This window comes from Macaca fascicularis, chromosome 15 (genome assembly GCF_037993035.2).
Source record: "Macaca fascicularis isolate 582-1 chromosome 15, T2T-MFA8v1.1".
Lineage (NCBI taxonomy): Eukaryota > Metazoa > Chordata > Mammalia > Primates > Cercopithecidae > Macaca > Macaca fascicularis.
The window spans coordinates 10,708,624-10,778,979 of record NC_088389.1 but is presented as its reverse complement, the minus strand read 5'-3'; the positions used below and the strand labels follow the sequence as shown (position 1 = coordinate 10,778,979).

At 51.2% G+C, this 70,356-nt stretch overlaps 2 protein-coding genes across 3 annotated transcripts in view; both read left to right on the top strand.

Moving 5' to 3' along the window:
* Positions 1-3,063, top strand: part of GFI1B (growth factor independent 1B transcriptional repressor) — a 13,494-nt gene extending 10,431 nt beyond the window's left edge. Inside the window, exons 5-7 of one of the 2 annotated variants that reach the window (XM_005580545.5) lie at positions 277-414; positions 972-1,137; positions 2,241-3,063. In XM_005580545.5, the coding sequence (XP_005580602.1) occupies positions 277-414; positions 972-1,137; positions 2,241-2,419 (483 nt within the window). In that variant the 3' untranslated portion in view covers positions 2,420-3,063. Of the gene's footprint in view, positions 1-276; positions 415-905; positions 1,138-2,240 lie in introns of both variants that reach the window. The other variant, XM_045374037.3, reaches the window with a different exon arrangement.
* Positions 3,064-41,833: 38,770 nt separating this feature from the next.
* GTF3C5 (general transcription factor IIIC subunit 5) lies at positions 41,834-69,338 on the top strand. Its single transcript, XM_045374038.3, has 11 exons — positions 41,834-42,025; positions 50,986-51,205; positions 52,660-52,858; positions 60,825-61,020; positions 62,112-62,216; positions 63,920-64,034; positions 64,495-64,575; positions 64,796-64,893; positions 66,111-66,193; positions 67,178-67,320; positions 68,225-69,338. The coding sequence occupies exons 1-11, from the start codon at positions 41,846-41,848 to the stop codon at positions 68,389-68,391; spliced, it is 1,587 nt and encodes a 528-aa protein (XP_045229973.1). The 5' UTR covers positions 41,834-41,845; the 3' UTR covers positions 68,392-69,338.
* Positions 69,339-70,356: the final 1,018 nt, after the last annotated feature.

The following is a 70,356-nucleotide window of genomic DNA, read 5'->3' as shown; positions in this document are numbered from 1 at the left end:
TTAACCACCGGGCTATTCAGCCTCTAGAGGAGGCAAGGAGGGGGCTCCAGATCCCCTCTCTCACACCCAACTTTGTAGATGGGAGACTGAGCCACAGAGAGGAAAAGGGACCTCCCTGGGACACACAGCAAACAAGTAGCAGAACTGGCGATCCAGCGTCCCTTCCTCTGTACACCCTGACTTGGCCGGAGCTGGGCATGGAAGAGACCATGGGACCCCAGGCCTGTTCCCCTCTCTGCAGCCCCCAGTGGCCTCACACGCTGCCCCTGCTTCCAGGTCTTCTCCACCCCTCACGGACTCGAAGTGCATGTGCGACGCTCCCATAGTGGGACCCGGCCCTTCGCCTGTGACGTCTGCGGTAAAACATTCGGCCACGCCGTGAGCCTGGAGCAGCACACACATGTCCACTCCCAGGTGGGCACCTGGCCCTGCGCGGGACTCCCAGCCCCATTCCTTTTCTGTGCTTCCCCAGGGAGCCTGGGGGCTGCGACTGGGTCCCTCCCCCTGCTCCTGGGGGCGACACAGATTGGGAGGGGTCCCCTAGTACCCACCTCCCTGAGTCTGGGTCTCCAACACCTGCCGTTAACAGACTTCCTACCCTTAACTAAACCGCTGTGCAGACCACAACCATCCCTGCCTCAAGGAACTCACTCTGGGTTAGTGGTCATGAAATGTGACCCTCTAAAAAATTTCTGAGATCAGTCAGTCCATCAGTCAATCAACAAACATTTATTGAGTTTTATTTTAAGCGGTATACCGTGAAGATTACAAGGAAAAATCCCACAGGAGGCCAACGAGGCTCCAAGCTCCAGTTTCACCTCAGAGGCAGAGATGAGGGGTTCCCGGGTCCTGCTCCTCCAGGCCCTATCCTCCAGGCCACCCCAATGGAGTGTCCTATTCCGCAGGGGATCCCGGCCGGGTCCAGTCCTGCGCCTGCGCCTGATCCCCCGGGGCCTCGTTTCCTCCGGCAGGAGCGCAGCTTCGAGTGCCGCATGTGCGGCAAGGCCTTCAAGCGCTCGTCCACGCTGTCCACCCACCTGCTCATCCACTCAGACACGCGGCCCTACCCCTGCCAGTTCTGCGGCAAGCGTTTCCACCAGAAGTCGGACATGAAGAAACACACCTACATCCACACAGGTGAGTGAGTCTCACCTGCCTGCGCCCCCTGGGCAGAGCACCCCCACCTTTCCCTGAGAGATGCATCAGAGGCCCCCAGCGTGAGGCTGGGGGTGGGGTCTAGTTACAAAGTCGAAGGCCACTGATGATGGAGGGCTGGGCGCCTGTGCTGCTTAAGTGCACTTAATGCATGGAAAAATTACAGGAAGGAAACAACAAAATCTCAACACTGGTGATCTCATGGCAGAAGTGAGACTAGCAATCGAATTATTCATTCATTTGCTTGCTCATTCACTCACTCACTTGCTCATTCATTTGTTCACTCATTTGCTCATTTATTCACACATTGGCTCACTCGTTTGCTCATTCATTTGTCCACTCATTCATTCATTTCTCATTCATTTGTTCACTCATTCTCTCACTCATTTGCTCATTCATTTGTTCACTCATTCTCTCACTCATTTGCTCATTTATTTGTTCACTCATTCATTCGTTTGCTCATTCATTTGTTCACTCATTCACTCATTTGCTCATTCATTTGTTCACTCATTCTCTCACTCATTTGCTTATTCATTTGTTCACTCATTCTCTCACTCATTTGCTTATTCATTTGTTCACTCATTCATTCATTTGCTTATTCATTTGTTCACTCATTCTCTCACTTATTTGCTCATTCCTTTGTTCACTCATTCATTCATTTGCTTATTCATTTGTTCACTCATTCTCTCACTTATTTGCTCATTCCTTTGTTCACTCACTCATTCATTTGCTTATTCATTTGTTCACTCATTCATTCATTCATTTGCTCATTCATTCCCTCCTTGCTATTAGCTGAGTGCCCCTTTTGTGCCAGGTGTACCAGACTTGGAAATGTGTTGATAAACAAGATGACTCGGCTGCTGCCCCTAACCACCCTATAATCCAGTAGGGGTGGGAGGAGGGTCCAAGTTGTGTCTTTGCTTCTCTCTCCTTTCTAATTCTTTTCTAAAGTGAATATGAGTTGGCCACGAGAGAAAACATAGGGAGTTATTGGAAAATGAACCCCGGGGCGGGGCAGTGGAGCGGCAGGCCTGGTGAAGAGGCCCTGACCCCACCCTTGCTGTGCTGCCCTCCCCTCCCTGCAGGTGAGAAGCCGCACAAGTGCCAGGTGTGCGGAAAGGCCTTCAGCCAGAGCTCCAACCTCATCACCCACAGCCGCAAGCACACAGGCTTCAAGCCCTTCAGCTGTGAGCTGTGCACCAAAGGCTTCCAGCGCAAGGTGGATCTGCGGCGGCACCGCGAGAGCCAGCACAGTCTCAAGTGAGGCTGCGCGGGCTCCCAGCTCCTGGCCAGCCTGCCCTGCGGTCCTGTCACCTGGAGGCCAGCCTCTCATGCCCAAATCTCCAGTCTCCTGGAGGTGGGACTGGACAGGAGTCTTCCAGCTTGTTTTGAGACTCACAAAAGTGTTGTGCGACCTTGGGCAAGTCACTTTCCCTCTCTGGATCAACATTTCTCCTGCTGCCAAGTGTGGGAGCCTGGCTGGGTCTTTCTGAGCAGAAGTTGTTTCCAGGTGTGCTCAGGCGCCTTCCTCTAGCAGAGCACAGAAAGCTAGAATACCCGCAGGGATACAGGGATGCGGAGAGTAGATGACCAGAGCTAGGACTCACAGACAGACCCTCTGCCTGCCTGCTGTCCACTGAGCTGGGACCTGGTCACCTTGGATTTTAGCGGGCCTCTTTCTGGCTGCAACAGGCAGAGTAGGAGCTGCCTCCCACCCCAGTCAGAGGCCTGGCACCCCCTCTGCTTCGGCCAGATGTGCTGGCTGACCCCGACTTCCGACCAGCACTCAGCTGGCCACTGAGGATTCCAGCTCTACAACCAGGCCATGAGGCTGGAGAAACTGGCAGTTATTGCTGTCAAAAGCCTGTTCTCTCAATTGCTGTCAATAAAATTAAAGATACAGATTTGCCGCCATGTGACCAGCATTCATTGCCTATGAGGTCCAGGGTACTGCACGAGGCTTTGGGGGATGATGGGGGGAGGCTTGAGGAGCAGAGAAAGCTATGGAGGCACTCACAGGCAAGTTGTGGAGACCGGTATTCAGCCCCCACGTGCACAGACCCGCTGAAGAGCCGGTAGCAGGCAGAAGGGGCCCATGCGACAAGACCACAGGGGTGGGCAAGGCTAGTGCAGCTGGGGCGGTATCCGTTTCCTGTGGCTGCTGTGACAAATGACCACAAACTTAGTGGCTTAAAACAACACACACTTATTCTCTTACAATTCTAGAGCCAGAAACTCAAAATGAGTCTCACGGGGCTAAATCAAGGTGTTAGCAGGACTGCGTTCCTACAGGAGGCTCCCAGGAGAGTCTGTTTGCCTGTCCCTTTCACCTTCCCAAGGCCGTCTGTATTCCTCTGATCTTGGCCCCTTCCTCTGCCTTCAAAGCGCATCACTCGGACCTCTGCTTCTGCCTCCACCTCTGTCTTCTGCCTTCGACCTTCTTGCCTCTCTCTTATAAGGACGCTTCTGATTACACTGAGCTCAGGTATAAATCGTCCCATCTCAAGATCCTGAACATAATCACTGTGGTCGGCTGAATAATGACCGCAAAGATGATATCTACATCCTAAGCCTGGAACTTGTGGGTGGGATGTTATAGGGCAAAAGGTCCCAACCCTGGAACCTGTGAGTGTAACGTTACAGGGCAAAAGCGACTTTGCAGGTATGATGAAGTTAAGCCTGGTGCTGCACCTGTCTAGCTGTGGGACTTCAGGTGAGTTCCTGAAGCTCTCTGAGGCTCAGCTTCCTCCTCTGTAAAATGGTAAACACAGCAGTCCCTTCCACCGATTCGCTGAGACCATTCTTACGAAGTGGCATGAAGGGCCAGCCCAGCATGTAGTAAGTGCTGCTGAGTTGTGAACATCCCTTTTTGAAGTCCTGTCCATCCTACAAGGCCCCCTTAGCCGTCTCCTCCATGAAGCTTCCCTTGGTCATCCAGCCACAAGGTCTTCTCTCTCCTCTGATACTGAGAAACTCAGTCTCCTTGTTTACGGCTTAGGAGCCATTGAATGTGGAATGTAATTATGTGTGGATAACTTCAGAAGGTCTTCTGTCTGAGCTCCAGCCGCACCCACCCCCGCCATCCCGCACCAATCCTGTGCCTGACCCACAGCCATGGACACCTCTGATTGAGCTTGCAGGTACTGAGCTAAGCCAAGGGTTTCCACACATTTTCTCTAACCCACACAACCCTCTACAATGGAATGCCGTTCTCCCATTTTACAGATGGGGCAACTGAGGCTCAGAGAGGTCAGCCATTAATAAAAAACATAGATATGGGCCGGGCGCTCACGCCTGTAATCCCAGCACTTTGGGAGACCAAGGCGGGCAGATCACTTGAAGTCAGGAGTTCGAGACCTGCCTGGCCAACATGGTGAAACCCCATCTCTACTCAAAATACAAAAATTAGCTGGGCATGGTGGCGCGTGCCTGTAATCCCAGCTACTTGGGAAGCTGAGGCAGGAGAATTGTTTGAACCTGGGAGGTGGAAGTTGCAGTGAGCCAAGATCATGCCACTGCATCCAGCCTGGGCAACAGAGCAAGACTCCATCTCAGAAACAAACAAACAAACAAAAAATAGATGTGAGGGCTTACCCTTTCCAGGTGTGCTCAGGTGCCTTCCTCTAGCAGAGCACAGAAAGCTAGAATACCCCCAGGGAGACAGGGATACTGAGAGTAGACCAGAGCTAGGACCCACAGACAGACCCTCTTTCCTAGAGAAAGAAGGATTCTTTCCAAAGACACGCTGCTATCGTCAGACGGTTTCTGTGTATAGTGTGATTTAGCCTTGGGTTCATGAACCGACTTGTTTAACGTGTATTTGATCGAATGCCAACTTATGAGGCTCAACCTGTCATGAAATGGCAAATGTCCCATGCAAATGCCCAATTCCCATCCATTGTGGACAGCTCAAACCTGGATCAAACTAGAAGCTGTTCACATGGATCATCAGGGGAGTGAAAGACAAGTCCTCAGACTCATGTTTGTAGTTGCAGAGAGGCCCACAGAGCTGCTGGACATGGCTGAGACCCGTTCTGGTGCTCCCCAGGCGTGCGCCACAAGCCTCCGGGGGTTCATTCGCTTTAGACGGAGTAGAGATTACATTGCTCAAATAACTGAGAGGAACTCTGGGTTAACGTTCAGTCTATTGCAACCGCTTCTTAGAGCCTATAACGTGTAATGCACTTGTGTCCATCCCCGAGGGGAGGATTTGGGTATTCAGTGTTTTCCTAAGGTTAATTTGGGAACCAGAGAGGGAGAGGGAGAGGTTGGCCTAGTTGCCCAAAGTCACGCAGCAGGCAAAGGCACAGCTGGGATGAGAAACTGAGTCTGAGTTGAGCCTATCCTTTTGGAGCCTGTGTACCCTCCCTCCCACTGAGACCCAAAAGTGTTTCTTCCAGGTCTCACCTGTGGTGTGCAGGGGGCTTAGGGCCCCCAAGAGGAATGGGACTCTCACCCACCCCCAGGCTCTGCATTTGGCTGGGCAGAACCCTGACATCCATTTCCTGCCAGAGGCTCTTCCTGTTTCCTTTAGCCAGAATTCCCCTAAGCAAACCTGTCAGGTGAGTGGGGTGGGCTCAGGGCTTGGGATTTGCATGGGAGGGCGATCTACCCTCCTCAGCAAGCTCCCTGTGGGTGTCCTGTCTTGAAATCCAGTTCTTGAAATCAGGAGAAGAGGGACCCTGGTGGCCAGAGCACCAGAGCCAGCAAAGCCTTAGAAACCACCTGTTTGCATGTCTCCTTCTGTCCGGGAGGACAGTGAAGCCCAGCAAGTGGGAAGGGCCTTGCCCAAAGCCACACGTCTGGAGCCAGGCCTGGATTGGGCTCCTGACTCATCTCTTAAACACACATGCACACACACACGGATTGGGAGCTGCTTTGCATACTCCCTGTTTGCTAAACAAAACCAAACCACTATCAGGATTTCAGCCACTTCTGCAGCAGGGCGGGGCAAGGCGGAGGAGCTGAGCTGTGAGGGGAAGCCACACAATGTTCCTTCTTCGTCGACTGAGGTTTGGTGAGATCGAGATTAAGCTTGTCGGGCTCCTCCAGGGAGTGGGTGTGTGGGGTGGCGCCAGAGGGAGGCCACAGCAGCCTCAGAGCAGTGGGGGCTGGAACCCCATTTGCATATCGCAGAGAAAGAGGGCAGGTAGTGAGGAAGCCTGTGACACCTGCTTCCAGGGGAAGACTCCGCACTGGCTGGAAGGCTTGGCTTGGGCTTCCTGGCCCTGCTGAGGCAGTGGATTGGAGCTTAGGGGTTGGTCTTAGCCAGAGGGCGGTGCTGCTGACCCTTCCTCATCCCTGAGAAGCTGCTGCCGGGCCCCCAGGAGAAGGCAGCCCTGAAGAAGACTTGCAGATGGGCCCCCGTGGGAGCAGAGTTCCCTGGATGTTCCATCTCCTTCTGGAAGCAGAGGCTAAGCCCGTGACACTGGGGCAGAGAGGTGGCCTAGGAGGTGCTGTGGGCACCACCCATCTGTAGTCTGTGATTTCCGGGGAGTTCAAGCTCCCCCACCAATTCCCGTCGGCTTCCCTGCGGCCGACTACCTGGCCTGCAGTTCCTGCCATCGGAATTGCAATGTGACCTGGAAGGCACTGTCCAGCCCTGTGGAGACTGTCCATGGCTTCCATGTGCCACACAAGGAAACGGAGGCCCAGAGAGGAGAGGTGCTAGCCCAAGGTCACATTGCCACTAACAGCAAAGTAGGACAGAACTCAGGTTTTCCAGCCCCAGTCCAGTGGCCTTCCCAGCAGGGCCTCTGGGTTGCTTGACTGCAGGGGACTCCACGTACATAGAATATGGTGCAAATGGTGTTGGTGGGCTGGCTGGCTGGCCGGAAGGGTTCCTTAGACTGCGGCACTGACGCCCTGCTTCCAAGGATTGGATGGGGACACGTGAGACCTCAGGATGCTGCTGGTGACATGAGCTGGAATATCAGTTCACTCGATGGTAATTAACAAAACCAGTATTTTAATATCAAAACTAACCAGCCACATTAGGGAGTGGAATGCAACATCTGAATTAATTTTCAGATAAATTGTCCTGTTCGTGGTGACAGCTTCAGGCTACACTGCAGGCCCTGCACTCTGCAGGAGAAGCCCCTCTTCAAAGCAGGCCACATCCCACAGGGCAGCCAGGCCCAGGGTCAGGGCCTCCTGAGGGACAGACTGAGAGGTGCCCAGGAAGCCCTCCATGGAAATCACTGATAAGGATGGAAATGCATCTCCCAGGGTGAGCCTGGAGAGTTGTGCGTGTGTGCACTCACACACGTGTCTTGGCCCCAGCCTGTCTCTATCTGCCCATGGCTGGAGTGAGCTGGCCTGGAAGCAGGGGTGGACAGACCAAGGCAAGGAGGCAGGGACCGGGCACTGGGGCTATAGGGAAGTGGAATGAAGCAGGTTCTGTATGATCCGGAAGATCAGGACCTGTCCCGAAGGTTCCCTGGAGATCAGACATCCCCCACCCCATTGCCTGGAGAACAGAGCTCCAGCCCTAGCTGCTCACCATGACCTAGCCTTCAGGGCTGACCCTAGTCCCCTGACTTCAAACCCCTCTCTGCAATCCCTGCCCTATGGGGGCTCCCACTCAGTGTGGTGTGGGTGAGGGCTATTCCACAGGAAGGAGCTGAGAACATAGAAGAATCTGGGTTGGCCAGAAGTGTGAGAAGGTAAAACGAAGGAGTGCAGGAAGCGGGCAGAGCATGACACACGCTGTGCATCGGGGGAGACTGAAGACCCCCAGGAGTTCCTAAAGGCATTGCAGCCATTGACATGGGCCCGAAGCCCCGAGGGAGCTGATGTGACATGGGCTGAGCTTTAGAAGGAAGACCAAGGTGGGTGTGCAGTGTGGCCTGGGGGCACAGAGCAGGGGCACTGGCTGGAGGCCGGTCTTGTCAATACCAGGAGTGACAGCAGCTCCAGCCTCAGCGTCAGCCTGGCCCGCGCTTTCCCTGCTCCCCTGTTGAGGCTGCTCAGGGAGGGGAGGGCGACCCGGCCCTGGATGGAGGGTGGGACCCAGAACAGTGAGGCTCCACCCCTCCCCGCCTCCTGGGGTCACTGGACAAGCAGCAGGGCCCTTCTTGCTATTCCTAAATGGCCTTAAGAGAACGCTCAATGCTGTTTCCCACCCTCAAGCCTTTGCCCCTGGTGTTCCCTCTGCCTGAAATGCCCTCTCCCTGTTCTGAACACTCTCAGCCTTAAGTCAAGTTCGTAAGAAAAGCTTTTGAAATGTGATCTCCCATGACCCTCCATTCCACTCCCAGGAATATATCTTCAAGAAATAGACATGGGACGGGCACAGTGGCTCACATCTATCATCACAGCACTTTGCAAGGTCCAAGTGGGAGGATTGCTTGAGCCCAGGAGTTCAAGACCAGCCTGGGCAACATAGCGAGATCCCATCTCCACCAAAAAAACAAACAAACGAAAAAAACCCCACAAAAGTTGGCCAAGCGCGGAGGCTCACACCTGTAATCCCAGCACTTTGGGAGGCTGAGAAGGGTGTATCAGGAGTTCCTGACCAGGCTGGTCAGGAGGTTAGGAGTTCAAGACCAGGCCGGCCAACATGGTGAAACCCCATCTCTACTGAAAATACGAAAAAAAAAAAAAAATAGCCGGGCATGGTGGTGGGTGCCTGTAATCCCAGCTACTCAGGAGGCCGAGGCAGGAGAATTTCTTGAACCCAAGAGGCAGACGTGAGAAGCGGAGGTTGCAGTGAGCCATGATCATGCCACGGCACTCCAGCCTGAGTGACAACGCAAGACTCCGTCTCAAAAATAAAAAATAAAAAAAAATAAAAAGTTGAGAAGTGGTTACAGATGGGAATGCAGATTCAGCTGCAAGAGCTTCTTTGCAGCCTGTTTATAATGGCAAAAAAAAAAAAAAAAAAATCAGAACCATCCTAATGCCCATGGGAGGAGGCTGGCCACAACGTTGGTGCAACAGATGACCACATGGCCAGGAAAAGGAGCAAGCATGCTTTAGAAGGCCGCCAGGGGAGGAGTTTATCAGGCTGATGTGGAGCGAAGAATGCATGTGGCATGCTAGTGTGCAGGTTCTGTAAGCATCTGTCTGTGTATGCTGAAGAAACACAGCTGAAGAAAGTCCACAAAACCATTGGTGTCGGTTATTTCTGGGGGCTGGAACAGAGGGTTAAATTTCACTCTCAGTGCCACCTTTAAAAGAGACTTGCAGCCGGGCTTTGCGGTGGCTCACGCCTGTAATCCCAGTGCTTTGTGAGGCCAAGGCAAGTGGATCCCTTGAGTTCAGGAGTTCGAGACCAGCCTGGGCAACATAGTGAGACCCTCGTCTCTGCAACACATAAAAAATTTAGCCAGGTGGGGCACGGTGGCTCACGCCTGTAATCCCAGTGTTTGGGAGGCCAAGGTGAGTGGATCACTTGAGGTCAGGAGTTCAAAACCAGCCTGGCTAACATGGTGAAACCCTGTCTCTATTAAAAATACAAGAATTTGGCTGGATGCAGCAGCTTACACCTGTATTCCCAGCACCTGGGGAGGCCGAGGTGGGCAGATCATGAGGTCAGGAGATCGTGACCATCCTGGCCAACACAGTGAAACCCCGTCTCTACTAAAAATACAAAAAATTAGCCAGGCATGGTGGCGGGTGCCTGTAGTCCCAGCTACTCGGGAGGCTGAGGCAGGAGAATGGTGTGAACCTGGGAGGCGGAGCTTGCAGTGAGCCGAGATTGCACCACTGCACTCCAGCCTGGGCAACAGAGCGAGACTGTCTCAAAAACAAAACAAAATAAAACAAAACAAAAATTTGGCAGGCGCCTGTAATCCCAGCTACTCAGGTGGCTGAGGCATGAGAATCGCTTGAACCCCAGAGGCAGAGGCTGCAGCGAGCTGAGATCGCACCACTGCACTCTAGCCCGGGCAACAGAGCAAGACTCCATCTCAAAATTTTTTTTTAAAGAGACTTGCATTTGTTGTAGATTTTTGGTAACCAAAAAAAATAGAAGTGAAAATAATTTTGTAGAATAAATGTATTGCCAGAGGAAGCTATTGATATCTGAAGTGAAAATGTGGTTTAGAAAATCAGTACACAACCCACGATTCCACGTTGTTAATTACACACACACACGGAAGGAAGGGCGCAAGGATAGACGGCAGCGTCTTTTTTCTTATTATTTTTTAGTGTGTATGTTTTATTTTTCTGTATTGGGCGTGCATGATAACATTATCACTGGCATGACAAAAAAGGCTCTCTCCGCTGAAATATAATTTCCCGGCCTCGAGGTTTGTGTCTCCGTCCCCTCCCTCAAAGCTGCAGGCCCCTTCGGGCCCCTGTAGTGCAGTGCACAGCCTTGCAGGCAGGTGCCTTCCTACTTTACAAGTGCTGGCTGTCTCGCCCCCACCCCGCTACTCTGTGAGCCACCTCCCGGTAGATGCTGGGTCCCATCCTTTGGGGCCAGCGCCTGCTAGATCCCCACTAAGTTTAGGATGGGTATGCAACCACCCGACTCCTTCTTAGCAGCTGGGGCAGGGCCTCCAAGGTAGGTAGAGTGAGAGTCTGGCTTGGGAAGAGCGGGGTGGACATTGGACCTGTGACTCCTCACAGGGTCCCCAGCTCTTCCCCTGGCCTGGGTCAGGGGGCTGTCCGGGACCACCTCCATGGATGTCTAGCTGGAAGTGGGCCTGGCCCAGAGAGAGGCAGGACCCAGGGTTCCCGGGGGATGAGGGCTGCAGGGATGCTGCAGGAGGGAAATCTGAGGCAGGGCACGTTCCGACCCGGCAAGCTCAGGTTTGGCCTGATAAGTTTATCGCACGGTGCCGGCTGCCAACTGTCGGTGTGGAGTAGAACCACGGGCCAAGCAGGAGGGCACTCCTGAGCCGATAGCGCCTTCCAAGTGTTATCTGGCCCAGAGAGCAGGAGGGCCAGGCTGCCGGGGGCTGCTCTTTTAATTACTTGAACCCCATTCCTTCCCACCCCAGCCCTTTTCCTACCTAACCCCAAGCCCCAAGGCCTCGGGTGAGAGTCAGACTCAGTTTATCTTTTGTGAGTCCCTCTAGGGTGCCAGCCTGGCACTTGTCTCCATCCAGGGAGGCACAGCTTTCCAACATTACATCCCTCCTCATGATTGGGGAAACTGAGTCTGAGAGTGACCAGGAGGGCAGGCAGAGGGGTGAGGACCCAGGAGACCAGGGGGAAGAAGAACAGGAGAAGGGAAAGCTGCAGCCTGGGAGGCCCCACGCCCACCCTGAGGTCTGGAGGTCCGACAAGTGCTTCGTGATCTGCAAGGAAAAGTCAGACATGAAACGATGTCTCCCAGTCCCAAGCACAGTCACAGGGCAGCCTGGTCTTCAGCCGTGCACAGCCACCTGGCAGGGGGAGGCAGGGGCCGGCATCCGCAGGGTTATCTTTGGGGGGTGGATTTTTAAGTCCTTTTGTTTGTTTGTTTGCTTTTGTTTTGTTTTGTTGAGATAAAGTCTCACTCTGTCGTCCAGGCTGGAGTGCAGTGGCATGATCTCAGTTCACTGCAACCTCTACCTCCCGGGTTCAAGCAATTCTCCTGCCTCAGCCTCCCCAGTAGCTGGGATTGCAGGTGCCCACTGCCATGCCTGGCTAATTTTTGTGCTTTCAGTAGAGATGGGGTTTCACCATGTTGGTCAGGCTGGTCTCAAACTCCTAACCTCAAGTGATCCACCTGCCTCGGTCTCCCAAAGTGCTGGGATTACAGGCGTGAGCCACCGCGCCCGGCCTAAGTCCCTTTTATATACATATATGTAGTTTTCCGTGGTTTCTATAACAACAATGCCGGGCGCGGTGGCTCACGCCTGTAATCCCAGCACTTTGGGAGGCCGAGGCGGGCGGATCACAAGGTCAGGAGATCGAGACCACAGTGAAACCCCGTCTCTACTAAAAATACAAAAAATTAGCCGGGCGCGGTGGCGGGTGCCTGTAGTCCCAGCTACTCAGGAGGCTGAGGCAGGAGAATGGCGGGAACCCAGGAGGTGGAGCTTGCAGTGAGCCGAGATTGCGCCATTGCACTCCAGCCTGGGCGACAGAGCGAGACTCCGTCTCAAAAAAAAAAAAAAAACAACAACAACAATGTTATGGGGGAGGGTGTGAGGAAAGAAAGGTGATTTGTTCATTTGTTTTAAGAGGCAGAGAAGGAAAAGGCATTCATACCGAGGCTTTCTGGTCCAGTGGGAATGGTCCCAGCCCAGGATCAGTCTGCAGGTGCCCATCTCTGCCAGCCTGGGGTGCAAGCAAGGGGCCATACCAGTGTCTGCAGAGGCAGCAGTGTGTCCCCTGGAGTCATGTATGAGAGCCTGCACCCAGGACTCTCATAGAGGCACAAAGACCACCCTGACAGGGCAGAAATCTTTCATTCATCCACTCCTGTATCTATCAAGTGCCTGCCAGAGGTGGTAAGGATCAGGCCGAGGGGAAAACAGACAAAATCCCTGCCCTCTTGGAGCTCAGCAGGGATGCAGAGACTAAACAAAGCCAGGAGAAATAGAATGCAGAGAAGCCGGGCGAGGTGCTTCACGCCTGTAATCCCTGCACTTTGGTAGGCCGAAGGGGGCCGATCACCTGAGGTCAGGAGTTTGAGACCAGCCTGACCAACATGGTGAAACCCCATATCTACTAAAAATACAAAAATGAGGCCAGATGCGGTGGCTCACACCTGTAATCCCAGCACTCGGGGAGGCTGAGGCAGGAGAATCACTTGAACCCAGGAGGCAGAGGTTGCGGTGAGCCGAGATGGCACCATTGCACTCCGGCCTGGGCAACAAGAGCAAAACTCCGTCTCACAAAAAAAGTTAACCGCCGTGGTGGCGGGTGCCTGTAATCCCAGCTACCCTGGAGGCTGAGGCAGGAGAATCACTTGAACCTGTGAGGCAGAGGTTGCAGTGAGCTGAGATCATGCCACTGCCATCCAGCCTGGGTGATAGAGTGAGACTCTGTCTTAAAAAAAAAAAAGAAGAGTGTGGGGTTCTTGATGACGTGGAGATCACCAAGTTAGATGGGTGGCCAGAGAGGCCTCATTAAGAAGCACTGAGTTGGCCGGGCGCGGTGGCTCAAGCCTGTAATCCCAGCACTTTGGGAAGCTGAGATGGGCGGATCACGAGGTCAGGAGATCGAGACCATCCTGGCTAACCCGGTGAAACCCCGTCTCTACTAAAAAAATACAAAAAACTAGCCAGGCGAGGTGGCGGGCGCCTGTAGTCCCAGCTACTCGGGAGGCTGAGGCAGGAGAATGACGTGAACCCGGGAGGCAGAGCTTGCAGTGAGCTGAGATTTGGCCACTGCACTCCAGGCTGGGCGACAGAGCGAGACTCCGTCTCAAAAAAAAAGGAAGCACTGAGTTTTCTCACACAAGAGAGGGGATTGCAGAAGGACAGCCCTGGATGGGAGTCAGGAGACCGAGGGATGTCACTCTGCTTGGCGGGGTGGCTTTGGTCAGACACTGCCCTCTGGGCCTCAGTTTCTTTTTCTTTTCTTTTCTTTCTTTCTTTTAAATTTTGTTTGTTTGTGTGTTGAGAGAGGGTCTCACTCTGTCACCCAGGCTGGAGTCCAGTGACGCGATCACAGCTCACTGCAGCCTCAACTTCCTGGGCTCAAGTGATCCTCCCTCCTCAGCCTCCCGAGTAGCTGGGAGTACAGGCACGTGCCACCATAACCGGCTAATTTTTATATTAGACAGGGTTTAGCCATGTTGCCAGGCTGGGCTCATACTCCTGGGCTCAAGCAATCCGCCCAGCTCACCCTGTCCAAGTGCTGGGATTACAAGTGTGAGCCACTGCACTCAGTCAGTTTCTTTTTCTTTTTTTGTACAGGTAAGGTCTCACTATGTTGCCCAGACTTGTCTTGAACTCCTGGCTTCAAGCCATCCTGCTGCCCTGGTTTCCGGAACAGCTGGGACCACGGGTACTCACCACCACTCCAGGCTAATTTTGTACTTTTTGTAGTGATGAGGTCTCACTCTGTTGCCTAGTTAGTCCTGGCTTCAAATGATCCTCCTGCCTCGGCCTCCTGTCGACACCTCTTGACTCCCAGCCCCTGCTCTTTCCATCCCCTCTACCCAAGTGGCTCTTTGCCTCCTACCACTTTGCTTAGCTCTCTCCTAACTGTCCTGGGCCCAGCTCAAGCCTCACGTCCTCCGGATGCCTTCCCAGGCAGTTTGCTTCCCTCTGACACGTTTGTGGTACCACCACAGCACTTTCCTGTGAACGCTGTGAATGGCTCAGTGTGCGGGTTAGGCACACAATAAATGTAGTTGTTATTGTCATTGCCAAAAGCTCTGACCTTGCAGCCCAGGTTTTGGGCTGAACCTGCAGGGCCGCAGGTCCTCCCAGTCTGGGGTTGGGTAGCAGGTGGGGAGCAGGTGCGCCCCCCGCCCCCATGCCTTCTGTGATGAGCTGAATTCTGCTGCACTCCTCGGCTGTCCCTGCTGACAGCTGGAGCTACAGACGCCAGGCTGAAGCCCAGAGCTATTTCTACCAAGGGTGACTTGGAACTTCCTCCCGGATCTCTTAAAAATAGAGGGGTTATCGTGGCCGTCAGGCCCCTTCCTCCACATGGGGAGCTCGAACATGATTTCTGGGGAAGGCCTAAGCCCCAGGCCTCTCTCAGCCCAGCAAGGACTTATCTCTGAGCTCAGCTGGGCAGCAGGAAGGGAGCGAAGCGACCACCGTGGGCAGCTCTTCCTGCCCTAGGAGCCCCTTTTGGGAGCAGCAAGGGATGTGGCCACTGACTCAGGGGTGTCAGTCACCCCTCTTCCCCGGAGCTGCGGTTGCCCACCAGACTCTGAGGGGAATCAGAAATCAGTCGGGTAGAGAGCATCCTGGGGAAGCCTCAGGCACCGTCTGGCCTGGCTTTTCTGCTCCAAGCCCTCCCCCTGCGCCCAGCACGACCCCATCTCTGTACATGACCGTGAGATCACTGGTGGACAGCTGTCTCTACTGTGTGGCCAGCCCCAGCAGAGGCTGAGGGTCGGGCACCTGGAGGTCAGGCTGGGGTCCACCACTCCCAGCAGCTGGGTCCACTCTGCAATAGAGGGCATTCTTGGGGGCCGGCCCAGCTCCTCTGGGGATGTCTTCACACTTTGCAGACCCCAGACTTAGTGCCAATAGAAGACCCCTTCTCGCAGTGTACGAAGTCTCTGTTCAACAAGTATTTGCTGGACATCCACTCTGGGCATGGCCCTGGCAAGACCCAGGAGAGGAGATGCTCTGGGGGGTCTGGAGGCCCAAGGGGGTCACTAAGCTCAGCCGTCGGGGTGAGGGAAGTCAGTATTTGTAAGACAAAAATAATTTGATCTCTGGGAAGTGGAAAGGGCTGCCCCAAGCCAAGGAAACAGCGGGGCACAGAGCCCTGGGGGAGAAAAGAGGCCTCCCGCCTGCCCCCAGCTCTCGCCCAACCTGTGAGGGACAGTGCTCCAGCCAGCGCTTTCTAACGGCCTCAGGAGGCCACTATGCAAAGCAAAGGTGACCTAGAGGGGTCCTGGGGGCTATCCTGTTGGGGCTTGGCAGCCAGCCACACGCACCTTTGGTCATTGCCACCGTCACGGTCCCTGCCTTCCCATCCCTGCTGGCTCATAGAATGCCCACAGGGCTTGCCTGGCACCCCCAGCCCTCTGCACTCCTCAGGAAGGAAGGTTCAGGATCCCTGAGCTCAGCCTCCCCAGGGCAGCTCTTCAGAAGCCTACAATCTTAGCTGGAAACCGTCACGGTTAAGGGTTTCCTCCTGGCGGCTCCCCAGCGCCCCTCAGCCCAGCCTGAGACTTATCACTGCCCCCCAGCCGGTGCCCCCCGCCTCCTCCAACCACCTCACGCCGGGTGATTCAGCAAATCTTCCCTCCATGGGGGGAAAAACAAGGGTGAAAAATCACAATGTCAGATTACAAAGCCCTAACTGTAGGGCAGGCCCCTGGCAGGGAGATAAGGGTCTCATTCCCCACCCTCAAAGCCTCTCTGGCAGATAAACCTCCTAGAGCAGCATGGGCTGCACCGTTGCAGGTGTGGGGTGGGGAGGCCTGGCCTCATGAAAGTCTGGTTAGGGGACACAGGGCCCTGCCAGGAGCTGAGGGCCCACAGCTCGGCCACTGTGCAGAGAGCTGGCCAAAGAGGAAGTGCCATGGCCAGCACTGATGTTGCCATCCCAACCCCTGCCTTGGAGGGAGAAAGAGAAGGGCAGGGCCTTCTCAGAAAGTTCAATGAGAGGATGCCCCACAAATGCCCTCCACCTTGGGGTGTCCCTCTGCCAGCTCAGCCTGCAAACCATGATCCCCTGCAGGACTGCAGCCCAGCTGTGTTGCAGAAGTAAAGGTGTCTGCCTCCATGAAGCCAGCCTAGAGAAGGGAGGAGCTGGGATGCCATTCCTGGGAGGGGGGCGTCCTCTGGGGATGCCTGGGTGGAACTGAAAGCAACTCAGCCTCATCTGCCCTAGAGACCTTGCCAGGAGAAGTCCTGGGTCTCCAGGCCAGGGACCTGCCAGGCTGGGAGACCTGCCCTGGGAGCCCCTTGTCAGCAGGGGACCCTGTGATGGTGGGGATGAGGCTGGCAGGGGTGGTGGGGGACAGTAACTAGGCTTCCTCTACTGGTGGAGAAGAATAAAATGACGGATCTGAAGTTGAACTCTGTGCTGGGCCCTGTTGCTCTAAGCAAGACATTTATCTACTTTTTAGCCCTGTATGCTGTCTGTAAAGTGAGATAAGACACCACCAGCAGGGCTGTCCTGGGGAGTCCAGGTGCATGTCAGGCAGGAGTGGCACAGGTCCCGCTCTCTGTTTCCCAGGGTTGGGGACCAGCATCTGGCTGGAATGGGGGTGGCTTTGGGATAAGTGCCTGCACAGCTCTTGGGGTTCAGGGCCAAGGGTCCAGCTGCCCAGCATTCTAAAGACTCTCCTTTATCTGGGGAAGCTCTCTGAGGTCATTTCCCAGAACACCATGGGATGGCTGCAGTGGGCTAGGGAAAGGGGGGTGTGCACCAGGCACATAAACTTTCTAGAGTAGTGTGGGTTGCACCCCTGCAGGCATGAGGTGGGGCGACCCGGTGTCATGAAAGTCTGATCAGGGGACATATGGTCCTGCCAGGAGCTGAGGGCCCAGAGCTTGGCCACCGTTCAGAGAGCTGGGCAAAGAGGAAGCACCGCAGCCAGTGGCCTTGGTTCCAAGGGCCCTCGGCATGTTGAAATCCTCCGAGCAGACCTGGAGCTCCTCAAACCTCTTGCCTTGCTTTGAGGAAGTGCTTCTCTTCCCCTGGGCCTTGGTTTCCTCAGCTGCAGAAGGAAGAGAGCTGGTCAAGACGATGTCTGCAGTCCCTTCACTATAGAATTTTGCAACATACAAACTGCTCAGTGGGTGTGTAGTTGGCCCAAGGTACTCCGCCAAAGAGGCACCAAAAGCTGATGGGCTTCAAAGCAGCATTGTTCCCAGCAGCCAAACGGTGGGCACCCCAATGTCCATCCACAGGTGATGGATAAACAAAACGTGGCCTGCCCATGCTAGGAAATATGACTTGGCCATCAAAGGGAACGGAGCTCTGACACATGCCACACGTGGACCTTGAGGACATCATGCTGAGTGAAACAGGCCAGTCACAAAAGGACAAGCACAGGATGATTCCACTTATATGAGGTCCCTAGAGTAGTCAAATTCATTGAAAGTAGAATGGTGGCTGGCAGGATCTGGGGGAGGGGAATGGGGAGTTCGTGTCTAATGGGTACAGAGCTTCAGTTTGGGAAAAGTTCTGGCGATGGCTGGTGGTGATGATTGCACAAGAATGTGAATGTACCCAGTGCCACTAAAATGTACACTTAGAAATAGTTAAGAAGGTAAAATTTATTCAATATATTTTAGTAACCACCCCCAACCCCGAGCCAAAAAAAAAAAAAAAAAAAAAAAAACCCAGTGTGCACAGTGGTCTCTGCTGAATAAAGACTTGAAAACCAGAGCCCAGCCCTAAACAGCTCATGTATAGTCCAGGCAGAGAAACAGAGCAGGTAATGCCCTCTCAACTGATGGCAGACAGGCCAGGGAGCCCTGCTCTGGGCTGGAGCAGGGAGGCACCTTCATGGATGTGGGAGATCTGCAGGGAGAGCCGCTTCTCCCTGGGGGGGCGGTGTCTGAGCAACAACACCAGAATCCCAGTGACCTTCTCCCCTTCCTCCTGCCAGACTGGCTTTGCCTGCTTCTGAGGCTCTGGGAATGCTGTTCCCTCCACTTGGAAGGCAGTTTCCTCACTTTACCAATTTTTTATCTTCATCATCCCAGTCCCAACCCACATGCACCCCACAAGAAAGCCTCCCTTTGGCAGTTATAGACTCTCAAATCCCCCAGAAATTCTGCCCTCTGATGTTGATCATAATTGTCATGAGATAGCTATTTGTGTCATTGTGTGACACATTCTATGAAATTCTCCATTGCTTCCCCAGTTCTCATTAAGGAAATGTTTTTCATCAGATGGATAGATGGATGGTTGGGTGAGTGGATGGATGGATGATGGATGGATGGATGAATGGTTGAGTGGGTGGATGGGTGGATGGATGGATGGTGGACGTGTGGATGGATGGATGAACAGAATGGTGGATGGATGGATGGATGGATGGATGGATGGATATATGGATGGTTGGATGGATGGATGGACGGACGGACGGACGGACTGATGGATGGTTGGGTGAGTGAAGGGTGGATGGATGGATGGTGGATGTGTGGATGGATGGATGGATGAACAGAATGGTGGATGGATGGATGGATGGATGGACGGACGGATGGATGGACGGATGGACGGATGGATGGATGGATGGCTGGACAGATAGATGGATGGATCGATGGATGGATGAATGGATGGATGGATGGTTGAATGGACAGATGGATGGACAGAAGGATGGATGGATGGATGGATGGATGCTGGGTGGACAGATGGATGGACGGTGGGTGGGTGGATGGATGGTGGATGGGTGGATGGATGGACAATGAGTGGATGGATAGGCAAGCAAACTGAGGGGTCTACCCACTCAAAGGGGCCAATGCATGGAGCACCTAGGACTGGATAACAGGGTGCAAGTGTGCGTGTGAATGGGTGCTTTTGAGTCTTTTGCCTAGAACCATGAATTACAGTTTAGTACCACTGTCAGTCCTACCTGACACTGTGTGGACTGTGGAGCTGTGTGAGAACTGCTTCCTGGATCTAGAGCTGTGGCTGAAGGACAGAACTCACCATCCCCTGGGAGGACGAGCTCTCAATCTGATCTGATCTGATTGGCTTGGAGGACCCATCCCAGATGGCACCATCCATCTGTGCCTAGCACTTGCTGTGGCCTGGCCTGGCACTAGCTGAGCCCTTCCCATAGAATAGCAGGGGCTACTTTTCCCTGTTTTACAGACATGGAAACTGAGGCACGCACTTGTCCAAGGCTTAACAGAACTTTAAAGGGCCTCTTCCCCAAGGCTTTTTAATCCCAGGGTAAACCCTTCCCCAGGAATCAGGGAGTCAGTGCTGGGCCTGTGGCCCACTCTCCTCCATAGACCCCCTAAAACAGATAGCAAGTTCCCAGTGTGGTGCTCTGGGCCAGCATGGAGGGGTCAGGAAGGGATGAGCCTGGAGCAGGGGGGCAGTTTGGAAATGCCAGCTCCGGGGCCCTTCCTTCCCTCTCCACCTCCCTCCTCCTGTTCCTTTCCTCCTCTTCCCTCCCTCTCCCTCCCCACCTCTTCCCTTCCCTCCTCTCTCTCCCTCCTCTTCTCCCCACCTCCCTTTCCTTCTCCTCCCTCTCCCCTTTCCCCACTCTTCCTAGCCGCAGGTGGGGTTGTGGCCCTGGCTGAAACTCCTGAATGATTTAGTGACTCTTTCCTCCCAGCATCTTGAGTTCTCCCTGGACCTAGGGGTGGGGGACACTGCTGCTGGCGAGGGGAAGGATGATGCCCCTGGTGTCTGTGCCCTGCTGGGGAGGGGAATGCGGGGCACGCGCGTGACTCCCTAGCTCGGTCCTCAGTTCTCTTCTCCATTTATGGGTTCGCTCACTCAGCAGCACTGATTTGGTGCCAGGCACTGGGGAAGCAGGGTCCAAAGAGACATCCCCGACCCTGCCTCAGCGACGGGGGCAGCAGGTGTGCTGCACGGAGGGGCCTCTTTAAGGGGGGGGCAGAAACCCCTTCCCGGAGGTCACCCAGAGCCAAAAGAGAAGCAGGAAGGAAAGGCATGGAGGTCCTAGGGAAGCCCTGGCATCACAGGGCCGGGAATTTGGGGGAAGGGGCAAAGTGGGAATGGTTGGGAGAAGACAGGGGTGGTGGCAGTAGGACCCACTCCCACAGTCTCTGTTAAAGCTTTGGGTTTCTGACCCAGAGCAATGGGATCCGATTTGCATTTTTGGGGGAGAAGCATCCCTGGTGTCCTGGTGGCCAGGGAAGTCAAGAGCCCTGCAAGGTGACTGGAGCCCTAAAACTCAGGACACAGAGGTTGCAAAGATGAGCTATGCAGCCCCCTCAAGATGGAACAGCTCATGGGTCTAGGGAACCAAGGTGGGCCACCGCTGGAGGATGGCCTGAGTCCTCCAAGGACCCTGTGGTCCCAACAGGAGCAGGTATTCTTGTGGGAGAGACAGAAATTGTTGTGGCTCCAATGGGGAACAACGTAGTAATGTCTAACTAAATCACAGAGGCACACACCCTTTGACCCAACAATACCTTACAGATGCCTAGCCCATGTGTACACACTACAGTGATTCACTGCAAGCATTTGTTTTTGGGAAAGGTTGGAAATAACCTAAGTACCCATTAAAGAGGATTGCGTAAATAAATCATGGTCCAGCCACACAGGGGAATACTGTCCGTCTGTTCAAAGAAATGAGGAAGTACTCTCTGAATTGATGGAGAGTAATTCCATGATATATTGCCAAGTGAAAAAAGGAAGGTAGGAAGGGAATGTATAGCAAGGCACCACTGGTGGTCAACGAATTGATAGTTGGCTATAGTAGATGAAGGAGTCATATTATACTCTCTAGGGAAGCCAGTAAAAGCATGTGTAACTATTTATTACAGGGGAAGTTGAATAGTAAAACCCATTTGTGCGTTAGTTGTTTGCTTGTTGAAAAGGGGATGGAGAATATATATATATAATTTTGTTTATAACACTGTAGATTGTCTCCAGAGAGATAAACAAGAAACCGATGACATTGATCACCTCCAGAGAAAAGGTGATCTCAGTGTCTGAGATCAGACACTGGGGAAAGGAGTGGGAGGGAGGATTTCACTGAGTACCTTTTTGTGTCCTCTGAATTTTGAACCACGTGCATGTAGTTACCCATCCCCTTAATAGAGAAGTGTAAGTGGATGTGGGAGATGCCTTAGAAGGCTGTTCCCAGTGGTGAAGTGGAGGCTGTTCCCGGTGGTGTGAGTTGAACTAGGGTGACGGATGGGTGGAGAAGATGGATTTCTGATTAATTTAAGAGATAGAATGAACTGATGCGGCAGCGGATAGATGAGGGGCAAGTGGGGAATCCGGGAGGACACCCACGTTTCTGGCGCTGCCATTCCTGAGAAAGAGAAGCCTGCAGGAGGGAGTCACGGGAAGAGATCCGGGAAGACACAGGATGAGTTCAGTTTGAGCATCATTTGTTTTTTTTCTCCCCTTTGACTGTCCAGGATTCTCCCATCTCCCCTGCGAATAAATTTTCCCCTGTGGGTGTGGTCTTAGAGAATGGACAGTCCCTGGTGTGGCCCCTGCCTGTTGGAGTAAGTCCTGGGCTTAGATGCTTCCTTGGTCACTCTCTAGCAGGTAGTCCCATAACCTAAGCCCTACCCATTCTTGTCCATTCTAGGAGTTTCGATGTCCAATAAGTGATGCAAAGAACCCACTCACCCTTCAGAGCCCCCAGGTCCCCTGTCTGCCCCGTTGGTAGGATGACTCATTAAAAAGGAACCTGGGAATTCTTTGGGGTGATTGAAATATTCTGTGTCATGATTGACATGGTGACTACATTTATATAGTTGTAAAGTCATCAAACTATACACTTAAACTGGGTGTATTTTATTGCATATAAATTATACCTCAATAAAGCTGATTTAAAAGTATAACACAGGCTGGGTGTGGTAGCTCACACCTGTAATCTCAGCACTTTGGGAAGCCAAGGTTGTAGGATCACTGGAGGCCAGAAGTTCAAGACCAGCCTAGGCAACATAGTGAGACCCCATCTCTAAAAAAAATAAAAATAAAAAATAAAATAGCCAAGTGTGGTGACATGCATCTGTAGTCCCAGCAACTTGGGAAGCTGAGGTGGGAGGTCGAAGCTGCAGTGAGTGCTATTGCACTCCAGCCCAGGTGACAGAGCAAGACCTTGTCTCAAAAAAAAAAAAAAAAAAGATAAAAAGGAAAAAGTATACATACACACATACATATATGATGTGATAACAACAGAACAAAAGGCAAGAGGCAAAGAAGCATTCAAATGTGTCTTTACATTGTTATGGAAGTAGTAGAAGTACTAATCTGTATTGACTTTACTAGATCAAAGATTCATATTGTAATCCCTAGGGTAACCAGTGAAAGTATACACAACTATTTATTAGAGGAAAAATGAAATAACAAAATATGATTAGTATTAAAGAAGGAAAAGGAAGGAAAACCATATAGAACAGATAGAACAAATAGAAAACAGTAATGTAAAAGCTTTAAACACAAATATATTAGTAATATATTAAATATAAAAAGATTAAATATTCCAGCTAAAAGACAGAGGACCTTAGAAAGGAGAAAAAACTACATGCTGCCTATAAGAGATAGACTTAAAATATAAGAATACAGCGGCCTGGTGTGGTGGCTCACACCTGTAATCCCAGCACTTTGGGAGGCCAAGGCAGTCGGATCACCTGAGGTCAGGAATTCAACACCAGCCTGGCCAACATGGTGAAACCTCATCTCTACTAAAAATACAACAATTAGCCAGGCATGGTGGCAGGTGCCTGTAGTCCCAGCTACTTAGGAGGCTGAGCGTGAGAATCACTTGAACCTGGGAGGCGGAGGTTGCAGTGAGCTGAGATCATGCCATTACACTTCAGCCTGGGCAACAGAGTGACATTTTGGTCTCAAAAAAAATAAAAAATAATAAAATAATAAAATTTAAAAAAAAGATAAAGAAAGAATGAAAAGATGGAAGATGGAAAAAGATATATACCATGAAAACACTAACCAAAATAAATCTCTTACATCTATATTAACATCACACAATTTAGACTTTACTAGAGATAAAGAACATTTCATAATGATTAAAAGGCCACTTACCAGGAATATATAATACTTCTAAATTTATATATGCATAGTAACATGACCTCAAATATATATAAAACGAAACTGACAGAACTAAAAGGAGAAATAGGAAGTTCACAATCACAGTGGGAAATTTTAACACATCTCTCATAGAACAAGCAGACCGAAAAACAAAAGCAAACAAATAAATTAAGAAGAATACAGAACATTGTACCTGATGCTTTCAAATGTAGACAGAACACTTATCCAGACTGACCATCTGCTGGGCCACAAAGCAAGCCCCAATAAATTTCAAATAATGAAATCACGCAGAATAAGTTCTCTGATCATGGTGGAACTAAGCTAGAAGTCAACAACAAAAAGGTTATTTTAAAATCCCCAATTTTTGGATACTAAGCAATAGACTTTAAATAACCCATGGGTCCAGTGGCTCATGCCTATAATCCCAGCACTTTGGGAGGCCGAGATAGGCAGATCACGAAGTCAGGAGTTTGAGATCAGCCTAACCAACATGGTGAAACCCCATCCATACTAAAAATACACACACACAAAAATTAGCTGAGGGTGGTGGCACACGCCTGTAGTCCCAGCTACTCGGGAGGCTGAGGCACGAGAATCACTTGAACCTGGGAGACAGACGTTTCAGTGAGCTGGGATCACACTACGGCACTCCAGCCTGGGCAACAGAGTGAGACACTGTCTCAAAAAAATACAAAAAATTTAAAAAATAGTAATAATAATCAAAAATCACAATGGATATCTCTTTATTTTCAACTGAAGAGAAGATAGAGAGAATGAGGATAATGAAAATTGCGAAAGACAAATTCTCCCACCATAACAATGAAAAAACTAAGAATGAACTAAAGCTATAAAGCTTCTAGAAGAAAACGTTGACTATCTTTATGAATTTAGAGATAGGAAAGTATTTTTAGTACAACATAAAAGAACCATAAACCATAAAAGAAAAAATAGGCCGGGCGCGGTGGCTCAAGCCTGTAATCCCAGCACTTTGGGAGGCTGAGACGGGCAGATCACAAGGTCAGGAGATCGAGACCATCCTGGCTAACACGGTGAAACCTCGTCTCTACTAAAAAAAATACAAAAAACTAGCCAGGCGAGGTGGCGGGCGCCTGTAGTCCCAGCTACTCGGGAGGCTGAGGCAGGAGAATGGCATAAACCCGGGAGGCGGAGCTTGCAGTGAGCTGAGATCCGGCCACTGCACTCCAGCCTGGGCGACAGAGTGAGACTCTGTCTCAAAAAAAAAAAAAAGAAAAAAGAAAAAATATATGTTTAAGCTAAACATATCCTTAAATATGTTTTAGCCATGTCAGAGCTAACGACTTCTACTCATCAGCAGGCAGCATTAAGAATGTGAACTGCCAAGCTATGTTCTGAGAAAACTTTCCCACTACATGTCACTGACAAAGGTCTTAAATCTAGACTATATAAAGAAATCCTAAATTAAAATACAATAAACTTTATTTTACTAAAACACTAACTCGATTTAAAAATAGGCAAAAACTGGCCAGACCCAGCGGCTCCACCTGTAATCCCAGCACTTTGGGAGGCTAAGGCGGGTGGATCACTTGAGGTCAGGAGTTTGAGACTAGCCTGGCCAACATGGTGAAACCCCATCTCTACTAAAAATACAAAAATTAGTCGACCATGGTGGTGGGTGCCTGTAATCCCAGCTACTCGGGAGGCTGAGGCAGGAGAATTGCTTGAACTTAGGAGGAGGAGGTTAGGTTGCAGTGAGCAGAGATGAAGCCATTGCACTCTAGCCTGGGCGACAGAGTGAGACTCCATCTCAAAAAAAAAAAAAAAAAAGCAAACCCCACTTTGGAAGGCTGAGGCAGGAGAATACCTTGAAGCTAGGAGTTTGAAACCAGCCTGGGTAACATGGCAAGACCCTATCTCTAGAAAAAAAATGTTTAATTAGCTGAGTGTGGGAGTGCATGCCTGTGGTCCCAGCTACTTGAGAGACTGAAGCTGGAGGATCACTTGAGCCCAGGAGGTGGAGGCTGTGGTGAGTCATGATTGCACCACTGCACTCCAGCCTGGGCAGCAGAGTGAGACCCTGTCTTAAATTTAAAAAGGCAAAAAGGCTTGAACAGACATTTCACAAAACAAGTTATTTAAATGGCCAAAAAGCATATTAAAAGATGCTCATTAACATCATTAGTCATGGAAAAATGTAAATTTAAGACACAATGAGCTATGACTGCAACCTATTAGTACAGCTGACATAATACTAAGTGTTGTTGAAGATGTGGAGCAACTGGAAGTCTCAAACACTCCTGGGATGAATGTAAAATGGTACAACTGCTATAGAAAACAGGTCGTCCGTTTCTTACACAGTTCAACACACACTCTCCATGTGACTTAGCTGTTCCATGCCCAGGTGTCTAGCCAAGATAAACATTAACATCTATAGAAATGACTTGTACAGGAATATTCATCACAGCTGTATTTGTAACAGTGGAAAACCGGAAACCACGTAATCTGGTGACACAGGCTGCATTACAACTTATCCCCAAAATAGAGTGGCTTGAAGCAATAGCGAGTATTTATTCTCTCTCATAGTTTCTATGGATCAGATAATCAGAGGCAATAGCTTCTTTCTCCTCCGTAATGCCTGAGACCTCAGCTACAAGACTCAAAGGCGGGCAGTTGGAAGCATCTGAATGTCCGTTCATTCACATGTGGCCTTGGACGTTGGCTCTTGGCTTGGGAGACTGGCTGTGGCTGTCATCTGGAACACTTGGTCTCTCCATGTGGCCTAGGTTTTCTCACAAAATGGTGGCTGGGTTCCAAGGGCAAACATCCCAAGAGAGGCCATGTTGCCTTTTGTGATCCAGCCTTGAAAGTTGTATAGCATCCTTTCTGCCACATTCTATTGGCTGAGACAGTTGCAAAGGTTCACCCAGGTTCCAGGGGAGGGAATATAGACCACCACCTCAACATGGAGGATTGTTGGACATCACATTGTAAGAAGACCATGTGGGATGGGATATTCATGGTGCAGCCACCGCTGGGAAATGCAAACCACCACACCACCAAATGGCCATCAGTAGGAGAATGGATGTTATGGACTGCATGTTTACATCCCTCCAAAATTCATACGTTAAAACCCTAACTCCCAATAGGATGATAGTAGAAGGTGCGGCTTGGAAGGCGATTAGGTCATGAGGCTGGGACCCTCATAATGAAATGAGTATAGTTGTAAGAAGATACCAGAGAGGCAGAGTGGCAGTGAGCTGATATCAGGCCACTGCACTCTGGCCTGGGCAACAGAGGGAGACCCTGTCTCAAAACAAACAAACAAACAAACAAACAAATAAAAATAAGAAGATGTCAGAGAGAGCTGGCCTCCTCTCTCTGCTTTCTGCCATGTGAGGATACAATGAGAAGATGGCTATTTGAAAAGCAGGAAAAGCGCCCTCAATGGACACTGGATATGCCAGCACACTGATCTTACACTTCTCAGTCTCCAGAACTGTGAAAAGTAAATGTGATCGAAGCTGCCCATTCTGTGGTGTTTTATTATAGCAACCTGAACTAAAACAATGAAGAACTAAACGTTGGCATAGCACATTTATCCAACAGGATACTGGCCAATAATATGAAAGAACAACTCTTGATACACACCATATAAATGAATCTCAAAATCATTATGTTGAACAAAAGAAGCCACACAGAACAGATATGGAGTATAAGTCCAGCCAAACTGTTACAGATGGTGATAGAAATCAAACAGTGGTTGGGTCTGAGAGCAAGGGAGATATTGACTGGAAAGAGGCATGAGATGTTCTGGAATGATGGCAGTGTTTTTCTTCTTGATCTGGGAAATGGCCCCATGTATATGTATTAATACAAAGGTAAAAATTCATGAAGGGCTGGGCTTATGCCTGTAATCCCAGCACTTTAGGAGGCCAAGGCGGGCAGATCAACTGAGGTCAGGAGTTTGAGACCAGCCTGGCCAATACGGCGAAACACTGTCTCTACTAAAAATACAAAAATTAGCCAAGTGTGGTGACCCGCACCTGTAGTCCCAGCTACTCGGGAGGCTGAGGCAGCAGAATTGCTTGAACCTGGGAGGCAGAGCTTACAGTGAGCCGAGATCGCGCCACTGCACTCCAGCTTGGGCAACAGAGCAAAACTCAGTCTCAAAAAAAAAAAAAAATTCATGAAGGTATACACTTAAGATTTGTGCATTTTACTGTAAATAAATTATACCTCAATGGAATACTATAAAAAGATCATGAGAATATTATGAATAACTTTATCTCAATAGATTTGCAAATTTAGATGAAATTGAATAATCCCTAATAAAACATGATTTACCAAAGCTGACGCAATAAGAATTGGAAAATCTGAGTAATCCTTGACCCGAATCTGTAGTTTAAGACCTTCTCACAAACCTCCCACCCATTCCCAACGTTTAAAAAAGAAATCATGTACAAAAACAAAAATAAAAAAGACAAAATTAAAAAAGAAAAGAACGATAATAAGTCATGTGAAAATTAACACCAAGAGAATGGAAAAAGAGAGAACACTTTTCAATTTATTGTATAAAGCTAACATAAACCTTGCGATACAATACTGGCAAGGACTTTACAAGAAAAATTACAGGCTAGTCTCTTTGGAAGACTTCTAAAGGTGAATATACTATACAGGCACACCTGGTTTTATGATGCTCTATTTTATTGCAATTTTCAGATATTTATTTTTTCTCTTTTTTTTTTTTTTTGAGACGGAGTCTCGCTCTGTCGCCCAGGCTGGAGTGCAGTGGCCGGATCTCAGCTCACTGCAAGCTCCGCCTCCCGGGTTTGCGCCATTCTCCTGCCTCAGCCTCCCGAGTAGCTGGGACTACAGGCGCCTGCCACCTCGCCTGGCTAGTTTTTTGTATTTTTAGTAGAGACGGGGTTTCACTGTGTTAGCCAGGATGGTCTTGATCTCCTGACCTCGTGATCCGCCCGTCTCGGCCTCCCAAAGTGCTGGGATTACAGGCTTGAGCCACCGCGCCCGGCCTTTTTTCTTTTCTTTTTTTTTTTTTTTGAGATGGAGTCTTGCTCTCTCGCCCAGGCTGGAGTGCAGCGGTGTGATCTCGGTTCACTGCAACTTCCGCCTCCTGGGTTCAAGTGATTCTCCTGCCTCAGCCACCTGAGTAGCTGGGATTACAGGTGTGCACCACCATGCCTGGCTAATTTTTGTTGGCCAGGCTGGTCTCGAACTCCTGACCTCAGATGATCTGCCTGCCTGGTCCTCCTAAAGTGCTGGGATTAAAGGCGTGAGCCACCGCACCCAACCTGATTTTTTTTTTTTTTTTTTTAAACAAATTGAAGGTTTGTGGCAACCCTGGGCCCAGCAAGACTATTGTCTTCATTTTCCTAACAGTGCATGTTCATTTCATGTCTCTGTGTCACATTTTGGTAATGCTCACAATATTTCAAACGTTTTAATTATTCTATGTGTTATGGTGATCTGTGATCAGTGATCTTGGATGTTACCATGGTAATTGTTTTGGGGTGCCTCAAACTGCACCCATACAACAGCAAACTTAATCAATAAATGTTGTGTGTGCTCTGACTGCTGCACTGACTGGCCATTTCCCCATTTCTCTCCCCCTCCACAGGCTTCCCTACCACCTGAGACACAAAATACTGAAATTAGACTGATCAGTGACCCTACAATGGCCTCCAAGAGTCCAAGTGAAAGGAAGGGTCCCAGGTCTCTCCCTTTAAATAAAAAACCAGGAACGATTAGTGAGGAATGTTGGCGTGAGGAAGGCAGGTTGAAAGCCAAGGCAGACCCAAAGCTAGACCTCTTGTGCCAGACAGTCAAGGTGCGAATGCAAAGGAAAAGTTCTTGAAAGAAATTAAAAGTGCTACTCCAGTGAACACGCAAATGATAAGAAAGCAAAAAAGTCTTATGGCTGATATGGCTAAGATTTGGATAGAAGATCAAACCAGCCACAACATTCCCTAAAGCCAAAACCTAATCCAGAGCAAGGCCCTAACTCTCTTTAATTCTACGAAGGATGAGAAAGGTGAGGAAGCTGCAGAAGAAAAGTGGGAAGCTAGCAGAGATTGGTTCATGAGGTTTAAGGAAAGAAACCATCTCCGTAACACAAAAGTACAAGGTGAGCTGGGCGCAGTGGCTCATGCCTGTAATCCCAGCATTTTGGGAGGCCGAGGTAGGTGGATCACCTGAGGTCGGGAGTTCGAGACCAGCCTGACCAACACGGTGAAACCCCGTCTCTACTAAAAATACAAAATTAGCCTGGCGTGGTGGCACATGCCTGTAATCCCAGCTACCCGGGAGGCTGTGGCAGGAGAATCGCTTGAACCCGGGAGGTGGAGGTTGCAGTGAGCTGAGATTGTGCCATTGTATTCCAGCCCAGGCAACAAGAGTGAGACTCCGTCTTAAAAAAAAATAGTAATAATAATACAAAGTGAAGCTGCAATTGCTGATGGAGAAGCTGCAGCAAGTTATCCAGAAGATCTAGCTAAGATCACCGGTGAAAGTGGCTACATTGGCCGGGCGCGGTGGCTCAAGCCTGTAATCCCAGCACTTTGGGAGGCCGAGACGGGCGGATCACGAGGTCAGGAGATCGAGACCATCCTGGCGAACACGGTGAAACCCTGTCTCTACTTTAAAAAAAAAAAAATACGAAAGTGGCTACATTAAACAACAGATTTTCAATGTAGATTGAACAGCTTTCTGTTGGAACAAGATGCCATCTAGGACTTTCCTAGCTAGAGAGAAAAAGTTATTGCCTGGTTTCAAAGCTTCAAACGACAGGCTGACTTTTGTTAGGGGTTAATGCAGCTGCTGACATTTGGTTGAAGGCAGTGCTCACTTACCATTCCCAAAATCCTAGGGCCCTTAAGAATTATGCTAAATCAGCCAGGTGCAGTGGCTCAGGCCTGTAATCCCAGCACTTCGGGAGGCTGAGTTGGGCAGACTGCTTGAGCCCAGGAGTTCAAGACCAGCCTGGGCAACATGGCGAAACCCGTCTCTACAAAAATCACAACAATTAGCCAGGCATGGTGGCGCACGCCTGTGAAAGTCCCAGCTACTCAGGAGAATGAGGCGGGAGGATCACCTGAGCCTGGGAGGTGGGTTCAGTCTGTGCCACTGAACCCCAGCCTGGGCCACAGAGCAACAGCCTGTGAAAAAAAGAAAAGAAAAGAATGATGCTAAACCTACTCTGCCCGTGCTCTAGAAATGGAAGAACAAATCCTGGATGACAGCGTGTCTGTTTGTAGCATGGTTTACTGAATATTTTAAGTTCTCTGTTGAGAACTGCTGCTTAGAAAAAAAAAAAAAAAGACTTTTTTTCAAAATATTGTAGTACAGTTCAATGACACTGAATACATTCACATTGTTGCACAACCATCACCACATGACTTCTTTTTTTTTTTTTTTTTTTGAGACAGAGTCTCGCTCTGTTGCCCAGGCTGGAGTACAGTGGCGCGATCTCGGCTCACTACAAGCTCCGCCTCCTGAGTTCAAGCAATTGTCTTGCTCAGCCTCCTGGGTAACTGGGATTACAGGCACTTGCCACCATGCCTGGCTAATTTTTGTATTTTTAGTAGAGACGGGGTTTCACCATGCTGGCCAGGCTGGTCTCAAACTCCTGACCTCAAGTGATCCACCCGCCTCGGCCTCCCAGAGTGCTGGGATTACAGGTGTGAGCCACTGCATGTGGCGTGGCCCTATTTTAAAAATAGAGACAAGATCTCTCTATGTTGTCCAGGCTGGCCTTGAACTCCTGGGCTCAAGCAATCCTCCCGTCTCAGCCTGCCAAAGTGCTGGGATTACAAGCTTGAGCCACAGTGCCTGGCCAGATAATTCTATTTTTAATATTTTGACGCTGGGCACGGTGGCTCACGCCTATAATCCCAGCACTTTGGGCGGCTGAGGTAGGTGGATAACCTGAGATCAGCAGTTTGAAACCAGCCTGGACAACATGGTGACATCCCATCTCTACTAAAAATACAAAAATTAGCCAGCCTTGTAGCCTGTAATCCCAGCTACTTGGGAGGCTGAGGCGGGAGAATCGCTTGAACTTGGGAGGCAGAGGCTGCAGTGAGCGGAACTCACACCGTTGCACTCCAGCCTGGGCGACAGAGGGAGACTGTCTCAAAAATAAATAAATAAATAAATAAATAAATAAATAAATAAATAATATTTTGAGAAACTGCCATACTGTTTCCACAGTGGCTGCGCCATTTACATTCCTCTTTTTATGTTTTACACATCTGCTGATTGGTGAAATTTTCTACAGTGTAGCTTTTAACTCTGAGCACTAAACTTCCTTTGACCCTGGACTTCATGTCAAAACATCAGTAAACTGTCACAGAAGGTAGTAATAATGTGTTTTCCTGGAAGCTATTTCTATATGGGATGACCAGTGATAACTATTAAATTGAAATGACTGCAAACCACACATACAGCCCATTCAATCCAAACTAAATGCATTCCCAATTCAACTTCCCCCTTAGTCAAATTCCCCAAATGCTTGTGACTGCTCCAGTGTCTCCCAACACAAGGGGACATTGACAGAGGGCAGGTACCATGGAAAGAGACAGCAAGCCAGGCACGGTGGCTTATGCCTGTAATCCCAGAACTTTGGGAGACGGAGGCGGGCAGATCACATGAGGTCAGGAGTTCGAGATGAGCCTGGCCAACATGGTGAAACCCTGTCTCTACTGAAAATGCAAAAATTATCCGGGTGTGTGTGGTGGTATGCCTGTAGTCCCAACTACTAGGGAGGCTGAGTCAGGAGAATCACTTGAACTCGGGAGGTAGAGTTTGCAGTGAGCTGAGATGGGGTCGCTGCACTCCAGCCTGGGCAACAGAGCAAGACTCTGTCTCAAAACAAACAAACAAATAAACAAACAAACACGAAAAGAAAGAGACAGCAGTTTAAATTGCAGTTAAAATCTTGTGTTATCGGTTTTTATAAAAACATGCCTATGTGAATACAACGATTAGGGACCTACCAGGGCCTTCAAAATGTACATGCAATGGAGGGAATCTGATGCTTAATTTGTATTAGCTTTAATGTAAATTTCCCTCTGCCTGGGACATTTAAAAAAATATTTATTTTAGGAATATAACTCTATTTATGAATAGACTTTGAAATTCAGTACTTACATGTATGTAACTTAATTTTGCTTCAGAATGACAAGTTGGTTAAAAGGGAGCATATCCTTTGGAACAGTTTGTCCCACATGGAAATAAAAAGAAAACTGTGAAAACTCTGCATAAACCCCATCCCCAGGTCCCCGTCATTTGCCACCCAGTATTGGAACTGTGTGGGAGTATTCTTGGACCTGGATGTGGGGTGTATATGGTCGGACCTGATCGGGAGCAGACTGGTGCCCCCTGGCCCAGCACATGACTTCTAAGCATCACATGATGCTCTAAGCTCCTCAGGCTGGATTCACCTTGCGTGGCTACTTCACCCTTTCTTCCAGGTTGTCATGGGCACTGATGGTCACCAGGTGGAGATGTTGCCCGGGAGGACTCTCTGTTGCCATCTCGTGGCCAAAATTCAACACTACACCCTTCCTCCTGCTCGGTGCAGGAATCAATTCCAGACCAGGGAATACTAAATAAATACCCACCGTGTGCTTCACAGACTGACGTGGCATCCCAGGAAGGAATATTCAGATTCTGGGACCCGAAGAAAACTTTTTTTCTGTCGCCCGGGCTGGAATGCAGTGGCACAATCTCAGTTCACTGCAGCCTCTGCCTCCCGAGTAGCTGGGACTACAGGCGCCTGCCACCGCGCCTGGCTATTTTTTTAAGTTTTTATTTTTAGTAGAGATGGGGTTTCATTATGCTGGCCAGGCTGGTCTTGAACTGCTGGCCTCCAGTGATCCGCCTTCCTCAGCCTCCCAAAGTGCTGGGATTACAGGCGTGAGCCATTTTGCCTGGCTATGAAGAAAACATTTTTCAAAGCCTTCCTTGTCTTCAGTTAGTAGAGGATCAATATTCCCCCACCCAGGCCCCATCACAGAAGGGCCTCCCCAGACAGCATTAAGTACTCAAGGCCCCAGACACAAGTCAGGTGTGAGAGTTGCGGGGTGGTCAGAGTGTCAGGCCCCCCCCACTCCATGGGATTTGGTCCTGTCAATCAGCCAGTAGCCCCTTTTTTGCCTTGGGACACCTCAGCAAACAGTACAGCTGTGTGATGTTCCCAAGTCTACAATCAGGGAGCAGGAGCTGGGCTTCAGCTGGATGCTGGGACAACTAAGGGCTGGGCCTGGCATGTCCTTAGTGCTTGAGCTGGGACCGTAGGTGACAGGGCATGGGGGCACCGGCCACCCCCTAACTTTCACACTACATGTCCCTGCTGCCCAGGGAGGATGTGAGCCTGTGTGGATCTAGTTGAGAACTCACTCTGTGACTTCCCGGGGTCTGGAGGCGGTGGCTGGGGCCGGCAGGGCCAGCTGCAAGGAAACGGTTAAAATGAGCTGGGCTAGGCTGGGCGCGGTGGCTCATGCCTGTAATCCCAGCACTTTGGAAGGCCGAGGCGGGCGGATCACCTGAGGTTGGGAGTTTGAGACCAGCCCAACCAACACAGAGAAACCCTGTCTCCACTAAAAATACAAAACCAACCGGGAGTGGTGGTGCATGCCTGTAATCCCAGCTACTCGGGAGGCTGAGGCAGGAGAATCGCTTGAACCCGGGAGGTGGAGGTTGTGGTGAGCCGAGATCATGCCATTGCACTCCAGCCTGGACAACAAGAGCAAAACTCCATCTCAAAAAAACAAAATCAGACAAAACTAACTAACTAAATAAATAATGCGCTAGGCTTCGTTTTTCCCGGAAACCCTCATTACCTAGTATTACATTCAACGTGGATTTCCTTTATTCGCCTGCTGTCTGTCTCTGCGAATCAAATGTGAGCTCTGTGAGGGCGGACGCTGGCGGTTCTCTTGACTGCATCATCTGAGCCCAGCACAGGATCCGGCACATCGCGGGAAGCATTTGGTAAATGGATGTCTGAGTGACTGCTGTGAAGTGACCGGTCTTAGTTCAGGCTACTAGAACAAAAACTTCATAGACTGGGAGGCTTGAACAACAGAAATGTATTTCTCGCAGTTCTGGAGGTTGGGAAGTCCCACGTCAAGATGCAGGCAGATACAGGGTCTGGCGAGGGCCCTCTTCCTGGCTGGCAGGCGACCACCTTCTTGCTGTGACCTCACACAGCAGAGTGGAGTGAGCACGCACTCTTCTCTCCTCTATGAGGGCAGTAATCCCGCCGTGAGGGCTCCACACTTGCGACCTAATCACCTCCCAAGGCAGCAACTGCTAATACCAGCTCAGGGAGTTAGGGTTTTAACAGAGAGTCTGGAGAGTGGGTGGGGACAACACTTGCTGCAATTCAGCCACCCAGGCTGGGCTGCGACATTTACACCATCTGCCCCCAGTGATGCTCAGTACCTCAAAGAGGACCCCAGTCTGGAAATGGGTAGTCTCTGGCCCCATAGGAGGCGTAAGGAATGAAGGGGGGAGGCCTGACTTACAGTGAGTGAGCTCCAGTAACTGAAGAGAAGAAAAGCTGACCTGCTTATGCCAGAAAAGGTGATGATCCGTCTGGGTACAGTGGCTCATGCCTATAATCCCAGCATTTTGGGAGGCCGAGGTGGGTGGATTATGGGGTCAGGAGTTTGAGACCAGTCTGGCCAACATGGGGAAAACCCGTGTCTACTAAAAACACAAAAATTAGCCGAGTGAGATGGCACGACCCTGTAGTCCCAGCTACTCGGGAGGCTGAGGCGGGAGAATTGCTTGAACCCGGGAAGCAGAGGTTGCAGTGAGCCGAGATCATGCCACTGTCCTCCACAGAGGGAGACTCCATCTCAAAAAGGAAAAAAAAAAAAAAGAAAATGTTATGACCCCAAAATGAATCCCGGAAATGCTCTGAAAATTGAAGGACTCCCTGATCTGTATTCATCTCCTAAGGTGGCTGTAAGAAATCGCCACACACTGGGTGGCTGAAAACACAACACAAATGTGATTTTCAGAGTTCTGGAGGCCCGCAGCCCGCTAGCAAGGTGACAGTAGGATCCCATTCCCCCCTCGCAGTCACACCATGGGAAATTAAACATTTAAGCCAAAAAAATGTTCAAATCAAGCAGGGCAGTGCCCACACACAGAAGTGAGGCCCAACAGAAGCAGACTCATCCTCCTCCTCATGCCGACAGCAGCTCGAAGCTTCTCAATGGTAAAGCTTCTGCCAGGTCCTGGCTAAGGCCAAGATTCAGCCTAAAACCCAAATCATCCCCGAGGGGGCCAACTCCTTAGTCCCTTCAGCAGGAGGGTCCCTGAGTCTGGAAAGAGGAGCTCAGCTCCAAGGAGTGGCGGTGGAAGATGCACCCTTCTGTGTCTTGTGCCAGGGGTCCCCACCTGTGGGCGGCAAGTCACCCAGGTGCCGAGGCAAGAGACCAAGGGCACGAGCTGTTCCAGTGTAATAAAATATATAAAATAACAAGAGTTATACTAGCTATAGATCATAGACATGATTATATATAAGTATCACTAATCATTAGTTTGTAGTAATTACTCTTTATCCCAATATTATAATAATCCTCGCTCTACGATCATAACCTAGGAAAACCCAGGCCATACAGAGATAGGAGCTGAAGGGACATGGTGAGAAGGGACCAGAAGACAAGAGTGTGAGCCATCTGTTATGCCCGGGCAGGGCCACCAGAGGGCGCCTTGGTCTAGCGGTAACACCAGCGTCTGGGAAAACGCCCGTTGCCAAGCAGACCGTGGTCTAGCGGTAGCATCAGTGCTGAGGAAAAGCACCCGCTACTTAGCAGACCGGGAAAGGGAGTCTCCCTTTCCCCGGGGGGAGTTTAGAGAAGACTCCACTCCTCCACCTCTTGTGGAAGGCCTGACATCAGTCAGACCCGCCAGCAGTTATCCGGAGGCCTAACTGTCTCCCTGTGATGCTGTGCTTCAGCGGTCACACTCCTGGTCCACTTTCACGTTTCATCCTGTACACCTGGCTCTGCCTCCTAGATAGCAGTAGCAAAATTAGTGAAAGTACTAAAAGTCTCTGATATGCAGAAATAATGGCGTAAACTGTCTCTCTCTCTCTCTCTCTCTCTGCCTCGGCTGCCAAACAGGGAAGGGCCCCCTGTCCAGTGGACATGTGACCCCCGTGACCTTACCTATCACTGGAGATGGCTCATACTCCTTACCCTGCCCCCTTGTCTTATATCCAATAAATATCAGCACAGCCAGGCATTTGGGGCCACTACCGGTCTCCATGTCTTGGTGGTAGTGGTCCCCCGGGCCCAGCTGTCTTTTTTTTTTTTTTATCTGTTTGTCTTGTGTCTTTATTTCTATGATCTCCCGTCTCTGCACACGGGGAGAAAAACCCACAGACCCTGTAGGGCTGGCCCCTACACCCACCCTTTCCCTGAGTAACAAACGCTGGTTGCCAGCACCCAAGCGTTCTTCAGGAGCTCCGAATCTCTCCTGTGTGGAAGTGGCACATAGAGGCTGCCCTCCAACCCCTAGTGTGCCCAATCCAGCCCACAGGAGGTGGCTAGAGCTGCAGAGCCCTTCTGTCCAGCGGGATGAGATCCGCCACCCCACAGCGGGGCAAGATGCAAGAAGGATACTGCATTCGTCTGTTTTCTGCTGTTATAACAGAATATCCCAGACTGGGTAATTTCTATAGGAAAGACATTTATTTCTTGTAGTTCTGGAAGCTGAGAGGTTCAAGCACACGGTGCCAGCATCTGCTAAGGGTCTTTGCATTCTTGCTGTGCCATGACATGGTGGAGGGCACACATGCAAGAGGGCAGGGGAGAGAGAGAGCTGGAGAGAGCTTGCCTCTGTAACAAAGAGATGAGCAACTCACTCCCACAACAGCGACATTAATCCATGCATGAGGGCAGAGCCAACGTTAATTTATTCATGAGGGCAGACAGATTAAGTTTCCAACACATGAAATTTGGGGGACATTTTCAAACCATAGCATATGCCCTGAATCCAGGCAGAGAAAGTGTCCCCTCGGTGCACAGGTACTGTCACAGCTGCCTGCTCTAAATGCTGCAAGGTTTTGGAGAACGTTAAAGCTACTTTGCTGTTGTTGTTGTTGTTGTTGCTGTAGAGTCTCACTCTGTCACTCAGGCTGGAGTGCAGTGGCACGATCTCCGCTCACGGCAACCTCCAGCTGCTGGGGTCAAGCGAGTCTCCTGCCTCAGCCTCCTGAGTAGCTGGGATTACAGGCATGTGCTACCACACGTGGCTAATTTTTATATTTTTGGTAGAGATGGTTTTCACCATGTTGGCCAGGCTGGTCTTGAACTCCTGACCTCAAGTGATCCACCCGCCTCAGCCTCCCAAAGTACTGGGATTACAGGCATGAGCCACTGCTCCTGACCAAAGCTACTTTTTAACTGGGTTCCTGATCTTTCTTGGCCTTACTGCTCCTGCCTCTGACCTTCTGCTTTGAATCTCAGGCAGGACCAAGTCTAATTTCAAAAAGCTTGGTCTGATGCCCTGGGATTGGTCCCTTGTCTTCCCCTCACACCCAGCCCCGCTCCTCACTTCCTGTGCACTAAAGGACACTCCTCGTCTGACAAGCCTTGATGTAATGTCCCCATGACCATGCCCTGACCTGGGGCTCGACTGAAGGCTCAAATAAGTGAAGTGCCCTCATTCAGTTGTTCAATAAATACTTCCTGAGCCCCTGCTCTGCTCAGCCCCACGCAAGGCAGTGGTGGCAGTGGGAAGACAGTGGTGAATGAGACAGACATGATCCCTGTTCTCAGGAAGTTGCCACTCAAGTGGAAAAGTAAAAAAGAAAAAAATAGAAAAAATAATAGTGCTTCTGGCTCCATGATGCAGGGAGTTTGGAGCCCCAGGCAGAGAGGATGGCACCAAACTAGTGTTTTCGGGTCAGGGAGGATTTACCAGGCAAAGTGACGTCTAAGACAACAACCTAAAGGGAAGGAGCAGTTAGCTGGGTGGTGGGACAGGGATGATGGGGAATCACTGGTGGCGGGGACGGACTGGGATCTCATTCTAGAAAGATCACTCTTGCTTCAGTAAGAAGGAAAAATAGAGCAAACTAGAGGGTCACTGGATTGCAGGGTGGGCTCACTAAGGCTCCAGGTGGTCTGGAGTCAGCTTTGCAAGTTCAGAAACTCAATCTCTTTAATACCCAGAGGTGGGAGTGCCATATTTAGCAAATTAAAAAATCACCTAGCTAAATATGAATCTCAGATAACACATATTTAGTATAAATATGCCCCAAATATTGCATGAATTCAAATTTAACTGTGTGTTCAATATTTTATTGGCCAACTCTACCAACAGTGACCAAGTCTTCAGGACTGTCTTATGTGCACCAAACTCACAGGGATCTGATGTAAATACACCAATGTATTGATTTACAATTGCAGGCAAGGTTAAAATATACACGTTATTCAGATTCTCCTTTCTGGAAAATGAAATGATCAGAAGATTGACTGATGAACATGGAATGAAGACAAAAGGACACAAGAAGTTTGAAAGGAAATTTCATCTCAAGGCATGGTAAATTCTGGAGAATCATCCTGGCCTCCCTACAGAGAATCCTCTTTGGTAGCACAAAGTGCAGGTCCCCACTAGAGAGGGCAGGTCAGGGGCCACCAGGTCCTCGCGTGCAGCTCCCTGTGGAAACACGTGGTTCTTCCAGCTCATCCATCATCTGCTGGTGGTTGATTTCCCACCGGACTCTCAGAAGTAGGCGTTCTTTCAAAGCTCTGGGGCTCCTGACCCAGCCTTCCAATTACATTTCACATTAAAGTTACACTTCAGACTGTATTCAGTGGGCTGAATTCATGCAGCCATTTATTCTGCCTTCTTAAACCCATCAAGAGCAATCAGGTACTCTTCTGATTAAGAAATCACAGGCTGGGCACGGTGGCTCACGCCTGTAATCCCAGCATTCTGGGAGGCTGAGGCGGGCGGATCATGATGTCAGGAGATGGAGACCATCCTGGCCAACGTGGTGAAACCCCATCTCTACTAAAAATACAAAAATTAGCTGGGCATGGTGGCGCATGCCTATAATCCCAGCTACTTGGGAGGCTGAGGCAGGAGAAACGCTTGCACCAGGGAGTTGGAGGTTGCAGTGAGCCAAGATTGCGCTATTGCGTTCCAGCTTGGTGACAGAGTAAGGCTCTGTCTCAAAAAAAAAAAAAGAAAGAAAGAAAAAAAAAGAAAAGAAAAAGAAAGAAATGACTTTAGGCAACATAGTCAGATCCCGTTGCCACACACACACACACACACACACACACAAATGCAAAATTAGTCGGGTATGGTGGTGCATGCCTGCAGTCCCAACTATTCGGGAGGCTGAAGCAGGAGCACCACTTGAGCCCAGGAGTTTGGGAGTGCAGTGAGTCAGGATCGTACCACTACACTCCAGCCTGGGTGACAGAGGGAGATCCTGTCTTTAAAAAAACAAAACAAAACAAAAACAAAAAAAAAACTTCAGAAACTTGGGGTACCCATAGCCAAGAGCAAGGGGTCACTTGCTCTTACTAATTTCTGGCTTTAATGCAAGTGGCGTGATCATAGCTCACTGCAGCCTCCAACTCCTGGGCTCAAGTGATCCTCCTGCCTCAGCCTCCCAAAGTGCTGGGATTATGGGCATGAGCCACTGCTCTCGGCCATGATTCTCATCTCCCAAAATCCTCAAACCCAGTCCCTTCATCTCTTGTCTGGTTTATCTGAATTCACTTTCGCCCCCTTTGATCTATTCTCCACACAACAGCCAGAGAGCTCTTTCAAATGCATGAATGGGATCACTGCTCCGCATAAAACCCTTGAAGGGGCCGGGCGCGGTGGCTCACGCCTGTAACCCCAGCACTTGGGGAGGCCAAGGCAGGCGAATGACTTGAGGTCAGGAGTTCGAGACCAGCCTGGCCAACATGGTGAAACCTCGTCTCTACAACAATATAAAAATTAACCGGGCATGGTGGTGGGCCCCTGTAATCCCAGCTACTCGCGAGGCTGAGGCACGAGAGTAACTTGAACCCGGGAGGCGGAGGTTTCAGTGAGCCGAGAAAGCGCCACTGCACTTTAACCTGGGAGACACAGCGAGATTTCGTCTCAAAAAAAGAGAAACCATCAGGGGCTCTCCACGGCACTGGGAAGCAGCCAGCCCGACGGGCGGACCCTTTTCGTGGGTGAAGGTCTCCGACCTCGGCCGGCCTCGGACCTCATCTCCTCCCTGTTTGAGGGGCCACACCCCCAGCTCCGGGGCTTCGCAGCAGCCCTGGGCGCCTCCCGGACAGACGCTGTTCTCCCCGCTGGTTCTCGAATAGGGCCCAGGACACAGTAGACTCTTAATGTCTGCCTGCCTAACAGACGAACGCCGGATGCCTGCCTTCGGCCCCGAGCCGGCGCTTCGGGGCTTTCTGTGGAAGTGGGGCAAGTGGTTACAGCACAGTTCCCCCGCGCTCGCCATTTCCACATCCAGTTCCGCGAGGCCCCCCGAAGGCGCCGTTAGCAACCTAGTCCCAAGAGGGTTGCAAGAGATTGGGAAAAGAAGCGCCAACACCTACAGAACCCAGGCCGACCCTGACCCGGAAATCAATTCTCAACCGGGACCTTTTCCCACCCAAGCAGGCGGGTCGGATGTCTGCCTCTGGCCCGCCCCCGAGCCGTCATTGGGTGGAATAACCAGAAGAGGGCAGGGACGTGGTCAAAGTCTAGCTCTTTTTTTTTTTTTTTTTTTTTTTTTTTTTTGAGACGGAGTCTCGCTCTGTCGCCCAGGCTGGAGTGCAGTGGCGCGATCTCGGCTCACTGCAAGCTCCGCCTCCCGGGTTCACGCCATTCTCCTGCCTCAGCCTCCCGAGTAGCTGGGACTACAGGCGCCCACAACCGCGCCCGGCTGTATTTTTTAGTAGAGACGGGGTTTCACCGTGGTCTCGATCTCCTGACCTTGTGATCCGCCCGCCTCGGCCTCCCAAAGTGCTGGGATTACAGGCGTGAGCCACCGCGCCCGGCCAAAGTCTAGCTCTTTATTGGTTAAAACGTATGGAACTGGAGGAGAAGGTGGCACCTACCTTCCTTCGGACTTCTCATTGGCTAAGAAAAAAACTCGCTCGGCCCTCGGACTCTCATTGGCTGAGGTCGAGGGAGGGTGGTGGTTTATTATCCTCCGGGTCCCACGCTGGCTAGTAGGAGAGACTGGTGCTCGCCACGCCCCGTGGGCTAACCCGCTTCATTTTAAATAAAAAGTCGAAGAGACGGCGGTCGTTTCCCCGAAGCCATGGGGCCGCCCATGGGCCCTGTGCTCCCCGGAGGCCCTGGAGTCTTGCTGAGCCCTGGGAGTTAGGGTGTCGCGAGCGGTGAGGGAGCCCGGAACGATTCCTTCGCGGAACCATTGAGGCGAGGCCTCTGGGAGCACTTTGTGGGACGGACCATGGCGGGCCCTGCCAGACGCGCAGGGATGGCGGCGGAGGCGGCAGATCTGGGGCTGGGGGCTGCTGTCCCCGTGGAGCTGCGGCGGGAGCGACGCATGGTGTGCGTGGAGTACCCGGGCGTGGTCCGTGATGTGGCTAAGATGCTACCGACTCTGGGCGGCGAGGAAGGCGTCTCCCGGGTAAGGGGCTGGGAATGTCCGTGTTGGAATAAGAGCTCGGAGTCGCAAAGAAAACGAGCACTCAAAGGATTTCTCAGCAAGGGAAATTTAGCAAATTTATGCAGAAGGGTGCTGCTCGCTCTTATGGCGGCTGCGAGAGCTAACTGAACAAAGGAGGGGAAGGTTTTTGGTTTGTTTGTTTTTAGACAGGGTTTCGCTCTTGTTGCCCAGGCTGGAGTGCAGTGGCGCGATCTCGGCTCACTGCAAGCTCCGCCTCCCGGGTTCCAGCGATTCTCCTGCCTCAGCCTCCCGAGTAGCTGGGATTACAGGCGAACGCCACCGCACCCTGCTAATTGTGTGTTTTTAGTAGAGACGGGGTTTCACCATGTGAAGGGGTGGCCTGCCCCTCCACACCTGTGGGCGTTTCTTGTTAGGTGGAACCAGAGACTTGAGAAAAGAAATGAGACACAGAGATAAAGTATACAGAAAGAACAAGTGGGCCCAGGAGACCGCGCTCAGCATACGAGGAGCCAGGCTGGCGCCGGTCTCTGAGTTCCCTCAGTATTTATTGATCATTATCTTTACTATCTTAGAAAAAGGGAGGTGACAGGATAATAGGATCCTTGTAGGGAGGTCAGCAGTAAGACATATGAATAAAGATCTCTGTGACATGAATAAGTTTAAGGAAAAGTGCTGTGCCTTGATATGCATATGCAAACATCTTCATAAACCTTTTTAGTGCATAAAGAGCAGCATTGCGCTAGCAAGTCCCACCTTCAGCCTGAGGGGCGGTTATCTCCTTTCTCAGTAAACAGAACATACACCTAGATGTTCCATTGCCCAGGGACAGATGCTTTTCTCTATCTCAACTGCCAAAAGGCCTTCTTTCCTCTTACACTAGTCCTCCTCAGCACAGACCCTTCGCGGGTGTCAGGTTGGGGGACAATCAGGTCTTTCCCTTCCCACGAGGCCATATTTCAGACTCTCACATGGGGAGAAACCTTGGACTATACCTAACTTTACTAGGCAGAGGTCCCTGCAACTTTCTGCAGTGTATGTGTCCCTGGGTACTTGAGATTAAGAGAATGGTGATGACTTTTAACCAGCAAGCTGCCTTCAGGCACTTGTTTAACAAAGCACATCCTGCACAGCCCAAAATCCGTTAAACCTTGAGTCACCACAGCACATGTCTCTTGCAAGGACAGGGTTTAGGGTAGGGTCACAGATTAACAGCATCTCAAATACAGAACAAAATGGAGTCTCTTATGTCTACTTCTTTCTATATAGACACAGTAACAGTCTGATCTCTCTTTTCCCCACAACCATGTTGGTCAGGCTTGTTGGAAATAAATTTTGGGTGCCACAAAGAAAAATCAGCACTCCGGCAAAAAGTTTTCTCAACAAGGCAAATTTACTTCTATAGAAGGGTGCGTCTTGCCGATGAAGCAATGGCGAGAGCACACCGACAAGGGAGGGGAAGGGGTTCTTATCCCTTATGCAACTAGTCTCTACTTCTGTGTCTTTCCCATATGGGCTAGGGTTGGACCGCACAGTCTAAGCTAATTCCCATTGGCTATTTCAAAGAGGGCAGGGACACAGGCCTGAGTGGCGGGGTGAGTAGTTTCAGCAGGAAGGATGGCTACAGAGCAGGTAACTAAGGATGACTAAGGACAGAGCAGGTGATAGAGGCTAGGAAGGGGCTGTTTACTGAAACTAAGGGCAAGGAGGTGTAAAGAATGAGGAGTTAAACTTTAATTTATTATATATATTATATTTATATATATTTATTATATTAAATATATAAATATCTATCTATCTATATATATATTTTTTTGAGACACAGTCTTGCTCTGTCGCCCAGGCTTGAGTGCAGTGGCGCGATCCCGGCTCACTCCACCTCCTGGATTCATGCCATTCTCCTGCCTCAGCTTCCCAAGTAGCTGGGACTATAGGCGCCCGCCACCACGCCTGGCTAATTTTTTTGTATTTTTAGCAGAGATGGGGTTTCACTGTGTTAGCCAGGGTGGTTTCGATCTCCTGACCTCGTGATCTGCCTGCCTTGGCCTCCCAAAGTACTGGGATTACAGGCGTGATCCACCGTGCCCAGCCGGAGTTAAACTTCAAAATGGAGAACAAAGAACAGGGAAGCTGCACATACTGACATATTGATTCTTTGAAATGGAACTCATAACTCATTGTATTTGTTAATTTTCCCCCTCTTGAATTTAAAGGAAGGTAACAGGCTAAAATCTTTGGAGAGGAATTTACTGTATCCTACAGGCTGGTCTCGAACTCCTGAGCGCAGGTGATCCACCGGTCTCCGCCTCCCAAAGTGCTGGGATTATAGGCGTGAACCACTGCGCCCGGCCTGGAAGGGGTTTTCATCCCTAACGCAGTCAGTCCCTGTTTTTGTTACCTGTCCCTACTGGTTGGAGTTGGACCACCCAATCTAAGCTGATCTCGATTGGCTATTTCAAATAGAACCGTGGTGTGGGTTACAGTGGCAGGATGAGCGATTTCAGTGGGAAGAATAGTTTGGGCAGGAAGGGCAGTTAAACAGAGCGGGGAACTAAGGGCAAGGAGGCACAAAGAACAAGGAAGTTAGGCTTTGAAGATGGAGAACAAAGAACAAAGGAGTTGAACAAGCTGAACCTTTGAAGAAGAATTCAGTGTATCTAACAGTTTCCCCCTCTTGATTTTCATAATTCTTTCTCTTCAAACCTTTTCAGCATGTCTTGACTTTGCTGTTCTTGGTTTTCTAAAAGTAGAAGTTTGTCTGAATAAGGTGGGGGGAAATTGGAGGTTTTAGTGAGAGCTGTCTCAATAAGTCTTTGTATTAACCCTCGGGCACAGGGTATGATACAGAATCCTACGAGAATAAACATGCTTATTACAATGGCAAGGGAGATAAGGATCGAGGACATAAGTCCTTTCCACCTGCCGATCCATCTTCCCATTAGATCAGTGAAGGGATCGTTTATCCCAGAATTTTAAGCTAGCTCATTGGATAAAGCAGTAAGACCTTGCAGTGCCTTTGTTATGATTCCGTCGGGAACAGTATTATTAGGGATAAAAATACAACTTGGGTTCTTATCATGACACAAACCACACCCCTCTCTGCTAGTATCATTTCTAATGCTATTCTATTTTCCCAAGCCATTTGACTGGTGTGTCCTAGTTATTCAGCTATTCCTTTGATAGCATCCCTAGTATAATTAACAAATTGTTACTGGTTGTAATAGATGTGATTTATCCAGTCTACATTTTTATTTATAGTTAACCACCAGAAAAACATAGACTCAGATCCTGCAGCTATTCGATTACGAGCCTTAAATTCATCAGGTACCCCTCGGGGAACTCCAATGGCATCTACATAAACATGAGGGTCAAAGGAACCATGGGGGGCATCTCTTACTCTACAGTGCCTTGTTTTTACTTCTTCTGGTTGATGAAATGCCAGAGTGAAAGGGATGTCCAGTTGGATCAGAGCACAAGTGCCACTCCAGTTACTTGGCAGAGTATCCAGTAATGGTCCACCACAATGCCACCATACATCCGCTCGGGATGACTAAGGGCAGACTCATGGGTAAGCTCTTGGAAGGGCTTAAGCTCACTGCATCCTGTTAGATCTCCAAGGAATGCCAAATTTTCCATCACAAGAGACATAAAGTAAAATTGGCATTGGGAGACAGAAGCTGGATAGCCTTTGGGGGCTGACCTGCAGGGTGTTGAACTTCAGGGAACAGCAGAGAGAGAGCTCGGCACGATTTGTCACCCCAGGCTGTGGGGTCCTGGAAAAGAGCTAGCTAAGCCCATGCCCGCTCGGCTGGAGGACCATCCAAGAGGAAAGGGGACAATCTGGACCTCTGGTCTACCGTGTGCACAAGCATAACAATTGCTTTTGTTTAAAGTGCACACGAAATATTTAATCCATTCTATCCAGGCATCTGCATCTCCGTACCCTGTTTCAGTTGCTAGAGTTTGCTTTAGGTCTGTTACTTCTACAACTGCTACTTAGGCTGGGTCGTCCTGGAGATGGGAGGGGAACGCTGGACCTGATATGTTTGGGGAGAGCGTTGGGTCCCATACGTTCCTTGGACCCTGGGTCTGGATTTCTTCATTGTTTTCAACTGCCGATGGTCCAGCCAACCTTAGAGAGAGGGTTCCTATGGGATCCCGCCCTGTAACATCTGCTCCTAACCCATACCCTCCAAATACAGAGGGTTCTTTGGCCATTGTTTAGGGATTATCTGTAATTAGCAATAAGGGGTTACGCTTCAGTGGCTTACAATTTGGTGGAGTGGAACCATGGATAAGTTGGAGTTTTTGTTAAGAGTTTCCACAGCTTATTTAAAGGAGGGGGGTTGGCTGTCCACCCCCCATATTATTAAGTGGTCCACCAAACATTTGCCCAGTCACCACAGGGGCCCTTTAAGGCTCCATACTTATACTTGTTTGACTCTGCGATATGGACATAGATACTTACCTACATTGGATAGCTGCCTTTAAGCTTGTTCATAGCTGCACGGGATAACTGAACAGGCATCAAACTGAAGGGTCAAGGGATAGTTAGCCTGAGTCACACTGATGACAAGATGACCTTCTGTTGGAAAGAAAAGGAAAAATAAAGAAGTGATTATTAAGCCCTTTTTAGGGTTAGTTAGTTTGGTAGGGGTGGGTCCTGGGGTGACAGCCCATTTTTCCCTGTCTGTGGAAGTTACTCCTTTCACCCACGTGTAGTGTGCCCATCCCTTTTCAGCCCTTCGGATCACTGTTTCAGTAGTTAAGAGCACCAGATAAGGCCCTTCCCAAGCTGGTTCGAGTTTTCCCTCCTTCCAGCTTTTGATGAGAATGTGATCCCTAGGCTGATACTGGTGTGCTGGAAACTCTAGGGGTGGCATCTGTGCTAAGAGGCCTTTAGTCCTGCTAGAGGATAGACCAAGTTTATAGTTTTTGAGAAACCGATCTTTTGTTTCAAACGTAGCAATGTCAGCAGTGGAGTGTAGATAAAGCAACCCATATAGCATTTCATGAGGTGATAAGCCAACATCTTTCCGAGGGGCAGTTCGGATTCTTAACAAGGCAATGGGAAAGCATTTAGTCCATGGCAGCCGAGTCTCTAAGACTAATTTGGTTAAGTGGCTCTTCAGAGTTTGGTTCATTCTCCACTCTTCCTAATGAAGGTGGATGCCAGGAAGTATGATATTCCAATGCTATGTCTAGTACTTGGGCTAGTTTCTTGATGACATGTGCAGTGAAATGAGTCCCATTATCTGAATCAATATTTTCTATTAATCTATTAAACCTGGGTATAATATTCTCAGTCAGTGCTTTAACTACATTATTAGCAGTTGCACTTGCAAAGGGAATAGGTTCCATCCAGTGCGTAAAGTGATCTGCTATCACTAATAAGTACTTCAGGCAACCGATTGGGGGCATGTCGGTGTAATCAATTTGGACACTTTGGAATGGTCTTAACCCTGGACTCCTTTCCCCAAGGAGTGGTTTTCTTAGGGTCTGCTTATTAGTCTTTTTGCATGTTAGACAACTATCTGTAACTTGTCTTGCCAGAGTATAGATTCCTATACATCCCTAAACCCTGAGAACTGCGTCCCACACGGCTTGGGTCCCCAGTGAGTTATTTGATGCAGCTGAGATAAGACTTCTCTCATGAGGGTTTGGATAACAATTCTCTTTGGTCTGATAATACCCATTTCCCTTCAGGATTCTCTTTGGCCCCTGTTTTTATTAATTTCTCTTTTTTCAGTTGAAGAGAAGATGGGAACTGCAGTCTGGGGAGGAAGACAAGGGGTTAGGTGAAAAGTGAGCGTTTCAGAGGAAATGGTGGCTTGTTTGGCTCTTTGATCTGCCAGGTTATTCCCTCGACTTTCACAAGAAGGACTTTTCTGGTGTCCTGGGACATGTACTATTTCTTCTGGCAGCTGGAGGTTACCTAATACTTGGGTGATTAATTCCTTGTGGACAAGGTCTTGGCCTTTGCTATTAATGAGACCTCGTTCGGTCCAAATTTTTCCAAATGTATGAGCCACCCTGAAGGTGTACTTGGAATCAGAATAAATAGTTCCCTCTTGGTTTTGCAAGTGCTTTAAGGCTTGATTCATTGCAAACAATTCACATGTTTGGGCTTTCCAATGATTGGGCGGCCTTCCTGACTCTCCTTCTGCAAGGTCTTCCCCATAGACTGCTGAATATCCATTATGTCTTTTTCCTTCGGTTACCCCGGAAGAGCCATCTATAAGTAAGTGCTGCTCTGTTTTGAAAGGGGTCTCCCTTACATCGGGCCTGAATCTAAACACTCATGCTCAGGTCCTTTTAGATTTGGATTCCCTGTTAGGAAACCTTGTGGGTTAAGTGAATTACAGAGGTTGGTGTTAAATCATCTCTCTCACAGGATGGCTTCATACTTTAAAGTGTTTGAGTCACTGAGCTGTCTCCCTGCTTTCTGGTTTAAGATAGTTCTAACTTGACGAGGCACGCTCACAACTAAATTTCCCCCAAAGATCAGCTTTCTGCTTTCTTCAGTTAACAAAGTGGTAGCCGCGATGGATTGGATACGTTCAAGCCATCCACAGGTTACTGGATCTAAAACTTTCGACAGCAAGACCACAGGTTGCCAGTGACCCCCATGTTCTTGAGTAAGTAGCCCTAAAGCTACCCCCTTGTTTAATGAAAAGGTGAGATGGCTTTTCTAGGGAAGGCAGGGCTAGGACAGGGCAGTTATGAGCAGATGTTTTAGTTCTTCGACCTAGTGGATTTCTTCAGAGGTCCACAGAAGAGGGCCAGGCTTTTCTTAGGCAAGCTTTAGGTATAAAGGTTTTGTTTTTAGGGCGTTTGAGTCAATCCGTAAGCGGCAATACCCAGCCAATCCTAGGAATTATTCTGAGTTCCTGCTTAGTTTTAGGCAAAGGTAAGGACGCAATCCCTTTAACTCGTTCAGGCTCTATCCTTCATTTGCCCTTACTTATCAAGTGTCCTAGGTATTTAATTTCTGGCTCTATGAATGGAAGCTCTTTCCCTTTGAAACCCTTAACCCTTTTGCTTGCAAATGGTTAAGGAGGTGGACGGACAGGGCAGCTCTCTGTTCTATATAGCTTCACCAGATACCAGCAGGGCATCCACGTATTGAAGCAGGCATATGCGTTTTGGGGTAGAAATTTGTTCTAGAACTTGTTCTAGGATCTGACCAAAGAGGTTAGGGGAGTCTGTGAAGCCTTGGGGGAGAACTATCCATCGGTACTGTTGCTTCCGTCCAGAATGGAGATCTTCCCATTCGAAAGCAAAAATGTCTCGGCTGTCCTTAGCCAAGGGGCATGCCCAAAAAGCATCCTTTAAATATGTGACCATAAACCACTGATGGTCGCATGGAATTTTGCTGAGGAGGGTGTAAGGATTAGGGACAACAGGGTGAGTATTCTGGAATATCTAGTTGATGGCCCAGAGGTTTTGCGTTAGTCGGTATGACCCATCTGACTTTCTTACAGGCAGTATTGGGATAAGGGGACATTACAGGGTTCAAGGAGCCCATCCCTAATGAGACTTTCAATGATAGGTTTTAGGCCTATTCTTTTTTTATTTTTTTTTTTTGAGACGGTCACCCAAGCTGGAGTGCCGTGGTGCGATCTCGGCTCCCTGTAAACTCCGCCTCCCAGGTTCACGCCATTCTCCTGGCTCAGCCTCCCGAGTAGCTGGGACTACAAGCGCCCGCCACCACGCCCGGCTGATTTTTTTGTATTTTCAGTGGAGACGGGGTTTCACCGTGTTAGCCAGGATGGTCTCGATCTCTTGACCTCGTGATCCGCCCGCCTTGGCCTCCCAAAGTGCTAGGATTACAGGCGTGAGCCACCGCCCCTGGCTTCTTCTTTTATATTATTCACTTGATTTATGGCTTTGACAGAATCCTTCCTCTCGCTAACCTCAGGGATCGTGTGTACCCAGCAACAGCGTGAGCACTTTGGGAAGGGACCTTCATTACCCCTTCAGTCTCCTCATGTTTCTTGAGCACCTCCCTGTGCCAGGCCTACGCTTGGGTTCATTCCCACCCCATCAGGACTCAGAGGTGTGTGTTTCATGAGGAGGAGATTCCTGAGGACAAAGTCGTCTTCATTCTCTCCCTAGGTAGTTCTTGATCACGTCCTAAGGGCCAGACCCTGTGCTGGGTGTTGGGAGCCAGCTCACCAGCATGTAGGTGACCTCATCCCTATTCACATTGTTGGTGCTTTCATATGCACATGTCCAGTGCTCACTGTGACCCAGCATCGGGCAAGTATTCATTCAGATGGAAGTGGCACATGTTGAATGTCTACCATGAGTTAGGCACCAGGCACTGTGCTTTATTCATATTGAACCGTAGCAGTCCTATGACATAGATGCTCTTCTTGGGGTTTTTAAGGAGAGGGACCCAAAAGGGTGTTGGTATTCAGTCTCATATGCTTGGAAAGCTAGAGGTAACAGCAAGTCAGAGCCCAAATGCTTGTTACTGATTGATTTAATCTCATTTGGACCTCGAAACATTTGCATATGAGACTGAATACCAAGACCCTTTATGGTGGGTAATTGTCAGAGTAGGTAGCCCTAGCCAAGCCACTCCACCCTGCACCAAACCTGAGTTCCCTCCAAGATAAGGGTGATAGTACCTCCCCTCAAGTGTGGCCAGAGGGCAACCTGACGCCCCACACTGAGCAGGCACTTGATGGGTGATGGCATTTACTTAATTGGCACTTGTCATCTCCAACTTCACAACTTCTTAGAAGGAAGGAGACGATTCTCATTTTCTCCACTAGATAAAAACTAAGATACATGGGTTTAAAAAATGAGCCTTTTGGAATTAAGAGTCCAGAATGAAACGTGAGCCTCCTGGCCCTTCCTGGATCACTGTCAGACTTTTTCTGAGAGAGGAGCAGCTTCTCACTGGCTGCTTGGCTTGTCACTGCTTCACTCTGTCTCCTTTGGCCTTGCCACAGATCTACGCGGACCCCACCAAAAGGCTGGAGCTGTACTTCCGGCCCAAGGACCCATACTGCCACCCAGTGTGCGCCAACCGCTTCAGTACCAGCAGCCTGCTGCTCCGCATCAGGAAGAGAACAAGGCGGCAGAAAGGGGTGCTGGGCACTGAGGCCCACTCCGAGGTCACATTTGACATGGAGATCCTTGGCATCATCTCCACCATTTACAAATTTCAGGGTAACTGAAATCTGTTCTTGCAATGTCTGGTTATTTCAGGGCCGGCCATCCCAGCTGCCTGCAGGGGCCATGTGGGTCATCTGCATCAGTGAAGGGGGCCAGGATATGCCCAGGCAGGAGGGCAGGGGCTGTGGGGACACAGCAGGGCACAGGCCTCATCCGGGAGGCAGCCTTTCTTCCCTCCAGCCAGCGCTTCCCCAGAGACTGCGGGCTCATTGCTGCCAATCGTCAGCATTGTTAAGCTAGAAATCTCCTAACGTTTAATGAAACCATTGTATGGGACCGAATAAAACTGGTCAGTAGACGTCCTCCAGTCTTTCCCCCACCACAGTGTTTTGAACCTTCTCTTGGTCTCGGCGGCTGTTGGTCTTGCCCACCTAGCTGCCGAAGCCGCTTGAGACCTCTTGCTCCTTTGAACTCTCAGCAGGTTGAACGTCCCTCGTGGAGCCCTCAATCAGGTTTGCCACCTACAAGGAACCCCAGGGAGGAAGCAATAAGGCAAGGGAGGGAGATGGGAGTGAGAAAGACACAGACTCTGGCATTGTGCCTGCCTGAGCCCTGCCAGTTTCTTTGGGAGGTGGCTTGGCTTCCCTGAGCCTCAGTTTCCTTGTCTGTGCAGTGCGGGCTGCAGAGCCTGCTCCTTAGGCCCTTGTGAAGATTCCGGGAGGCAGTGCCCGTGAATGGGCCAGGCTCTGGACCACAGGAGGTGCCTGGCATATTACTAACAAGCCTTAGAGATGGCTGAGTTACAGCTGCAGGTCTAGGCAGAATCTGAAGAGTATAAAGATTGAGAAGGGAAAAGAGGACTAGAAAGAGAAAAGAGGGGAACAAGAAAGTGAAATAAAGGAGAAGCAGGACCTGGGGTCCCATGGGTTGGGCATTTTCAGTGGCAGTCATTCTGGTGGCTCGTGACATTCACCAAAGAGGGCTGTCCTTTCTGGGACAAGGTTTCCCAAGTGATTCATAAAACATTACACCTCGTATTTTTTATTGAATTGAACCAGCACCTTGCTGCTCAGTGTGTGTCTCTGAACTGGCAGCGTCAGCCTCACCTGGGAGCTTGGTAGAAATGCGCCATGTCAGAACCTGCATTTAGCAAGATCCCGGGTGATTCATATGCATGTTATTAGGTTGGTGCGAAGGTAATTGCAGTTTTTAGAGTTAAAAGTAACATACGTCTAAGAAGCACTGACCTGGACTCCATCCTCACCTGTCATGTAGCTACCCACCTCCCCAAAATAATTTTATGTAAGTGACTTAGACTGCATCGAGCCAACTTTGCAGAAGCATTTGGGAAGGGTGTGTTTTCCTGCCACCCTCACCCTGCAGCCTCCACCCTAAGGCCCACTCAGCACCTCCCTAAGCAGACATGGGTGTCGGTGTGTGGCAGCTGCCCATTCCCAGACGGGTATCCCTGGACTCATTGTCTGCCATCTGCCCACCTTTCTTTCTAGGGATGTCTGACTTCCAGTACTTGGCCGTGCATACGGAAGCAGGCGGCAAGCATACGTCAATGTATGACAAGGTGCTCATGCTCCGGCCCGAGAAGGAGGCCTTTTTCCACCAGGAGCTGCCGCTTTACATCCCGCCGCCCATCTTCTCCCGGCTGGACGCTCCGGTGGACTACTTCTACCGACCAGAGACCCAGCACCGGTAAGGCCCCTCTCCATGCGGCCTCAGTTCTCCATCCTGAAAATGGGATGGGCTGGGTGCGGAGGCTCACGCACTGTGTGTGGTGGTGCACACCTGTAATTCCAGCTACTCGGGAGGCTGAGGCTGGAGAATCGCTTGAACCCGGGAGGCGGAGGTTGCAGTGAGCCAAGATTGCGCCACTGCACTGCAGCCCGGGTGACAGAGTGAGACTCTGTCTCCAAAAAAAAAAAAAAAAAAAAAAAAAATGGGATTACAGTAGTACCTACCCAACAGAGGTATTGGGATTGAATTTAAAAAGTGCGTGCAGTTCTCAGAACAGGGCCTTAGTAAGCAGTGGCCTGTGTGATCATCAGGTTGGCCTCACTCCTGAGGACAGTGCAAAAAACGTGACTGTGGGACATGTGGATTCCTGCTGAGAAATGGCCTTTGGCTTAATCCCTGGTCATGGCTGACCAGCCAGTCTCTGGACCTTGCTGTCACTAGGAATGACACTACCTAAGCAAGCCGCCTGGGAACGTCCCACTCTCTGACCCCAGCTCTTTCCTACCTCCTTTGCTCCCCATAGCCTCACCGTCCCTGTCCCTGGCAGAGATTTTACAGCCTTTTGATCATCTGTCCCTCCCCTGCCACACTTACCTGCCAAGCCTCGGTCCCACTTCACCCCAGCTGTTTACGCTTTCCTGGTCTGCCCTGTGTGGCTGGAGGTCACTTCAGGGAACCCCTGACCCTGCCCATCGCCCAGTGTCATCCTTCTCAAGGCGTCTGTGACTCTACACAGCTCTCGCCTGCTCTGTACTTGGTTATGGTCTGTGTCCCCTCCCGAACATGGTGCCTCTTCTGAGGACAGGCGCTCGCTCTCTCTCTCATCAGTAGTGGGTTTCTCCCACACTGAGAGCTATGAAAAGCCATGTGGCCGTGACTTACAGTGCAGCCACCGCCACCCCCTGCCACCTACCACACCTCCCATGTGCACAGCCTGCCCAAGCCCACATGCAATTCAGATGAAATGAATTTTGTAACTCAGAAGTTCTTGACATAATTAGAGACCCCTGGGGCTGTTGGAAAGGCAGGCCTGGGCATTGTCAAATGTTCAAATTGTCAAATGCCATACATTGACATAAAATGATAGGATTTCCTTTATATAAAATCCAAGATTGACTACTATGAAAACAAAATGAGGAAAACAAGTTTGAAAATACCCAACTGGGGACCGGGCGCGGTGGCTCACGCCTGTAATCCCAGCACTTTGAGAGGCCGAGGCGGGCGGATCATGAGGTCAGGAGATCGAGACCATCCTGGCTAACATGGTGAAACCCCGACTCCACTAAAAATACAAAAAATTAGCCGGGCGTGGTGGCGGGCGCCTCTAGTCCCAGCTACTTGGGAGGCTGAGGCAGGAGAATGGCGTGAACCCGGGAGGTGGAGCTTGCAGTGAGCTGAGATCGGGCCACTGCACTCTAGCCTGGGCGACAGAGCGAGACTCCATCTCAAAAAAAAAAAAATACCCAACTGGGGATGAATAACATTGACTAGCCTCACTGCCAGTTATTCCACATCCCTGTGCAGCAGCGCTGTGAGTGCATCTCACCCCAGCCTGGGAGCAATTCCCCAGGGTTCCTGACACCCGCATCATACACATGAGGAAGCTGAGACGTGGGCTCAGTGCCAGGTCCCATGGGCAGCACCGCCCCGGTGTCTCCCGCTCTGCAGGCTTTGCTCATGGCCCAGTGCCACGGTGTCCTGATTTGTATGCTCTACTTTCTAAAATTACACACAAAAAGACAACATGAAAAAAAAAACTGCATTGTAATGTATGCTACCCAGAGGCAGCGACTTGGCCTTCTTTGGTCTCTGTCATAGCCCCGGTGCCCAGAACAGAGCCTGGCCAGTGAGAGGGACTCAGCAAGTATCCATGGGCCCCACGCAGATTTAGGGGAGCAAACAGACGAGCAAAATGAAAGGGCCTTTTTTTTTTTTTTTGAAAGGCGGACTCTTGCTCTGTCCACCCAGGCTGGAGTGCAGTGGCATGATCTTGGCTCACTGCAACCTCTGCTTCCTGGGTTAAAGCAATTCTCCAGCCTCAGCCTCCTGAGTAGCTGGGACTACAGGCGCTCACCACTATGCCCAGCTTATTTTTGTATTTTTAGTAGAGATGAGGTTTCACCATGTTGGCCAGGCTCGTCTCGAACTCCTGGCCTCCAGTGATCTGCCCACCTCAGCCTCCCAAAGTGCTGGGATTACAGGCGTGAGCCACAGCGCCCAGTCTGAAAAGGACTTTGAAAACTGGCCCAGAGGTGATGGTGTTTGTCGAAGAATTGTTCCATAGCATGTTTTAAGCTTCCAAAAATGCAGCCCTCAAGAGAATGGGCTTGGGCCTAGTGTAGTGGCTCACACCTATAATTCCAGTGATTTGAGAGGCCAAAGTGGGAGGATCACTTGAGGCCAAAAGTTTGAGACCAGCCTGGGCAATATAGCAGGACTCTGTCTCTACAAAAAAACTGAAAAAGTTAGCTGGGCATGGTGGCATGCACCTGTATAGCCCTAGGTACTGGGGAGGCTGAGGTAGAAAGATTGGTTGAGCCCAGGATTTTGAGGCTGCAGTGAATATGATCATAGCACTGCACTCCAGCCTGGGTGACAGAGCAAAACCCTGTCTCAAAAAACAAAACAAAAAACAAACAACCAAAAAAGAGTGGACTCTGTGGACTGATGGGACCCATGCCCAGGTGCCTCCCTTGCTCTATGACAAAGGCAGGTGTAAGACCAGATTCTGTGGGATAAAAGTAAATGGTGGTATGATAACAGAAGCCTAAAAAAGTCTGGAAGATTTGGGGCTCAGCAGTTTTCTCTGAAGGGGTGGGAGGGCCTTCTCATTCCTCATTACGTATTTCCTTTAACATGTCCTGACTGAGCACCTGTGGTGGCCCAGGGCACTCCCTGGAGCCTGGTGTCCATGGACGACACGGCAGCTGGGGCGCAGTACAGGGGTGGGGAGCTAGATGGAGCATGATTACATGGCGGGGAGCCTTAAAGGAGGTCATGGGGAGTGGGCCGGGGCTACAGGTAACAGCGAGGGCCCTCAGAGGAACTGACATCTGGAGCTGAGACAGAGCCAGCCAGGTGAAGATCCAGGGAGAACTTTCCAGACCAGGGGATTGGCGCATGCAAAGGAAGGCTGGGCAGGCTGCTGTGCCCCAGAGCAGGTGAGCCAGGGAACGGGGGTGGGGAGCGAAGACCGGTGCCTAGGCTTCATCCTTAGGAGAGAGTGTGTTCTTCTCTGCCTCCAGAAAAGCATTGCAGAAAGGTTCAAACACACCTCAAAGGAGAGAGAATCGAATTGTCTAGTGGCCCTCACATGCCCATCACCAGTGTCCAGTGAGCAACATTCTGCTGGTCTCCACTCCCATTGGCACAGTGCTGCCTTCAGAAACAAGCAGCACGGATCTCCACCAGGGAAGACTCGTGTTTCAGACAGACCTGCCATACCAGTCTCCTACCCAACAAAGCTAACAGCACTCCCCCACATCACCCATACCCAGTCCTTGTTCACTTTTTCCTGATTGTCTCAAAAGCCACTCAGGAGCCAAACCAGGGCCACACACGTTTCTTTTGGTTGCTGTCCCCTAGTCTGTAACATCCCCTACCGCCACCACCCCCTGCTTTCTTCTGATTGTAAGAATAAATTGTACCGGTTAGAAAAAAACAAAACACTGTGGAAATGTATTAACTAAAAAGAATCGAGTCACTTTGCCTCCCTGCAGAAATCTCTTGCATGTAGAATGATACAATTTTCTGTAAGTGTATTGTACTCACCGTAAGAATGTGAAGCAGGGGGTGACATGATTTTTGTTTTTTTTTTTTTTTTTTGAGATGGAATTTCCCTCTTGTTGCCCAGGCTGGAGTGCAGTGGTACGATCTCGGCTCACTGCAACCTCTGCATCCTGGGTTCAAGCGATTCTCCTGCCTCAGCCTCCCGAGTAGCTGGGACTACAGGTGTGCCCCACCATGCCCAGCTAATTTTTGTATTTTTAGTGGAGACAGGGTTTCACCATGTTGACCAGGCTGGTCTCGAACTCCTGACCTCAGGTGATCCGCCTGCCTCAGCCTCCCAAAGTGCTGGGATTACAGGTGTGAGCCACCGCACCCAGCCTATTTTTTTAAAGTTACTTATTGGCCAGGCATAGTGGCTCATGCCTGTAATTCCAGCACTTTGAGAGGCTGAGGTGGGAGGATTTCTTGAAGCTAGAAGTTTGAGAACAGCCTGGGCAACATAGTGAGACCCTGTGTCTACAACAAATTTTTCAAAATTACCCGAGTGTGGTGTGGCACGTGTTCCTGTGGTCCCAGCTACTCGGGAGGCTGAGATGGGAGGATGGCCTGAGCCTGGGAGGTCAGTGCTGCAGTGAGCTGTGATTGTGCCACTGCACTCCAGCCTGGGTGACAGAGTGGGACCCTGTTTTTTTTTTTTTTTTAAAAAAAAGTGTTTTTTTGTTTATTTTTTCTTCACCACAAGCAGCATACTCTTGTCAGAAACAAAAATATATAAAAGAAAACAGTGCGGGCACAGTGGCTCACACCTGTAATCACAGCACTTTGGGAGTCCGAGGTGGGTGGATCACCTGAGGTCAGGAGTTTGAGACCAGCCTGACCAACATGGAGAAACCTCGTCTCTACTAAAAATATAAAAAATTGACCAGGCATGGTGGCTCACGCCTGTAATCCCAGCACTTTGGGAGGCAGAAGCAGGTGGATCACGAGGTCAGGAGATTGAGACCATCCTAGCTAACACGGTGAAACCCTGTCTCTACTGAAAAATATAAAAAAATTAGCCAGGCGTGGTGGCGGGCACCTGTAGTCCCAGCTACTTGGGAGGCTGAGGCAGGAGAATGGTGTGAACCCAGGAGGTGGAGCTTGCAGTGAGCCAAGATCACGCCACTGCACTCCAGCCTGGGCGACAGAGCGAGACTCCGTCTCAAAAAACAAACAAACAAACAAACAAAACAAAAATGTAAAAAATTAGCCAGGCATGGTGGCGCATGCCTGTAATCCCAGCTAGTTGGGAGGCTGAGGCAGGAGAATCGCTTGAAGCCAGGAGGTGGAAGTTTTTTGTTTTTTTTTTTTTTTTGAGACGGAGTCTCGCTCTGTCACCCAGGCTGGAGTGCAGTGGCCGGATCTCAGCTCACTGCAAGCTCCTCCTCTCGGGTTCACGCCATTCTCCTGCCTCAGCCTCCCGAGTAGTTGGGACTACAGGCACCCGCCACTTCGCCCGGCTAGTTTTTTGTATTTTTAGTAGAGACGGGGTTTCACCTATGTTAACCAGGATGGTCTCGATCTCCTGACCTCGTGATCCGCCCATCTCGGCCTCCCAAAGTGCTGGGATTACAGGCTTGAACCACCGCGCCCGGCCGAGGTGGAAGTTAAAATGGTGGACTGAGATCGGGTCATTGCTCTCCAGCCTGGGCAACAAGAGCGAAACTCCATCTCAAAAAAATGAAAACAGCACTTGTCTGCACCGCCGCCCCTGGCACTAGGTGGCAGCAGCATCTGAGCGTCTGCTCTGCCCTGCGGGCCAGTGGGAAGCTGTTTCAAGCCCCTGGGGTAAAATGAGGGAGGAGGGCCAGCTGCCCTCGGGCCCCGAGGCCCCCTTCCTCCCCATGTGGTTTATCGGTTTCCAGCACCTGGAAAGAACCTGCCTTTTCTCCCAGGGCTGCTGTCGGTTCTCCTGCCCTGCTGACGTTGCTGGGTGCGTGAGGACTGGCAGGGAGGAGGCCTAGCCACTGCCTCCTTGGCCCCTTCCTGGGGAGACTGAGCTTCCCACAAACCAGGTGGGCAAGCACAGGCTGCTGGACTGGCCTGATGGGGTTCTCCTAACTGGAGGATGGTGGGTCCCTCCTGCTCCTCAGGGACTCTCCAAGGTGGTCCTGTTGACTTTGCCATCAGCACCCTTCGACCCCTGCCAGCAGTTCCCCACCTGCTTAGAATCATGGTGACACAGACCACAGCCTGAGGCCGCCCCCGGGGAGCGGGCTGGGGGTGCAGCCCCGGTTGCACAGCCTCTCCCTACAGGGTTGGGCGTAGAAGGGCTGCTCTTGCAGATGGCCACCCGGTTTTCCTTGGGGGCATCTTTGAAAACAGGATAGTGCTGACCTGTTCTGTGCGGTTTCTAACGCAGCCATTTTAAAAAGAAGGCCCAGACTTTTTTTTTTTTTTTTTTTTTTTTTTTTTTTTTTTTTTTTTTGAGACGGAGTCTTGCTCTGTGCCCCAGGCTGGAGTGCAGTGGCGCGATCTCGGCTCACTGCAAGCTCCGCCTCCCCGGGTTTACGCCATTCTCCTGCCTCAGCCTCCCGAGTAGCTGGGACTACAGGCGCCCGCCACCTCGCCCGGCTAATTTTCTTGTATTTTTAGTAGAGACGGGGTTTCACCGTGTTAGCCAGGATGGTCTCGATCTCCTGACCTCGTGATCCGCCCGTCTCGGCCTCCCAAAGTGCTGGGATTACAGGCTTGAGCCACCGCGCCCGGCCTAGAAGGCCCAGACTTTATCCCGTCTTTCTAGGTTTGTTTCACAATGTGAAAGTTACTATTACTCTTTGTAAGTGTGCAGATGATATGTACTCATGTAGAAAACTAAGGTAAAATGCAAACAAATTTAAAAGGTAGTAATCACCCAAATGGATTCTATGATGTCCAGGACCTACTTTAAAATGTACTTCAAAATGGTGGGTTGGGTGGAGGTTCAGATGAAATGCAATTGACCACGTGGTGATCATTGTTGAAACTGATAGTGGGCTCATGGGGTTTCTTGACACCGGCCTCTGCCTGCTCTTGTGTAAGTTTGGTGTCCAACCTTAAAGAGGTAACCACTACAAATATTTTGAGAAATGTCTACCTAAAGGTGTTCTGTGCCAGCACACAGAGATAGTTCTAGAATCTCTGCTTTGTACGTGTGTGTGTGTTTTAAGACTTTATTTCTTTAGAGCAATTTTAGACTCAGCAAAATAAGAAGGCACAGCAATTTCTCATATGCCACCTAGCTGCCCCCACACACAGCCTCCCCATCATCAATGTCTCAGTAGAGTGGGGCACTTGTTAAAGTGGATCCACCTACGCTGACACATCGTCACCCCATGTCCGTAGTTGACATTGGGGTTCCCTCTTGGTGTTGGACATTCTATGTGTTGGGACAAATGGAACCCTTGGCTTTAACCCCTGTGTTTTATGACAATGCCATTTGGTGAAGTCCTTTGTTCATTCACCTACATGTGGTCGAGATGCTTGTGAGCCAAAGAGTCATGCTCTATTGGGTGGCAGGACAGGTGTGTGATGGGACCTTTGCAGCCAGGCTCCTGGATGGGAGTCCCAGCTCCTTCCCAGGAGCTCTGTCTCTGGGCAAGTTTCCCAGTCCCTGTGGTTTCCGCTGCTGTATTAGAAAATGGTCCTTTCTCTGTATGATTAGTTTTGAGCATTAAATAAGTGAATCGCGTGTAAGCAGATGTCAGTGAGTGCAGCTCTTGTCCCTGTTTTGACAGTAGATCGTGTTCTTTCATGCAGCTGTGCTTTGAGTGATTTCACCATTGCCAGCTGCTGGACATTAGACTCTGTCCAGTTTTTCACTAGTTGGACAGTGCTGCACCTGACTCAGTGCACTTGTGGGGCTACCAGCCCCATGACAGGTGCCCTTTCCTGCACTCCAACCTCTAGGACCTTTTGGGCTTTCCCCAGCTTGAGAGCTGCCGGCCCCGGAGCTTCTCTGAGTTGTCATAGGCAGTTGTGGCCGCATCTCTTCCTCTGTGAATACAGGTTCCTTTAGCAGCCAGTTCTGGGGTCCTTTCCCAGCACAGACGTCCAGGGAGAGGCACACGGTGGCTGTGGGCCTTGCTAGGCTTCTGGGCTCCCTGCCTGGTCTGGTCCGGTGGGTACCTGGGATGGCCTTGGTGCTCCTGTTCTCACCTGTACTCTCTGCCCCCAGGGAAGGCTACAACAATCCCCCAATCTCCGGCGAGAACCTGATTGGCCTGAGCAGGGCCCGGCGCCCCCACAATGCCATCTTTGTCAACTTTGAGGATGAGGAGGTGCCTAAGCAGCCGCTGGAGGCTGCAGCCCAGACGTGGAGGAGAGTCTGCACTAACCCCGTGGACCGGAAGGTAGAGGAGGAGCTGAGGAAGGCAAGTCCTGCACTGCGCCCGGCCCCGGGGGCTCCAGCCTCTGTGTTGGCCTCCCGTGTTTACCCAGCTGCTCCTTGTTCCTGGCTGTGGGGTTGGCTGCATCAACCTTTCCCCATTCCTTAGTGCATGGGAACTTCTCACCTTCAGATGTTATGTCTAAAGGCCGTATCGGTATAAGTTTGACATTCCCAAGGGTGAAAATGCTTCTTAGAGTTCTTAAGAAAAATATGTGTGCATTGTTCAATTGTGACCTCCATGTGGAGCTCTGGGATCCACTGAGCTCTTATTCATCCATTCACTCATTGCAGCAAACCCACTGGGGCACCTAGTGTGCCAGGCCCAGCACTTTCTTACCGTTAGATCTGGAGCCGTGCTGCCAGGCAGCCCGCCTTCCCCGGGCTTGCAGGTGCCGTGGAGGCCTGCATCCCCGCTGGCATGAGCATCAGGTTCATAGTGAGGCCACTGCCACCTGGAGCCCGGCTCTTCCCTTACACAGTGTGCCTGTGGGAGACCACGTGGATATCTTGTTGATTTCCAGCAGTCACTGGGGCACACTGTCCGTGGCTCCTTATTGCCCTCCAGGCACAGCCCACATTCCTGACCTGAACTGGCTTGTGAGGCCCGCTGCCCCGGTCCCCTGGCCCTCTACACTCCAGCCACGCTGACCTTTGCAGTCCTCCCCAGGCCAGGCTGTCCCCTTTACCTCTGACGATGTCCCACCTCAGGCACCTGTTCTGTAGATAGGGGCAGCATGGGGACCCTGGGACTCTAGCACGTCCCCCACCCCGAGCCCTGCTCCCTGCTGTGCTGTGGGCTGTATGAGGACAGTGACCATGTCTCTTGTGGTCATTTCAGGGCCCCAGCCCCACAACTGCACTTGGCACAGGTGGGCGTGCAGCCCAGGCTTCTGAGGGACGGGGTGAGAGAGTGAGTGCAGCGGGTCCTAGGGCCACGCCTTGTGTGTCCAGCCCCTGTCCTCCATCAGCTCCTCTCTGGAGGGGCCCCTGGGGCCCAGCCCATGTTGGGGAGTTCAGGACAGAAGGGTGGAAGCTGCTGGTGCTCCTCTCATTGTCTGCCCTTGGCCTCCCCAGCTGTTTGACATCCGTCCCATCTGGTCTCGGAATGCTGTCAAGGCCAACATCAGCGTCCACCCAGACAAGCTCAAGGTCTTGCTTCCTTTCATAGCCTATTACATGGTAAGTGTCAGCTGCCTGCCCACCTGCCTTGGTTCCCAGCCATATGGTCCCTGGTCCCTGCTGTGATGTCTTAGAGCCACAGTAAGAGCAGACAACCCCCTATCCTGGCTCCCCGTCCTTCCTGCCCCACCCCCATCCTGGCCCACCCTTCCTACCCACCTGGCCCTCATCCTTCCTGCCCTACCCCCAACCTGGCATCTCCCCCGTCCTGGCACCTCCATCCTTCCTTCCCCTCTGTCCTGGTCCCCCAATCCTAGCATCCCTAAGACAGCTTATTAAAGCCAACTGGAAAAGTTTCAGCTCGCTGAGTCCAGGACGCTCTCCACAGCCTGTTGGGCTGCAGAACCCAGCCCCTGACCACAGCGGCCCCGTGTCGTCCTCCACCTGTGTTGAGTGGGGTTCAGTGGGAGGCAGATCCGTCTCTGATCTACAAGCATGTAAAGATGGATGTCATTACTGAGGTTCCCAAAGATGCTGGTGGGAAAGGGATCTTCCCCACCGTGAGGCCTCACAGAGCATTAGGGGAGGTGGCGTAAGACATGACCATGAGGGTCTGCAACAGGCAGCAGGGCACAGAAAAGACTCATTCCTCCTGCCGTGCCGGACTCTCAGCTCAGGCGCACCACCTGTGCTGCTTGGCACTGGCATTTTATTTTATCTTATTTTTATTTTATTTTATTTTATTCTGTTTATTTGTTTGTTTGTTTGTTTGTTTATTGTTTGTTTGTTTGTTTGTTTGTTTGTTTGTTTTGAGATGGAGTCTCACTCTGTCCCCCAGGCTGGAGTGCAGCGGTGTGATCTCTGCACTGCAACCTCCGCTTCTGGGATTCAAGTGATTTTCCTGCCTCAGCCTCCCAAGTAGCCGGGAGTACAGGGGCACCACGCCCAGCTGATTTTCTTTTTTTGCATTTTTAGTAGAGACGGGTTTTCGCCGTGTTGGTCAGGCTGGTCTCGAACTCCTAACCTCAAGTGATCCACCTGCCTCGGCTTTCCAAAGTACTGGGATTATAGGCGGGAGCCACCACGCCTGGCTGGCACTGGCTTTTTAGACATAAGCCATTCAAAAGCTCCGTTTGGGGACAGAAGACATCTCATCGATTAGGCCAGTAGTAACACGGGGCACTTAATATGTGCCAGGAACCATGATAAAGGCTCCATGGTGCTATCTCATTTAATCCTCTCCAAAACCGTCGGAGGCCAGAATCCCAGTACTTTGAGAGGCTGAAGCGGGAGAATTGCTTGCATCCAGGAGTTCAAGACCAGCCTGGGCAACATAGTGAGATCCCATCTCTACAAAAAAATTAAAAATTAGCTGGATGTGGTGGCTCATGCCTATAGTCCCAGCTACTTGGGAGGCTAAGGTAGGCGGATGGCTTGAGCCCAGGAGATTGAGGCTGCAGTGAGCCGTGATTGTGCCACAGCACTCAGCCTGGGCAACACAGTGAGACCCTCTCTTGGAAAAACAAATAAAAGAACCCACAGGAAAGGGTGCTCCTGTTCCCTCCATCTGACAGGAAGACCAAGGTTTGGAAAGGCCACGTGCCCTCACCAAGGTGACAGGGCCTGCACGTGGCAGAGCAGGCCTGGGCATCCAGAGCCTTGTCCCCAGCTCCTGAGCCCTTCTTCCTCGGTGTAGGCTCTGCCCCACCCAGGGACCTGGGCCTTCACCTCGCCTCACGTTATTCCACCTTCTCTGTCTCCAGATAACAGGCCCCTGGCGCAGCCTATGGATTCGATTTGGGTATGACCCCCGAAAAAACCCCGATGCCAAGATTTACCAAGTCCTCGATTTCCGAATCCGCTGTGGAATGAAACACGGTAAAAACTCCTGAAAGCTTTGCTTCCTGCCTTTCTCTCTGTCTTTCAGTTTCTAGCATTCTCTTTGGTAGTAAGAACATTTTCATTTGGAGAGAATATAAAAACCTTTTGCCCCCCTTGCTGAGACTCTTGGATGCAGAATGGCATGGAAACGAAAGTCCCAGTTCTGTGCTGGCCCCACCGCTGACCGCCCCGTTTCTGAACCACAGTCCCTCATCGAGTGACCCCATGTGCCCTATGGTCCTGTGACGCAGGCCAGGCACTTGGGAGAGCATCCGTGTCCACCCCGCCTGGGAAGTGCTGGGATGCGTTGGTGACTGCAGTGGCATGCTTGGCAGCCTGGAGTTGCCCTCTCAGGAGCTGGCCCCATGGACCCAAGTCCCATCTCCAGTGTGAAGCCAGTGCTGTGTGCCGACCGGCCCTGTGCCCACCCTCCTGACATGCTTGCCCTCGCCTGCAGGTTACGCCCCCAGCGACTTGCCAGTCAAAGCAAAGCGCAGCACCTACAACTACAGCCTCCCCATCACCGTCAAGAAGACACGTAAGTGTGCCAAGTGCGTTTTGTGGGTCATGAGTGATTTGCTAAGGAAATCGGGGCACCTGGACCCAGATGGGGAGGTGGTTCCTGGGGGTCACTCCAGGGCTCTGCCGGTCATTCCTCCCCTAGGAAGGTGTGGGCAGGCAGGAGGGTAGGGCGTGGTTGGGAGAGAGACCTCCTCCCCACCCTGCACATGCCAAGCACTGCTGTTGTCCCCACGCAGCCAGCCAGCTTGTCACCATGCATGACCTGAAGCAGGGCCTGGGCCCATCGGGGACAAGTGGTGCTCGGAAACCAGCCTCCAGCAAGTACAAGCTCAAGGTGGGTGCTCCTGAGCCCCAGGAGGGAGTGGCTCCCAGGGGAGGCCAGGAATAGAGGGGAGGACCTCCCTCTCGGGACTGGGCACCCTGTAGGTGGGCTGGAGGGGTGTGGTTAGGGCAGCTCTGCCCACCAGGGCCTCGGCACCTTGCCTGCTTTTAGGACAGCCTTCAGACACTGAAGGCAAGAACTCGGTGCAAAGCCCCAGGGCTGTGTGTGTTGGGGATATCTGGCAAAAAGACAGGGAAGCCTGGTGCTGTCCTTCTGAGCTGCCTGTGGCTGTCCTTCTCGAGCCCTTTGGGAGCCTGGGCCCCCACTGAGCCACATGACCACTCCTGGAATGATCGGAATTGGGCACACGCAGGAGGACAGAGCCAGAGCTGGCCATGTGGGCCACAGCTGTGGCAGGAGCCTCACCGGCTCACGTTTTCTGTCAGTGTGATTGCCTGGCGGGGGCTGGCAGTTTCCAGAGCTGTTCCCACATTCAGGCTCCCGCAAGCCGCTCCACAGTCCTGTGGGAGGCTGAGAAGGGGTCATCCTGCACGGTGGAATCACCTGCCGAGGGAGCAGGTGGCAGAGATGAGTGCAGCAGAGACGGGTGATGTGAGGGACTTGCTTTCCCCGTGTCCGGGGGCCCCTGCCTGCTCCCCAGGTGTTTGAGATCTTTGCTGTCTTCCCAGTGAGGGGCGATCAGCCCGTGTGTGGCCTGCCTCCTCGAGGTCTCTCCTAGGAGGCCATTATCCTTACCTCTAGAACTACATGGCTGGGTACGGAAAGGAGAGAGTAAACACTCACTAAGCCCTGCTTTCCCCAGAAGAGATGTCAGGGCAGCCCATAGGGGGACATAGGGTGACAAATTAGCAGCAGTGGGTGAGGGATAAGGTCAGAGTGCAGGAAGGCACAGAGAGCAGAGCCCGGCACAAGGCTAGTGCTGGCCCCATGCCGTGGGCGCCATGGCCTGCTGCACAGGCGGGCTCGCCGTTTCCAGTGGCCCCGGAAGGGCCTGGGTGCTCCTCTGCCTCTCCTAGAGCATCCCGAGGAGTTAGACCTTGTTTTTTCCCCAGCTGCTCCCTGGCCTTCCAGCCTGTCTGCCAACCTGATGCTGGTGACCAGTCAGCTCCCTGGAGAGACCCCATGGGAGCCTACATGGAGTGTCTAACACTGGCAGCCTCCCAGGGCTCCGGCTAACCTTCCCTGTCTCTCTCCCCCTTTTTCACCAGGACTCCGTCTACATCTTCCGGGAAGGGGCCCTGCCACCCTATCGGCAGATGTTCTACCAGTTATGCGACTTGAATGTGGAAGAGTACGTATGGGAGGGGCCCTGAGACACTGAGGGGGACCCGTGGGACCCAGGGACCAAAGTGCTCTCTGCAGCTCTTCCACTTCATGTCGGCCGTCATCTCCCGCAAGAACACTCGCCTGTCTGGGAGTTTGGTGCTGCTGAGAGCCCTGGCGTGCTGGCGGTCCTCGCAGAGGCAGTGCCCTGTAGAAAGCTGCGGCTCCAAACTGGGCAGAGACAGTTCTTGCTGTTATGTCCTTGCCCGTCTTCCACTGTCCACATGAAGGCCCCACGAGTGGTTCTCAATCCCAGGACCCATCAGACCCCAGAAACCTTTTATCGACTTGTTCTCAGTGATGTTTAAAGAATTGCAGGGGGCTGGGCGCGGTGGCTCACACCTGGAATCCCAGCACTTTGGGAGGCTGAGGCGGGCAGATCACGAGGCCAGGAGATCGAGACCACCCTGGCTAACAGGGTGAAACCCCGTCTCTACTAAAAATACAAAAAATTAGCCAGGTGTGGTGGCGGGCGCTTATAGTCCCAGCTATGTGGGAGGCTGAGGCAGGAGAATGGCGTGAACCCGGGAGGCGGAGCTTGCAGTGAGCCGAGATGGCACCACTGCACTCCAGCCTGGGTGACAGAGCGAGACTCTGTCTCAAAAAAAAAAAAAAAAAAAAAAAGAATTGCAGGGAAAGGGCACTGGGATGGGAGGAGATGGAGATGGGAACACGTCAAATACATCTTGAAATCTGTTGAAAGCCATGGGTCACCAGAAGCACGTGCAGGGGTACACGGCCAGCTTCACGTGTGTGAGGGGGTCCGGGGAGCACACAGGTTTCGGGCCCCAGCTGGGAGCACACAGCTCGTGTTTCCAGTTCCTCTCTGTAGACTTCACTCACGGGGCTGCCTTTCTCAGTACAGCTCTGCCTCCGGTAAAAGCCAACACCGGCATCTCTTAGCAGAGACCCACCCTGGGACTTTATGTCCCAACCCTCTCCCCACCCCCAGGTTGCAGAAGATCATTCACCGCAATGACGGGGCTGAGAATTCCTGCACCGAACGGGATGGGTGGTGCCTCCCCAAGACCAGCGACGAGCTCAGGGACACCATGTCCCTCATGATCCGGCAGACCATCCGCTCCAAGAGGCCTGGTGAGAGCCGCTTGGGGTAAAGGGGGCCCAGGATGCCTGGGGATCCCCTTGGAGACAGAGGTCTCCCTAAGGGGACCCATTCCTGAGAAATGGCACCTAGGTGGCATCATCTTGCCCCTGGCCCTGGTGGGAGGGGGGCATTGTGAGCCAGAGCCCAGCCCAGGAGCCGGCATCACCCCAGCTGCCCACAGAGGCTTCCTGAGCCAAGGCCCTCGGCGCTGGGGTCTGGGGCAGGAGAGAAGCCCAGAGGGGATGGGTGCAGCAGCCCGGCACTGCCACTGGGGCCTCCACCTGACGCCCTCACACCAGCCCACGTCTTTCAGCCCTGCGAGTGCAGGCTCTGCCTCTGTCTTCTTTCTGTTCTACGGAGCCCAGCCCCTTCCTGGAACCAGGCAACCCTGGCAGGAGCGAGGGCCAGCTGCAGGGGAAGTGAAGGGGGCAGCACCTGCCAGGCAGTGGATCTGACAAGGCTGGGGAGAGTCATAAGAGGCCTCCTCTCTCAGGGGACTCCTCCCAGGCTGGGGGATGGGGCATCCTGGACCCAGCCATGCCACACAGATCTGACTGAAGCAGGGGTTCTTAGTCTTGCTTGGAATCCAGATTCAGCCCCCTTTGGGAATCTAATCAAGAGTGTGGACCCTTTCCCAGAGAAAATGGCGTGTTCACTCTTGAGGGTCCCTGGGCCCTTGAAGCTGCTCGTGGCTCCCCTGCTGCAGTATTCCCCTGGGTGCCCGTTAAACTACACCTTCCCGGGGGATCTCCACCCCATACTTACCCACCAGCTTCTTCAGAGCTCAAGCTCGGACCCTTATTAGTAAACAGGCTCCCCAGAGCCTGGTGGCCTTTCTGGGGCCACCCAGCAGCCTGCATGGGACACCCATGGCCCCGTCTCCTCCGGCCCCAGCTCTCTTTTCCAGCTCAGCCAAGGCTGACGGCGGGAAAGGGCAGCTGACGTACGAGTCTGGGGAAGACGAGGAGGAGGATGAGGAGGAGGAAGAGGAGGAGGAGGACTTCAAGCCATCCGACGGCAGTGAGAACGAGATGGAGACAGAGATTCTGGACTACGTGTGACAGGGCCCAAGGCTGGGCCTTCCTGACCCGGCCAGACTGGTGTCCAGTCTAATGAGGGAGCCAGGGCTCCCCATTGCCACCCCCAGTGCCCGGAATGGCCCTAGGAGGCCCTCTGAGGAGAGCTGGAGTCCCAGCAGAGGGTGCAGCTGACCCAAGCACTGGCTATGACGTGCTGCTTGGTGCTGCCTCTTGTCCTGAGGGCTTAGGGACATCCCCAAAGGGTATGCCCTGGCTCCACCACCCATGAACCAGCCCAGCATCCAGCCAGTGAGTGGGCACCCAATGCCTCTCAGGATGAGACCAGTAAATGCCGGAGGTGGAGCTGGGCAGCTGCGGGGCCCCAGGCCACAGGCCAGTCTCACTTGGCTCTCATGACTATGGCGGTGGAGATAGTGTGGGGAGCCTGGCCCATGGTCTCAGGTGGCAAGAAGTGCCCTTGGCTCTGGATCCCAACCGTTTGACACAGCTTTGCCCACAGCCAGGCCCCTCTGGAATTGTCCTTATTAAACCAGTGCCCCGAGAAGTCTTGGTTTCTCAGTGTGAATGTTGGAGCTGCAGGGGAGTCTCTTGCTGCCTTGGGGCTTGGGCTCCCTTTGTCCCTTACTTTATTCCTTCGTTCAGTGACCTCATGCTGGCAGTGCTGGCCTATGCCCCTCACGTGTGGTCGGGTTGGGTGAGGGCAGCTGGGAGGACTCCAGGCCTGGGCTCAGTTCTTCTCTAAATGAATACCTTCTGGACAAAGTCATGGGAAATGGGCCCTGCTGTCCCATGGCTTCCCAGTGTGAAACTCGTGGGTCCTGAGCCCACCGAGCCTGCCTGCCTGACCCTGCTCCCCGTGTTGCCCTTGGCTGAGGCACTTGTGTCTCCCCGAGTGCAGCAGCAGCACTCCCTCCCAGCCTGTGTGCGTGCCGAGTATTTGTTGAAGAAATAAAGTCATTTGTCCTAGAGAACGGCCCCGTTCAGGATCGACTGGTTGCCTCTGTGTAGTGCTGAACCTGCTTCTCTCCCCTGTATTTCCTGGGGACTGGTGGAGGTTCAGCCCGATTCAGGTTCAAGGTCTCTTCCTCAGCTGCATCGGTCTGCGTGCACAGGATGTCTGCTGGGCCCCTTTGTTGACACTAGGATTGACCAGCAGGTTTAGGTGTCAGGCTGATGCGTTGGTCTTTTGTCTAATGGTTTTTGGGTTTCTGTTTTTTTTTTTTTTTTTTTTTTTTTTTTTTTTTTTTTTTGAGATGGTCTTGCTCTGTTGCCCAGGTTGGAATACAGTGATGCAATCAGGGCTCACTGCAGCCTCAACCTCCTGGGCTCAGGTGATCCTTCCACCTCAGCCTCCCGAGTAGCTGGAACTACAGGTTGTGTACCACCATGTCCAGAGAATTTTTGAATTTTTTGTAGCGATGAGGTCTCACTAATGTTGTCCAGGCTGGTCTCAAACTCCTGGACTCAAGGCATCCCCCCGCCTCAGCCTTCCAAAGTGCTGGGATTACAGGTGTGAGCCACCACCTCCAGCGTATTTAATGGCTTTTGAACAGCTGTTGATCATTGCCTGTACTGCTTCCTTAAGAGTGCAAAATGGTGATTTTTTGAACTATATTGTTCCCCCTGTATTTAGTAGCTGGAATTCTATAAAGGAATCTTCCTCATTGTCTATTTGATTACCCTGAAATACTACTCGGACAGAAAAGGAGGGAAAATGCCTGTGTTCACCTCTAACAGTCTTCAGAACAATGAGTTAGTGCCCTGGCAAGGGCCAGTGACAGGGCAGGAAGGGGCGGAGACTGTGTTTCCTGGGCTGCCTGGTGAACTCAGATCTGTCCATTGCAGGCTTGCTTTTTCATGTCCAGCTTGTCTGTCTGCCCGGAGGCGGCCTCACATTGGCTTCTGTAGTCTTTTGACACAACCCTTGGGTCTTGGGCACCTTCCTTACTTGTAGCCACCATGATGTTGCAGACTCCAGCCCCTCCC

Bases quoted from the DNA above. Each gene is read 5' to 3' on its own strand.
- GTF3C5 (XM_045374038.3), top strand. From the start codon at position 41,846: ATGGCGGGCCCTGCCAGACGCGCAGGGATGGCGGCGGAGGCGGCAGAT. The intron at 64,035-64,494 runs GTAAAAACTCCT...CCTCGCCTGCAG, and splicing joins CCGCTGTGGAATGAAACACG to GTTACGCCCCCAGCGACTTG. The intron at 64,894-66,110 runs GTGGGTGCTCCT...CTTTTTCACCAG, and splicing joins CCAGCAAGTACAAGCTCAAG to GACTCCGTCTACATCTTCCG.